This window comes from Arachis hypogaea, chromosome 13 (genome assembly GCF_003086295.3).
Source record: "Arachis hypogaea cultivar Tifrunner chromosome 13, arahy.Tifrunner.gnm2.J5K5, whole genome shotgun sequence".
In the NCBI taxonomy this organism is placed as follows: Eukaryota; Viridiplantae; Streptophyta; class Magnoliopsida; order Fabales; family Fabaceae; genus Arachis; species Arachis hypogaea.
In genome coordinates, this window is record NC_092048.1 from 111,334,198 (window position 1) to 111,406,136 (window position 71,939).

The 71,939-nt window shown below is 34.6% G+C and overlaps 4 protein-coding genes and 1 long non-coding RNA gene across 11 annotated transcripts; 3 read left to right on the forward strand and 2 right to left on the reverse strand.

Annotated features, from left to right (window-relative positions):
• Positions 1–5,220: 5,220 nt before the first annotated feature.
• On the reverse strand, positions 5,221–9,480 carry LOC112735232 (germin-like protein subfamily 1 member 17). The gene is made up of 5 exons (XM_025784795.1): positions 9,195–9,480; positions 8,945–9,042; positions 8,057–8,245; positions 6,359–6,498; positions 5,221–5,755 (listed from the first exon to the last, which is right to left on the reverse strand). Exons 1-5 carry the CDS (start codon positions 9,478–9,480, stop codon positions 5,221–5,223), a joined length of 1,248 nt encoding a protein of 415 aa, XP_025640580.1.
• A 24,889-nt stretch (positions 9,481–34,369) lies between these two features.
• On the forward strand, positions 34,370–38,653 carry LOC112732681 (AT-rich interactive domain-containing protein 2). Of its 2 annotated transcripts, XM_025781427.3 has the most exons (3): positions 34,418–34,883; positions 34,997–36,107; positions 37,351–38,653. In XM_025781427.3, the coding sequence occupies exons 2-3, from the start codon at positions 35,145–35,147 to the stop codon at positions 38,236–38,238; spliced, it is 1,851 nt and encodes a 616-aa protein (XP_025637212.1). In that variant the 5' UTR covers positions 34,418–34,883; positions 34,997–35,144; the 3' UTR covers positions 38,239–38,653. The 2 variants fall into 2 exon arrangements, with proteins under 2 accessions (XP_029147507.1, XP_025637212.1); XM_029291674.2 differs by having other exon boundaries at positions 34,370–36,107.
• A 288-nt stretch (positions 38,654–38,941) lies between these two features.
• On the forward strand, positions 38,942–41,737 carry LOC112732682 (ubiquitin-conjugating enzyme E2 5). 3 transcript variants are annotated; one of them, XM_025781428.3, is made up of 6 exons: positions 38,942–39,367; positions 39,467–39,546; positions 39,859–39,973; positions 40,115–40,167; positions 40,301–40,429; positions 41,351–41,737. In XM_025781428.3, exons 1-6 carry the CDS (start codon positions 39,018–39,020, stop codon positions 41,482–41,484), a joined length of 861 nt encoding a protein of 286 aa, XP_025637213.2. In that variant the 5' UTR covers positions 38,942–39,017; the 3' UTR covers positions 41,485–41,737. The 3 variants fall into 3 exon arrangements, with proteins under 3 accessions (XP_025637213.2, XP_072068365.1, XP_025637214.1); XM_072212264.1 differs by having other exon boundaries at positions 38,952–39,123; positions 39,402–39,546; XM_025781429.3 differs by having other exon boundaries at positions 38,956–39,123.
• Positions 41,738–42,454: 717 nt separating this feature from the next.
• Positions 42,455–52,935, forward strand: LOC112732683 (uncharacterized). 4 transcript variants are annotated; one of them, XR_003168095.3, is made up of 7 exons: positions 42,455–42,749; positions 42,829–42,933; positions 50,737–50,831; positions 51,138–51,230; positions 51,961–52,155; positions 52,300–52,371; positions 52,576–52,935. It is a non-coding gene; the product is annotated as an uncharacterized lncRNA (long non-coding RNA). The 4 variants fall into 4 exon arrangements; XR_003168093.3 differs by having other exon boundaries at positions 50,772–50,831; positions 51,961–52,196; XR_011869864.1 differs by having other exon boundaries at positions 50,772–50,831.
• A 12,989-nt stretch (positions 52,936–65,924) lies between these two features.
• LOC112732685 (uncharacterized) lies at positions 65,925–70,410 on the reverse strand. Its single transcript, XM_025781432.3, has 3 exons — positions 69,995–70,410; positions 69,610–69,678; positions 65,925–69,031 (listed from the first exon to the last, which is right to left on the reverse strand). The coding sequence occupies exon 3, from the start codon at positions 68,939–68,941 to the stop codon at positions 65,996–65,998; it is 2,946 nt and encodes a 981-aa protein (XP_025637217.1). The 5' UTR covers positions 68,942–69,031; positions 69,610–69,678; positions 69,995–70,410; the 3' UTR covers positions 65,925–65,995.
• Between the last annotated feature and the right edge of the window lie 1,529 nt (positions 70,411–71,939).

Sequence of the window (71,939 nt, forward strand, 5' to 3'; positions counted from 1 at the left end):
GGTTGAAGCAATGTTTATCTGTGTTCTTTGAGCACTACCTATGTCTCTGTGCTAATCATAAGGCAAGCATAGTGACAAATCATATCTTTGGTGCTGTAAATTAAATATCATTCTTTATTTTTTGCTTAACTTTTAAATGTCGTGACTAATGCCCTGGTTATTGTTTCAATAATCAGAGTTGCATATCCAAGGCTTTCATTCCAGTAATGCATTCAATGTGGCCAGGAATTTTTGGCAATTCAGGAGGATCTCCTTTTATGGTGTCCCAGATGAGTAAGCGTGCAGTTCAAGCTTCACATTTTATGCTGCAGATGATGCAGGCTCCCTTATATGTTAAAGAGACTCAACCAGAGAGTGAAAATGGAAGTACAGAAATGCCACAAGTCATTGATAGTTGTGTAGAGGTTCTGTGTGATTGTGGTGAAGAGGGTCTTGCACTACGCATTGCCAAGTATATAACTAAGAAGTGTATATAATATAGAATAATCCTTCGTTGCTTCTTGAATCTTGATCAGGGTAGTTGGAAACCATCTTTTGTTTGTTATTGGTCTAAGCTTTACTAATCCATCATATGCTGCTGCCTTAGAGCCAACAGTTCCAGTCTTTACATTTCTCTTTTCCGTAATCATGTGGTCAGTTTATCTCTCACTCTTTCCTATATATTTCTGTGTGTTTTTATAATTTTTCATACAATTTTTCAACTCATTCGTGCAGCATATAAAAAGTGAACTTGCTAAGGTATGAAGGTGTGGCAAAAATTGAAGCATCACGTGGTTAACCTCATTCGCAAATTGAAACACTCCCCCTCTTGATTTAGCTAATTTGATTACGTGTCCTGTTATTGGTGCAGGAGTATTGGTCCATTTAGAATTGCCAAGGTGCATTTTGGATACTTCTGATCCCTCAAAGCCTGGTAGCAAACCAGATGACAGTTTAGCGATTGTCTGGAGGGATGAAGGGTTTGATGATACCGACCTGAATTATATCACACTCAAACAACTCCGACAGCTAGTAACGTATGCTCTTATGATTACTTCACTTATTATGCTGCTGTTATTCTTTTCCTAATTGTATCTCACATTCTTTTCTGATTTTTCTTTTCCCCACTTAGTGCATGTTTGGGCGCCATTATTTTGTTAAAAAAAGATCTTTTTTTTCAATGAAAAAAGATCTTTTTTATTTTTTAACGTGTTTGGCAAATTTCTAGTAGTAAAAGTAAAAGCACTAGTAAAATAAAAAAAAATATCTTTTTTGAGAAGCTGTAATTTACATCTTTTTTTAAAAGATCTTTTTTCCTTAAAAAAAAAGATGTTTTTCATGTAATAAATAAACAAAAAAGTACTTTTATATTGTTATACCCAAACATAATTGATTGATAAAAAGACCATTTTATATGAGATATCCAAACATAAAATTACTTTTACTTCTCTATAAGATCTTTTAAAAAAAGATAACTCGAAAAAAGATCTTTTCTTAGAAGCTCACCCAAACAAGCCCTTAGAAGTAGTTTTCAATCTATTTTCTCTTTTCTAACGTGTTTTTTTAATTTTATTTCAAGCTGGTAGCAAATGCAATCGAAGCCACGTTCTCAAAGGGAGATGCAATTGCAATTGACATGCAAATGACAGCCAGTGCTGTCATTATATATTTGGCCATTGTTCTCGCAGGATGTGGTGTAGTCTCAATAGCTAATAGCTTTGCACCAAAAGAAATTGCAACTTGCCTGCACATATCTAAGGCAAAGGGTACATTCACACAGGTAATCTTTACTGGCCTGCTGTTGATATAAAATCATTTGTGAGTCTTCATCTAATAGCATAAGCATTAAGAAGAGTTAATCCTTGAGTTTGTCAGCTTGAATTTGTTTTTAGGATTTCATATCTCGAGGTGGCAAAAAATTCTCTCTGTACAGGTAAAAAATTGCTGGCTTTATAGTTGTTGCAACATTGAAAGAATCATCTTTTGGTCTAAGCACTAGTATCAACAGGGTAAAGGATTTTGACTAATGATTTCTGAGGTATTATCAGCCTTTGCATTCAATTTTTGAGTTTGTTTTTATCTTTTGAGCTCGTTTGAGATGGAATAGATAGGAGTTTAAGGGAATTTGCTGATAAGTGGAGATATTATTAGGCATCAAAAACAGCATTGATTGTAAAAACAAGGTTTTCTATTCTGTAGATTAGAGTATTGGGTTTAAATGTGTGATTTACAAGTAGATTGAGAAATTGGAGAGATTGGTAAGGGAGGCAAGAGAAAAATAGTTGGATAAAGAGTTTTGCCATTCTATAACCTTCAAGTGAGTTTCACTTATTTCGGTTATTGTTTAGTTTTATCTTAAGTTAAACAACCAAGTTTCAAGCTTGTATATTTTTGTGTTTCAGTTATTATAATATTAGTTTGTTTATTTAGAATATTGTGATGCATGATTTGTCTTATTTGGGTCTTCAATAACAGGGGATTACAAAAAATTATTGAAGAGGACAAGAGAGAGTTTCTTGTATTGAAGAGTTGCTTGTGAAGTAATTGCTGAAGTTGAATACTATTGAGGTTGCAAGTGAAGCGAAGTTGCGGAGAAAAGTTGAAGATTAAGTTATAAGTACAATTGTTAGCTTTACATGTTTGGATTAATTTAGGATTTTTTGAATTTATATTTTATGGATTATGACTATGTAAAAACTTGTCAAATTCAACTTTTGAAATACATTGTTGCTATTTTTGTAAAACTTGTGGGATTGAGTTTCAATTTGTTGAAATATAATGGCATTTATTATTTTGTTGGTAGACACAAATTATTATTTAGAATAGGAATATTTTTTGCAATACTTAATAAAAGAAAATTTTGATGTTGGAGAGATTATGACAGTTGAAAACGGTCACTAAATACAGGAAAAAACTGTCACTAAAAATATTATGACAGTTTAAATAGTCACTAAATATGTCTAAAAACTGTCATAAAAACTAATAACTTAGTAACGGTTTCAAATTGTCGCTAAATTGTGACGGTTTAAAATAGTCATGAAATATAAGAAAAAACTGTCACAAGATTTAGTAATTTAACGACAGTTTCAAAACGTTGCAAAATATAGTACCTTTACAAGTGTTACAAATTAGTGACGGTTTTACATTTTAAAAACCGTCGCAAACAATTTAGCGGCACTCCTTACCAACGGTGGTCCAAAACCGTCACTATGTCAGCTGGCGACGCTCAAATCTGTGACACTTTTTTTAACCGTCGAAAAACCATTTAGTGACAGTTAAAACCGTCACCAAGTATTAAAAAAAACCGTCACCAAAATGCTATTTTGTTGTAGTGTAAAGTCCAGAAATGTGAATTTTGAATAAAAACTAATAAAAATATAATAAAAAGTGAATAAAATATACTAAAAACTACCTAAAAATAATGCCAAAAAGCATATAAATTATCCGCTCATCAGTATTTCTTCTCCAATGAAGTTGGATAAAGGTAAAGTTGTGGTTGTCGCATCCAGGGATGATAAAGACATGGTCGCTGATCTAAATGAGGAATATTTCAAAGAAGGTGAAGATGAGATGGTCAGTACTATTTCTATCATCCCAACTGAGTATTTGGGAGAATATGAAGGTAATCCAGAAGAAGATTATGATGTTGATGATGAAGAAGCCTTTTTGTTTATTTGATATGAGGATGAACCTGGGTAATTTGAAAGGCCTTCCGAAAAACAAAAGTCTCATTTGCGCCCATTGCATATCACAGCAGTCATGAATGGGATCAACATAAATAAAGTTTTGATCGATGGAGGAGCGGCAATATGCCTCTTGCCAAAAAGGATGTTGATGAAGGTAAGAAAACATCCTGAATACTTAATCCCTACCAACATCTCTGTGACTGATTACAGTGAAGTTTCGACTCCTGCAAAGGGTCTAGTAATGCTTGGGGTGAAAGTTGGATCTTCTGATAGAAACACCGTGTTTGTTGTGGTATCTTCGAAGGCCAGTTATAATGCCTTGTTGGGACGTGATTGGATTCATAGAGTTTAAGCAGTGCCATCTACTATGCATCAAAGCGTTCTTTTGTGGACAGAGGAGGGAAAACCTGAAATAATTAAGGCTGATTCAAGTTTGTATGTCAAACAGTTACATGTTGATTTCAGAGCATATAGTCCTAAATTGAAGCCTTTGAAGGTCGACAGGGTGCTTAATTCTTTCAACTGTGAGGGTTGTTACTTGACTTTGGAAGGATTAAATGTGAAGCTTCGCCATCCGCAACTTGGTTTTTCTCTAACTGGGTGGGATTGTGCGGAGTAAGTGGTAGTTTGAAGACAATTCTTCCATGGCAGATGAACAAGGTGTCTCAAATTACCTGGTAACTTTAAATAAGTATTTAAGTAGTTTTTCTTCAGTTGAAAATAAAAGTGATTCTTCTGATAAAGTGGAGTCATTTAGAAATTTAGTTTCATCTTCTTCCTATAGTATAGATTTGATTTCTTCAATCGAATTTAGTCATGGTTTAAGTTCCTTTTGTTCCCGTAGTTTTAATAATGTTATCAATCAAAATGCTGCTGATATAGCAGAAGTACAGTGTATTGAAAACAAAGTTGTTGTTAATTCAATGGATAATCAAGTGTGTTTCAATCCCAATGAATCTGTTGATTTGCCTTTTGATTGCATCTATGATTTAGAACCTTTGGGTTTTGAAAAAGATTTAGTAAAGGGTGATGAATATACAAAGGGTTTCAAGTTGCAGGATCCCTTAGAAGAAATTAATTTGGGATCTGTTGATGAAATTCAAATTACTTACATATGTAAGGACCTTGTGAACCCATTTCGAACAGAATTGTTCCATATTTTATATGAATTTAAAAATTATTTTGCTTGGGATTATCATGAGATGTCTGGTCTTGATCGTTCTCTAGTGGAATATCGATTAGCATTAAGACCAAATGCTCGACCTGTGAAGCAAACGACTCGGCGATTTGCTCTTTAAATTAATCAAAAGATTAAAAAGGAGATTGAACGTTTGATTAAGGCAAAGTTTATTCAAACCACACAATATGTAGAATGGGTTTCGAACATTGTCCCTGTAATGAAGAAAAATGTAAAATTAAGAGTATGCATTGATTTTCGAGATTTGAATAATGCTACTCCAAAAGATGAATATTTTATGCCCATAGCAGATATGTTAATTAATTCTGCTGTAGATAATGAAATTTGAAGTTTCATAGATGGTTATTCGGGATATAATCAAATCTTTTGAAGATAATCAACTGTATTTTTGTCAACTTGAAAAGCTTTGGCTAAAACTTGATCAGAAATAGGTGGAGTTGACCCAAAAACAGCGTTAGCAATAGTGATAACCCCTGCATTTTGACTGCTTAGAGCAGCAACAGCAACAGTATTTTCATAACCAACATTCAATTGGAAGTGAGCAAGTCCCTTTGGAAACACAAACACATCACCCTTGTTTAGCACTTCAGTGAAAAGACGATTCTGTCCATTGTTTTTATTAGAACTCACAAATCCAATGTAGAGAGTACCTTCAATAACAATAAGGATCTCTGTGCCTCTTAGGTGAATGTGAGGAGGGTTTAAACCTTTTGCTGCAAAGTCTATACGAGCTAACGATATACTTAATGTGTTCAGTCCGAATAGTTCGTTAACGCTAACTGGAGTAACTTTTGAACCAAGTTTGTTGCTAGTGTTTCCGGCATCAACATGTTTGAAGAAATCTTCAACTACCACAAGATTAGGATCTTTGCAAAATTTTCCATTCAAAAAACTGCAATTCAAATCACAAGACATTTTAGAAAGAAAATTCAAATAAGAAAATATATGGAGTAAGACAAAGTACTCCTTTACAATTGGAAAATCCCTAACCACCCAACAACCGGTCCATTTGGATTGACTTTTGAAAAAATTACTTATTTTTTTCATCTTTTTAAAAAATGTCTTTTTTAAGAGACAAAAATTATTTCACATTTGAATAGGCTTTTAAAAAGAAATTTTAAGTATTAAAAACGTTATTTGCTTTTGATTTTTTTAAAAGCATGGTATTACTAACTTTAAAAAAAGCAAAATTTATTTTTTTAATAAAAATATTTTTTTAAAGACATATTCAAATAAGTTTTAAATAAATAAAAATATTTTATTTAAAAAAAATATTTTTTTTTACTAAAAAAGCCAATCTAAATTAGTACTAAGTAATTAGTCTAAGCAGTTTTTATAAACGACAAACTGTTGATGTGTTAGGGTCACTTGGTCCTATAGAGACAATTTAGACCAATTATTTGGATAGTTGAAAATTGATTAGGAATTTTTAAATTGTAAAGAAGTGTTTTGTTTTTCGAGTAAATGATCATGAGCTAGATTATGCATTAATTACATACCAACAGATTTGGAATCATTAACTGCCACAGAAAAGTCTTGAAGAGGGCTGGGATCATAGGTAGAAGCAAAAGATGATGCCAAAGCCAAAAACGCAACAATGAAGTTCAATGAAATTAGAGGGTGAAGTTCCAATTCCTTGGTCGCTTAATTCTCCGCCAATTCCTTGGTCACTTAATTCCAATTAGAGGGTGAAGTTCAATTCTAGTTTTTATGCCACAGAAACCCTAATTACCCAAATATGAGAGGATTATATGTCACGTATCCCATTAAGTCCAGATAATTAGAAATTTAGGAGAAATTATTTTTAAGCTGTTGTTCAAGTAAAGAGCTTTTTCAAGTTATACAAGAACTCAATTAGAACAAGGGTCATACTTTCGTTCCACCCAAATTTATAAGATAAAGAACGAAAATAATTCTTGAAATAGAAATCAGTAAATTAAAATAGAAAAGTAACAGTATCAATCCATACAATAGACAGAGCTCCTAACCTTAACAGTGGAGGTTTAGTTGCTAATGGTTCAGAGAGAAAACTAGAATTCAGAAAAACTGTAAATTGTGGAATGAGATAAGAGAGAAGAGAGGTTCCCGAAGGGCTGATTCTTTTCCCTTTTATATCTAATCCTAATTAATGTAAATTATATTTCTTAAAACTAAATAATATCTTTTCCTATTTTAAAATGAAATAAATTTTAATCAAAAATCAATAGAGATCTTCGAAGCATTCCTTGATGGACGTGGGGACCATTGCCTTCTCTTGGAGTGGCGCTTAACTTGAGAAATCTCAAGTTAGGCGTGGGGGAGGCAGCACCAATTTGGAGTGTTTTGCGTGTTGCTGCACCTAACTTGAGGGAGGATTGCGCCTAACTTGAAGAGAGCCGAACCACTTATGCATGTTGATGTTGTGTTTGGCGCCTAACTTGAGAAATGGCAGCCTCCTTTTCATGCTTTCCCTTTGTCCTGGCGCCTAACTTGAGAAACCTCAAGTTAGGCGCCACCCTTGCAGAATTGATGGAGAAGAAGTATGGACTATCATATATTGTTGGAAAGCTCTGGAAGTTAGATTTCTAACACCACTAGAATCATGTCAATTGGATCTCTGTAGCTTGAGTTATTCAGGTTAGAGTGCAGAGAGGTCAGGATTGACAGCATCATTCGCTTCCTTCTCTTTTTCTACAGAAACTCCATTAAATCCATCCAAATTCTACCTGAAATAAATAGAGTTGCACACAACTTAAATTAGCATCCATATTGGCTAAAAGATAATTAATTCTTGATTAAACTCAACAATTTGAATGCAAACTCATTAGAAAAAGATAGGAAAGATGCTCACGCATCACATGTCAATAAATGCACATTTGATTTAATTTTACAGCACTTGAGACGAATGCACACAAGATGGCATGGACCAGTGCAACCTGACATGCACAGATATGGAGGTCATCCCAAATAAAATACAAAAGTGGTCACTGTAATATTAATAATTGGTTTAGTGTGAAGTAATATAATAACTTCCAAAAAAAAAATAGCAAGTGTTGACTAGTCTTCAAAATAAGGATAGAGTGTATACAAAAGCAAGTAATAAACAAAACTCTAAAAGTTGAAAAAGTGAAGATTGCAGGGACATATTAAAATGATAGAGGTTCACATAAAAAATACAAGACTAAGCTTCAAAGATCTCCTTTAAGCGAGTAACTTCAGTTTGGAGAGCGGTTTGGAAGTTTCTGGCTTCTTTTGCAGCTTCATGTGAGGAAAGCATCTTCTCTTCAAGTGACTGTAAAGATGCATTGCTACTGTCAAGCATGCTACTTGCTTTGGCAAATTGACCCTCATTCTTTATCAAAGCAGCATCCAGCCTATTTTTTGCTTCTCTCTTGACAGTCAGCTGTTGTTCCAAGTCTCGAATCTCCTCAGATAACCCATGAGCCCGACTTTAGCTTTTGCAATATGAGCAGCCAGGGTAGTTTTGGCAATCCCAAAAGAGGACATGTCTTGTTTCAACTTAGAAAGAGCTTTAGTTGATTGTTGATATGATGAGATAACTGCTTGAGAATCCAAAAATTTGGCATAAAGGTCCTCATAAACCTTTCGCAAATGAGCCAACAAAGGATCAATAGTCTCAGGATGTAGTATAATTGAAAAAGTTTGAAGAATATCATAAAGCTGAGCCTTAAAGTACGGATCGGTGGTAAGTGTCAAAACAGGTTTGGATAGAATGACACCAAGTTGTTAGGCCAATGGGAGCAGGATGGATTTCTCGGCAGTCTTGGTTGTGGGAGGTGTAGTATGGAGTTGCTCTGTTGGAAGGTGACTTAGAATGGTCGAACAAGACTCAACTATGGCCTTCTGTGTATCCATACTACATGCATATACTTCATTCAGACTTTCTAAGTTAGCCAACAAATCATTCACTACATTAGGGGTTTGAGCATGAATGGAAATAATTTGTATTTATTTTTCTGACAGCTCACTCGGGAAGATTTCAGAATTTTGAAGCTAAACAAAAAACGCAAAAGAAGGTGTCAACATATATAAAAAAAACAAGAAAGAGATACTAATGATCAGGCTAAATGACATGTTATACCTTATTAGCATTAGCTTTAGGTGTAGGCTTGTCAGATGTGGCAGCCATTAAATTTTTAGTGCTAGGCACAATCAAAGAAATGGTAGGAGCCGCAGTGACTTAATGCAAGAAGTGAAATGAGGACAAAGGTAATTAATGAGATTAAAAATCAGCATGAGAGACATCATCATCATTCAAGTTCTTCCAGATAATGCTATTTTTAATATGGAGGATGTGAGAATATATAAAAGTACCTAAGAAGCAAGTTGACCACTGAGGCTAAGGGCATTAACATCATTATCTTCCGAAGAGGATTTACTTACTGCTTTATCACTAGTCGAGTTGCTTTCATTTTCCTCTTCATTTTTCTGAGAGACCTCCAATCCGTCAAGGTTGCCATCGATTGCATTTGATGTGTCATCCTCGTCATCACTATTTAAAAATATTGACACTGTAATTGGTTCAAGTCTTCTCTTTATCCGGCGGCTTGAGTAATTCAAATTGGGTTTCTTTTTTCCTACAAGTCTACCAGAAGTCTTTCTCAAAGGAGGTGCCATTTTCAGAAGGCATTATACATGAAGAAAATAATATTAATAACAACACAACAGAGAGGAACATAATTTTTGAAATCAAAATGGGCAAATAATTTAGTTTTAATTACCTTTTTTGACGATTGATGCTCTCCTCACTTGTTGCATTACGAGAGCAGTGGTCATCCTTTGATAATAGGTACTAAAAGCAACTTTAATGGAAGAGTAATAAGTTTTTCACCAAGAGAAAAATGAATATGTGGTCAACAGACAAGGTTTAAAAGGGAATAGGTGGAATTTATTTCTCTGCGAAGCATTATCTTTCTGAATGTGCAACAGATCTTCTAGTGAAGTAGCTTTGACGCGCAAAGATTGTGACTCCTGAAGATGGTAAGAAGACGGAATGGCCTGAGCTAACCCAAATTTCCTAGAAACGGAGTTTGGCATATAAACCAATGTTCTTAGGTCATCTTCACCTGGGAATCCAGCAAAAAATAATTGGAGAGTCAAGAACTGTGACCAAATAGTGATACTTTCTTTTTGTGTAATCCTGGCTGGGGTAAGAGATCACGTCAATCATTCAAAACCAGTTTGACAATTAGCAAAAGGAGTCAGATTGATGTTGTGGTCTTTCTCTAGCAAGTAATTGAAAGCATGGAAGAAGTATTTCATCTTATTATGTGAGACCATTAACTTATCAGAAAAAATTAAGTTGAGCAGATGGTGTCCTGCAATCACAAAATCTGTAGGACCTTTTTGGGTTAAACGTGGTTGTAGCTCAGATTCAAAAATAGCGCACAACCACAATTAAAAAAACCAAATGGGGCTGTCAACATTAGTGATTCTCTTCTTCTCCCTCATAAGGGCTGTGATCCAATCTAGAGTGATATATAGTCAAGCCAGGAACAATTTGGCTAAACACAGCCTCTTACCTTCAGCTAACATAATGGCTAATGAGAGATAAGTGACTTCAACTTAAATACTCCGGGCACAAAAAACAACGCCGCTCAACCAATAGAAAAGGAAGGCTATATGCTCATTATCAGAAACAGGTTCTCCATCCCGACCCTTGTTATTAAGAATGAAGCTCTGATAGGTGGTGGAAGAGATATCAATGGCATACTCAACTCATGTGGTTGACTGGGTAGTAGTTAAAATTTCCTCTCCCAAGGGAGGTAGGCCAGTTATTACAGCTACATCCAGAAGAGTAAGAGTAATCATACTGTATGGAGTGTGAAAAGTATGAGAAGTCTCATCCCAAAAATACAATGCACCTCCCATTAGTCCTGAATTAGTAGTGTAAGAGTTTTTACTAAGCTGAATTAGGTCATATATCCCAATCTCTTTCCACAAGGTCATCTTTTCAATTTTAACCCTACCTAACCAAGCATCGTAACCTTCAATATTGGTCTTTAGGGAATTTCTGAATAGCCTATTGTTGGAGTCGAAGTATCCAATAGGAATGGAGTCTTGAAAAGCAATAGGTTTTCTTTGAGGGTGACCAGGAAAAAATTTTTGATATTGTTTGCAACTTTAGAAGAGATAATAGGGCCGATGAAAGCTGAGTGTATACCGTCAATGGTTAAAGGGAGTAGCACTTGAGATTCCCATATTTTTTATTTTGAGGCCTCTAGTTCAGGAGCAATATCTTTGCCGTTTTTGACAACATGCTTATCACAAATGGCCACTTTAGATGAAGAAAGAGGACTTGTTGACAGATGGTGGCTTGAGGTTTCCATAAAAATACAGATTGAAAAAATCCAAGTATTAGGTGCTGAGGTTGTCAACGATCAACAAACAAGCTGTAAAGGTAATTAAAAAAAATCCATAAATAAAACATATGAAAAATTCATTATCTACTATATTGATCATTGCTAAAAGAAAGAAGAATGTGTATATAATCTAAGCAAATTTCTTTATTTTCTATTGCATTTGTGTAACATTACTTCAGAGCATTGCCAGAGATCCTGGAATTGCATTCTTCATTAAAAAATTCAATGGCAAAAATGATGCAAAAGCTAAATTATTCCTAATTAATATGGCCACAAGATAGCAATTGTTTCTACTTACATTGGAAAAAGTCTAGTTAAATTAAAATAGATCATATTAGTGAAGGGCCAAAACAAGCTCACTTACCGTTAGAAAGAAGCTGAAAAATATATACACAAAGAAGTCTGGTAAAGCATCTCCTTTAGCAAGACCTCGAGGATTAGAAGACAGTTGACCCAGTGGAAAGCAAATTTGAAGAAATTCAAGACCTTGATCTTCAACACGTTGTGAACAGGTTTTGGGGCAGCACACAATTTTCAATTAGGGAACATCAGGTTATATTTGTAGATATAATAATATATATTACCAAGAAAAGGGGGGAAGAAATTTCGACATGTTTGTGCCAAGAAAATAAACCATCTCTTTTATCTTGTTTTTAAAAGCAAAATTGACAGAAATATTATTCTTCTTTTTTTCTGTCCCTTTTTTCATACTTGAAAACAGAAAAAAGACCGCAACATAAGAATAGGAGTTCAATAGTCAAATCATAATTTGATTCAAAGAATGTAAAAGAATCAAGGAGAATGCTCTTCAGAATAAGATTCTAGTACTCATAAATAACACAAGAGATATTTTGCATACCATTTTTAGGGGCTAGGGTTCCTCTAAATCAACAATGAAAAGAGAAAGACAAAAATGAAGCTAGCATTAAAATCTTACCTGAAATATTAGAAGAGCTAGGTATAGTTGAACCCTTGTGGATGGAAGAGGCCCACCATAATAGATGAAATTTGGAAGAATAGAAGACACAGAGTTGAAGAAGAAGCTTTTGGGTAGTCAATGGTATGCGAAATTGTTACTCAGGTTGTGAATTATTACATATCTTCACAACTTCGCATAACTAACCAGCAAGTGCACTGGGTCGTCCAAGTAATACCTTACGTGAGTAAGGGTCGAATCCCACGGAAATTGTTGGTATGAAGCAAGCTATGGTCACCTTGTAAATCTCAGTCAGGCGGATATAAAATAGTTATGGAGTTTTCGAAATTAATACTAAAATAAGGATAGAAATACTTATGTAAATCATTGGTGAGAATTTCAGATAAGCGTATGGAGATGCAATCGTTCCTCTGAACCTCCGCTTTCCTGCTGTCTTCATCCAATCAGTCTTACTCCTTTCTATGGCTGGCTTTATGCAAGGGCATCACCGTTGTTAGTGGCTACATCCCCTCCTCTTGTGAAAATGGTCCAAGATGCCCTGTCACGGCACGGCTAATCATCTGAGGTTCCCGATCATGCTGGAATAGGATTCACCCTCCTTTTGCGTCTGTCACTACGCCCAGCACTCGCGAGTTTGAAGCTCGTCACAGTCATTCAATCATTGAATCCTACTCAGAATACCACAGACAAGGTTTAGACTTTCCAGATTCTCTTGAATGCCGCCATCATTCTAGCTTACACCACGAAGATTCCGATTAAGAGATCTAAGAGATACTCATTCAATCTAAGGTAGAAACGGAAGTGGTTGTCAGGCACACGTTCATAGGGAATGATGATGATTGTCACGTTCATCACATTCAGGTTGAAGTACGAATGAATATCTTAGAAGCAAAATAAGATGAATTGAATAGAAAACAGTAGTACTTTGTATTAATCTTTGAGGAACAGCAGAGCTTCACACCTTAATCTATGGAGTGTAGAAACTCTACCGTTGAAAATACATAAGTGAAAGGTTCAGGCATGGCCGAATGGCCAGCCCCTAAAACGAGATCACAAGATCAAAATACAATCCAGGATGATCCGAAGATGTCTAATACAATAGTAAACAGTCCTATTTATACTAAACTAGTTACTAGGGTTTACAGAAGTAAGTAATTGATGCATAAATCCACTTCTGGGACCCACTTGGTGTGTGCTTGGGCTGAGCTTGAATGTTACACGTGCAGAGGCTCTTTCTGGAGTTGAACGCCAGGTTGTAATGTATTTCTGGCGTTCAACTCTGGTTTGTGACTTGTTTCTGGCGTTTAACTCCAGACAGCAGCGTAGAACTGGCGTTCAATGCCCTTTTACATCGTCTAAACTCAGCCAAAGTATGGACTATTATACATTGATGGAAAGCCCTGGATGTCTAATTTCCAACGCAATTAAAAGCGCGCCATTTTGAGTTCTGTAGCTCCAGAAAATCCACTTTGAGTGCAGGGAGGTCAGAATCCAACAGCATTCGCAGTCCTTCTTCAACCTCTGAATCTGATTTTTGCTCAAGTCCCTCAATTTCAGCCAGAAAATACCTGAAATCACAGAAAAACATACAAACTCATAGTAAAGTCCAGAAATGTGAATTTAACATAAAAACTAATGAAAACATCCCTAAAAGTAACTAGATCCTACTAAGAACATACTAAAAACAATGCCAAAAAGCGTATAAATTATCCGCTCATCACAACACCAAACTTAAATTGTTGCTTGTCCCCAAGCTACTGAAAATCAAATAGGATAAAAAGAAGAGAATATACTATAAATTCCAAACTATCAATAAAACATAGCTCCAATCAGATGAGCAGGACTTGTAGCTTTTTGCCTCTTGAATAGTTTTGGCATCTCACTTTATCCATTGAGGTTCAGACTGATTGGCATCTATAGGAACTTAGAGTTCAGATAGTGTTATTGATTCTCCTAGTTCAGTATGATGATTCTTGAACACAGCTTTTTTATGAGTCTTGGCCGTGGCCCTAAGCACTTTGTTTTCCAGTATTACCACCGGATACATAAATGCCACAGACACATAATTGGGTGAACCTTTTCAGATTGTGACTTAGCTTTGCTAAAGTCCCCAATTAGAGGTGTCCAGGGTTCTTAAGCACACTCTTTTTCTTTTGCTTTGGACCTTAACTTTAACCGCTCAGTCTCAAGTTTTCACTTGACACCTTCACGCCACAAGCACATGGTTAGGGACAGCTTGGTTTAGCCGCTTAGGCCAGGATTTTATTCTTTTAGGCCCTCCTATCCACTGATGCTCAAAGCCTTGGGATCTTTTTTATTACCCTTGCCTTTTGGTTTTAAGGGTTATTGGCTTTTTGCTCTTGCCTCTTGGTTTTAAGAGCTTTTGGCTTTTTTTGCTTGCTTTTTCTTTTTCTTATTTTTTTTTCGCTATTTTTTTTTCTGCAAGCTTTTTTCTTTGCTGCTTTTTCTTGCTTCAAGAATCATTTTTATGATTTTTCAGATTATCAAATAACATGTCTCCTAGTCATCATTCTTTCAAGAGCCAACATATTTAACATTCTTAAACAACAACTTCAAAAGACATATGCAGTGTTCAAGCATTCATTCAGAAAACAAGAAGCATTGTCACCACATCAATATAATTAAACTAAGTTCAAGGATAAATTCGAAACTCATGTACTTCTTGTTCTTTTGAATTAAAACAGTTTTTATTTAAGAGAGGTGATGGATTCATAGGACATTCATAACTTTAAGGCAAAGTTACTAAATACTAATGATCTTGTAATGAAGACACAAACATAGATAAGCACATAACATAGAAAACGAAAAACAGAAGAAATAGGAACAAGGAATGAATCCACCTTAGTGATGGTGGCATTTCCTTCTTGAGGAACCAATGATGTCCTTGAGCTCTTCTATGTCTCTTCCTTGTCTTTGTTGCTCCTCCCTCATTGCTTTTTGTTCTTCTCTAATTTCATGAAGGATGATGGAGTGCTCTTGATGTTCCACCCTTAATTGTCCCATGTTGGAGCTTAGTTCTCCTAGGGAGGTGTTGATTTGCTCCCAATAGTTTTGTGGAGGAAAATGCATATGAGGCATCTCCGGGATCTCATGGTGATGAGCTTCATGTGCCTCTTGAGCTCCATGAATGGGCTCTCTTGCTTGCTCCATCTTTTTCTTAGTGATGGGCTTGTCCTCTTTAATGAGGAAATCTCCCTCTATGTCAATCCCAGCCGAATTGCATAGGTGGCAAATGAGGTGAGGAAAGGCTAACCTTGCCATAGTGGAGGCTTGTCAGCCACCTTGTAGAGTTCTTGAGGTATAATCTCATGAACTTCCACCTCTTCTCCAATCATGATGCTATGGATCATGATGGCCCGGTCTATAGTAACTTCAGACCGGTTGCTAGTGGGAATGATTGAGCATTGAATGAACTCCAACCATCCTCTAGCTACAGGCTTAAGGTCCAGTCTTCTTAGTTGAACCGGTTTGCCTTTTGAGTCAATCTTCTATTGAGCTCCTTCTACACATATGTCCATGAGGACTTGGTCCAACCTTTAATCAAAGTTGACTCTCCTTGTGTAGGGGCGTGCGTTCTCTTCCATGTTTGGCAAGTTGAACGCCAACCTCACATTTTCCGGACTAAAATCTAAGTATTTCCCCCGAACCGTGGTGAGATAATTCTTTGGGTTCGGGTTCTTACTTTGATCATGGTTCCTAGTGATCCATGCATTAGCATAGAACTCTTGAACCATTAGGATGCCGACTTGTTGGATGGGGTTTGTTAGAACTTCCCAACCCCTTCTTTGAATTTCATGTCGGATCTCTGGATACTCATTTCTTTTGAGTTTGAAAGGGACCTCGGGGATCACCTTCTTCTTGGCCACAACATCATAGAAGTGGTCTTGATGGGCTTTGGAGATGAACCTTTCCATCTCCCATGACTCGGAGGTGGAAGCTTTTGTCTTCCCTTTCCCTTTTCTAGAGGATTCTCCGGTCTTAGGTGCCATCAATGGTAATGAAAAAACAAAAAGCTTATGCTTTTACCACACCAAACTTAGAATTTTGCTCGCCCTCGAGCAAGAGAAGAAAGAAAAGATGAAGAAGAAGAAGAAGAAGAAGAAGAAGAAGAAGAAGAAGAAGAAGAAGAAGAAGAAGAAATGATGGAGAAGATGGGGGAGGTGTGTTTCGGCCAAGAAGAGAAGAGAGGGTTGTGTTGTGTGAAAATGAGGAGGAATGGAAGGCTTTATATAGGGAAGGGAGGGGGGTTAAGGTTCGGCCATTTAGGGTGGGTTTGGGTGGAAAATTGATTTTGAATTTTGAAGGTAGGTGGAGTTTATGAGGTAGGTTTATGGGGAAGAGTGGATGGATGTGAGTGGTGAAGAGGTAATGGGGAAGAGGGATTGAGGTGATTGGTGAAGGGTTTTGGGGAAGAGTATTTATGGGATTGTGTGAAAAAGGGGTGAGAAGAAGTGAGTGGAGGTAGGTGGGGATCCTGTGGGGTCCACAGATCCTGAGGTGATCCTGTGGGGTCTACAGATCCTGAGGTGTTCAAGGATTTACAACCTTGCACCAAATTAGGCATGTAAAATGCCCTTGCACACAACTCTGGGTGTTCAGCGCCAGATTGGTGCTTGTTCTGGGCGTTGAACGCCCATTTGTAGCCTATTTCTGGCGTTGAACGCCAGAACCATGCTTGGTCTGGGCGTTCAGCGCCAGCTCTCCTCCAGGGTGCATTTCTGGCGTTCAGCGCCAGAACCATGCTCTGTTCTGGCGTTGAACGCCCAAAACATGCTTCTTACTGGCGTTTAAACGCCAGTAAGGTCTTCCTCCAGGGTGTGATTTTTCTTCTGCTATTTTTGATTCCGTTTTCAATTTTTATATTTATTTTGTGACTCCACATGATCATGAACCTAATAAAACATGAAAAACAAAAATAAAATTAGATAATTAAACATTGGGCTGCCTCCCAACAAGCGCTTCTTTAATGTCACTAGCTTGACAGTGGGCTCTCATGGAGCCTCACAGATGTGCAGAGTTCTATTGAGACCTCCCAACACCAAACTTAGAGTTTGACTGTGGGGGCTTTGTTTAACTCTGCTTTGAGAGAAACTTTTTATGCTTCCTCTCCATGGATGCAGAGAGAGATCCTTGAGTTGTAAACACAAGGTTGTCCTCATTTAATTGAAGGATCAATTCTCCTCTGTCCACATCAATCACAGCTCTTGCTGTGGCTAGGAAAGGTCTTCCTAGGATGATAGATTCATCCTCTTCCTTTCCAGTATCCAGGACTATGAAATCAGCAGGGATGTAAAGGCCTTCAACCTTTACTAACACGTCCTCTACTTGTCCATAAGCCTGTTTTCTTGAATTGTCTGCCATCTCTAATGAGATTTTAGCAGCTTGTACCCCATAGATTCCCAGTTTCTCTATTACAGAGAGGGGCATGAGGTTTATCCCTGAACCAAGGTCACACAGAGCCATAAAGATCATGGTGCCTATAGTACAAGGTATTATGAACTTTCCAGGATCCTGTCTCTTCTGAGGCAATGTCAGTTGATCCAGATCACTTAGTTCATTGGTGAACAAGGGAGGTTCACCTTCCCAAGTATCAATGCCAAATAATTTGGCATTTAGCTTCATGATTGCACCAAGGAACTTGGCAGCTTGCTCTTCAGTAACATCCTCATTCTCTTCAGAAGAGGAATACTCATCAGAGCTCATGAATGGCATAAGGAGGTTCAATGGAATCTCTATGGTCTCTAGATGAGCCTCAGAGTCCTTTGGTTCCTCAGAGGGAAGCTCCTTATTGATCACTGGACGTCCCAGGAGGTCTTTCTCCTTGGGATTCACATCCTCTCCTTCCCTTACAGGTTCGGCCATGGTGCTTATGTCAATGGCCTTGCACTCTCCTTTTGGATTCTCTTCTGTATTGCTTGGGAGAGTACTAGGAGGGATTTCAGTGATCCTTTTACTCAGCTGGCCCACTTGTGCTTCTAAATTTCTAATGGAAGACCTTGTTTCATTCATGAAACTTACAGTGGCCTTGGATAGATCAGAGACTAAGTTTGCTAAATTAGAGGTATTTTGTTCAGAGTTCTCTGTCTGTTGCTGAGTGGATGATGGAAAAGGTTTATTATTGTTAAACCTGTTTCTTCCACCATTATTAAAGCCTTGTTGAGGCCTTTGATCCTTCCAAGAGAGGTTTGGATGATTTCTCTATGATGGATTATAGGTGTTTCCATATGGTTCACCCATGTAATTTACCTCTGCTATTGCAGGGTTCTCAGGATCATAAGCTTCTTCTTCATAAGAAGCCTCTTGAGTACTGTTGGATGTAGCTTGCATTCCATTCAGACTCTGAGAAATCATATTGACTTGCTGAGTCAATATTTTGTTCTAAGCCAATATGGCATTCAGAGTATCAACTTCAAGAACTCCCTTCTTCTGAGGCGTCCCATTACTCACAGGATTCCTCTCAGAAGTGTACATGAGCTGGTTATTAGCAACCATGTCAATGAGTTCTTGAGCTTCTGCAGGCGTTTTCTTTAGGTGAATAGATCCACCTGCAGAAGTATCCAATGACATCTTTGATAGCTCAGATAAACCATCATAGAATATATCCAGGATGGTCCATTCTGAAAGCATGTCAGAAGGACACTTTTTGGTCAGCTGTTTGTATCTTTCCCAAGCTTCATAGAGGGATTCACCTTCTTTTTGTCTGAAGGTTTGAACATCAGCTCTAAGCTTGCTCAGCTTTTGAGAAGGAAAGAACTTGGCTAAGAAAGTCGTGACCAGCTTATCCCAAGAGTTCAGGCTGTCTTTGGCTTGAGAGTCCAACCATATTCTAGCTCTGTCTCTTATAGCAAAAGGGAAAAGCATGAGCCTGTAGACTTCAGGATTTACTCCATTGGTCTTAACAGTATCACAGATCTGCAAGAATTCAGTTAAGAACTGAAAAGGATCTTCAGATGGAAGTCCATGAAACTTGCAGTTCTGCTGCATCAGAGAAACTAGCTGAGGTTTCAGCTCAAAGTTGTTTGCTCCAATGGCAGGAATGGAGATGCTTCTTCCATGTAAATTGGAATTAGGTGCAGTAAAGTCACCAAGCATCCTCCTTGCATTATTGTTGTTGGGTTCGGCTGCCATCTCCTTTACTTGTTCGAAATTTTCAATAAGGTTGTCTCTGGATTGTTGTAATTTAGCTTCTCTTAGTTTCCTCTTCAGAGTCCTTTCAGGTTCTGGATCAGCTTCAACAAGAATGCCTTTTTCCTTGTTCCTGCTCATAAGAAAGAGAAGAGAACAAGAAAAGAAGAGAAATCCTCTATGTCACAGTAAAGAGGTTCCTTATTGTTAGTAGAAAAATAAAAGGAATAGGGGTGAAGAAGAATGAAGAATCCAAACACAAGGGTAAGGATAGGAGCAGTGATGTGAGATGAAGATAAGTGTTAGTATATGAATAAATAATTAGAAGGGGATGAGAGGAGGAGAGAATTTTCGAAAATAATTTTTGAAAAAGAGTTAGTGATTTTCGAAAATAGTTTTTGAAAAAGATTAGTAGTTTTTCGAAAATTCAAATAAAAAATAAAATAATTAGTCTAATTAAAAAGAAATTTTGAAAAAGAGGGAAGATTTTTTTCGAAAATTAGAGAGAGAGAGTTAGTTAGGTAGTTTTGAAAAAGGTAAGAAACAAACAAAAAGTTAGTTAGTTAGTTGAAACAAATTTGAAAAGATAAGAAGTTAGGAAGTTAGAAAAGATATTTTGAAATCAAATTTTTGAAAAAGGTAAGATAAGAAGATATTTTTGAAAACATATGATTGAAATTAGTTTTTTAAAAAAAATTTGATTTTTTAAATCACAATTAATGACTTGATTCACAAGAAATCATAAGATATGATTCTAGAACTTAAAGTTTGAATCTTTCTTAACAAGTAAGTAACAAACTTGAAATTTTTGAATCAAAACATTAATTGATGATGTTATTTTCGAAAATTATGATATAAAATTAAGAAAAAGATTTTTGAAAAATATTTTTGAAATTTTTGAAAATAACTAAAAAAATTGAAAAAGATTTGATTTTTGAAAAAGATTTTGAAAAAGATAAGATTTTTAAATTGAAAATTTGATTTGACTCATAGAAAACAACTTGATTTTTAAAAATTTTTGAAAAAGTCAAATCTAATTTTCGAAATTTATGAGAGAAAAGAGGGAAAGATATATTTTTTTATTTTTGAATTTTTAATGATGAGAGAGAAAAACATGAAAAAGACTCAATGCATGAAAATTTTGGATCAAAATAATGAATGCATGCAAGGATGCTATGAATGTCAAGATGAACACCAAGAACACTTTGAATGTCATGATGAACATCAAGAACATGTTTTTGAAAATTTTTAATGCAAAGAAAACATGCAAGACACCAAACTTAGAAATCTTTAATGCTTAGACACTAAGATTTCGAGAATGCATATGAAAAACAAGAAAAGACACAAAACATGCAAATGCAAAGATCAAACAAGAAGACTTACCAAGAACAACTTGAAGATCATGAAGAACACTATGAATGCATGAATTTTCGAAAAATGCAAGATGAACATGCAATTGACACCAAACTTATAACATGACTCAAGACTCAAACAAGAAACATGAAAATATTTTTGATTTTTATGATTTTATGATTTTTTTGTATTTTCTTTTTTTCTCGAAAATTATTTGAAAAACTAAAATAAGGATTCAAAAATTTTTAATATGAATTCCAGGAATCTTATGTTCTTTAGTCTAAAGCTCCAATCAAAGGGTCAGGCATGGCTTAATAGCCAGCCAAGCTTTAGAATGGGATTACATCCATTGAGGTGATTAGTTGAAGACCAATCCCAAAGGAGTTTGGATATGGCTTTACAGCCAGCCAAGCTTCAACATGCTTCATGAAATACTAGAATTTATTCTTAAAAATTCTGAAGAAAAATATATTTTTGAAAAAAAATTTTCGAAAACAAGGGAGAAATTTTTGAAAGATTTTTTTTTTTGAAAAATTTTTGAAAATAAAACAAAACAGAAATTACCTAATCTGAGCAACAAGATGAACCGTCAGTTGTCCAAACTCGAACAATCCCTGACAACGGCGCCGAAAACTTGGTATGAGAAATTGTTACTCAGGTTGTGAATTATTACATATCTTCACAACTTCGCATAACTAACCAGCAAGTGCACTGGGTCGTCCAAGTAATACCTTACGTGAGTAAGGGTCGAATCCCACGGAGATTGTTGGTATGAAACAAGCTATAGTCACCTTGTAAATCTCAGTCAGGCGGATATAAAATAGTTATGTAGTTTTCGAAATTTAGTAATAAAAGAAGGATAGAAATACTTATGTAAATCATTGGTGAGAATTTCAGATAAGCGTATGGAGATGCAATCATTCCTCTGAACCTCCGCTTTCCTGCTGTCTTCATCCAATCAGTCTTACTCCTTTCTATGGCTGGCTTTATGCAAGGGCATCACCGTTGTCAGTGGCTACATCCCCTCCTCTTGTGAAAATGGTCCAAGATGCCCTATCACGGCACGGCTAATCATCTGAGGTTCCCGATCATGCTGGAATAGGATTCACCCTCCTTTTGCGTCTGTCACTACGCCCAGCACTCGCGAGTTTGAAGCTCGTCACAGTCATTCAATCATTGAATCCTACTCAGAATACCACAGACAAGGTTTAGACTTTCCGGATTCTCTTGAATGCCGCCATCATTCTAGCTTACACCACGAAGATTCCGATTAAGAGATCTAAGAGATACTCATTCAATCTAAGGTAGAAACGGAAGTGGTTGTCAGGCACACGTTCATAGGGAATGATGATGATTGTCACGTTCATCACATTCAGGTTGAAGTACGAATGAATATCTTAGAAGCGAAATAAGATGAATTGAATAGAAAACAGTAGTACTTTGCATTAATCTTTGAGGAACAGCAGAGCTCCACACCTTAATCTATGGAGTGTAGAAACTCTACCGTTGAAAATACATAAGTGAAAGGTTCAGGCATGGCCGAATGGCCAGCCCCCAAAACGAGATCACAAGATCGAAATACAATCCAGGATGATCCGAAGATGTCTAATACAATAGTAAACAGTCCTATTTATACTAAACTAGTTACTAGGGTTTACAGAAGTAAGTAATTGATGCATAAATCCACTTCCGGGGCCCACTTGGTGTGTGCTTGGGTTGAGCTTGAATGTTACACGTGCAGAGGCTCTTTCTAGAGTTGAACGCCAAGTTGTAACGTATTTCTGGCGTTCAACTCTGGTTTGTGACTTGTTTCTAGCGTTTAACTCCAGACAGCAGCGTAGAACTGGCGTTCAACGCCCTTTTACGTCATCTAAACTCAGCCAAAGTATGGACTATTATACATTGCTGGAAAGCCCTGGATGTCTACTTTCCAACGCAATTGAAAGCGCGCCATTTTGAGTTTCGTAGCTCCAGAAAATCCACTTTGAGTGCAGGGAGGTCAGAATCCAACAGCATCCGCAGTCCTTCTTCAACCTCTGAATCTGATTTTTGCTCAAGTCCCTCAATTTCAGCCAGAAAATACCTGAAATCACAGAAAAACACACAAACTCATAGTAAAGTCCAGAAATGTAAATTTAACATAAAAACTAATGAAAACATCCCTAAAAGTAACTAGATCCTACTAAGAACATACTAAAAACAATGCCAAAAAGCGTATAAATTATCCGCTCATCAGTCAAACACTAACGTATTCTCTTTCTCACAAGTATTACAAGATAATAAGATATTGGGCTGCTTTATTTTTGTTTTGTCAAAATAAAAATAATTAAATAAATGGATAAATGAATAAATAAAATAACAAAAAAGAAAAAGAATACGAGTACTCTTGTGTGTTCTCTAGGTGACGTTTCAAACTATTGTTATTATTTATATATATACATTTTAAAAGAGAATATATATATATATATATAATAAAATAATATAAAAATATATATAATAATTAAAAAAAGAGACATATATATAAAAAATAAAAAATAATAATAAAAAAATAAAAGAAAAATAAATAAATAAATAAAAATATACATTTGTATACACTCCTTTTATTATTATAAACAACAAAATTTTTTCACTTTCAATCAGTGTATGACTTCAAGTGAAAAATTTTTGGGGGCACTATGTTAGACAAAATATGATTTTTATAAGAAAATTATAAAAAGAAATAATTAATTACATGGTGATGTCTCCGTATATAATATTTATATTTATTTTAAATAAATTAGGTCATTTGATAGTTTGGTTATTTATTTGATTTTTGAATTGACATCAAGCAAGAAGTGCGGAAACAGTTACGGGACAATTCAAATTTTTCGCAAGTGGTGTATAAAAGGTAACTGTCAGCTGACATTAGGTTAGTCTATAAATAGAGTTTTAGGAACACATTGTAGGGAGTTCAGTTCTTATGAAAAATGCTTAGAAACCCAAAATGCTCTCAGCCCCTTTGCATCACAGAGTAAAATTGGGAATTTTAAGTAATTCCTCTGAACTTAAATACTTGTAATTTGCTTTCTTTCAGTTTCTATTAATAAAATTTCTCTACTTTTACTTGTTCTTCTTTTTACGTTTATGTTTCTTTCTTCATCTTCTCTTTAATTTCTCGTTTGTTTTAATTTCTGTAATTTACTTTGCCCCCGGCACCTTGCATTTCTTTGTTTATTTGTTACTTTCAATCCTTTTTAATTCTTATTGACGATACAATTGCGACATTGAGATACCCACATTTTCTTTTAAATATTAACAAAATTTGAGTAAAACAGATTGGAATGAAAATCGCCATCGTTGGGAATCTCTCTCTTCTCTTCGCTCGAAACTACTCTTTCCCTAACTCTTCCTATGTTTTAAAGCAAAAGGTTAAATATGTAAATTTCACTAATAATCATTTAATTTTTTAAATAAAATAAAGTATTGAAATGCTAGATCATTATTTGTCACGTTAGACATTTGACAACCACCTAGAATCATAACTAACGATGTCTATCACCAAACTAATATTTGATCAGAAATGTCAAATAAAGATAAATACTAATGGTTATAACTCTTGCTTAAATTAATCACGGTTAGTATTGTTAACGCTTCAATTTTTCACAGTGAAAAATAGCTATTTATTCTTTTTTAAGATTATCTTTTTGTTAATAGAAAGACAAATTTACCTCTAAAAAATAATTACACCCACTCCACCATTAATCTTAGTTCCTCTAAACATCCTTTCACTTTCCCTCTCATATTCATCAACAAAATCCTTTTATCCTCTCATCCTTCACAACCTATCACCGTCACTCTCCCTCATTGCTTGTTACTCCTCTCTTTCTTGCTTTTTTTTGAATATTTTAATTAAATAAATTAATTATTTTGTCATTGTTGTTGTTGAATGTGTTGATGATGAAGGAGAAATTCTAGTGATTAAGGATAATAGGAAGAGTAAACGAGAAGAATTTTGGGAAAGAGGGTTGATGCTGACAACGGCAATGATCTTGGTGGTGACACTGATGTGGAATTTGGGTTTTTTTTTGGGCACCAATAATTGAGGTAGAGACAAAGTTTTTGGGGGTGGCACAGGCCATGGCAAAGGAGGGAAGCCTTATGGTGACAGTGCAACAGTTGTTGGAGGAGTAGGGGCGGGGATGATGAAATCTCTAGTGGTAGTACTGTGGCTGTGGAGATATGCTCTTATGAGGGTTTGATTGAGGCCTGAAAATGGGCTATGATGGTGGTGGAGAGCTTCTCGGTGAACCGATGATGGAGGTGGTGGAGATGGTGGTGGCAAAGTGGAGATTGGGGAAGGTCTAATTACGGCAAGGTTCTGAAAATCGAACCGGTCATCAAACTACTCTAGTTATTAGTTCACTAGTTTACTAGTCCAATTGGTTCAACTGTGATTCAACTGAAATAACTGTTCTATAATAAAATATAAAGAAACATACTAAAACATAATTATAGTTTAATATAAACCTTAAAATATCATCCAAATTTAAAGCACTACATCATTAACCAAAGTTTTTTGATATTATCAAAGTATAAATTCAAAAGTCAAATAACATAAGAAAATATCCAAATCAAATAAGAAATGTGAACATAAAAGTTTGTCATCAATCATTAAAATCTGCAAAAACTTGTTGCAGATTCACTGTGTTGGGATCATCTTCACCTTTATTTTCACTAAAATTAACTGCATTTTCAACCTAAATTTAACAATCTCATCATAATGATTAACAATAGGAAAAAAACACTAAATGAGAAAAAAAATTATTATAAAAAAAATTTAACAAAATTTCAAAACAGAAAAAAAAAACAAGATTAAGCAATGAATCAGTTATAGAGTTATCAAATTATCATCAAGAATCAAGACCATAACATAGTTATCAAATTAAAATTTATCATCAAGGTCAAACAGTGAGAAAACTCAGCAAAGTCAATCAACCAAGATTCCAAGAATAAGCACTAAGCACTAATTAAAGGAGAGAATCGAGGCATTACCTTCGGTGAAGCCACTAAGCAGAGATTTGAGGGACAACCTTGGATGATGGGAAGCTATCGAAGCATATTGGTTAGTTGCCAATGGACGATGGGGACCTGGCAAAAAACATTCGCAAGATGGCGACACACACTGGCAAGCTAGCAATGCACATGCCGAACGGAAGACGGACGAAGAGTTGTAGAGCAAGACCTGGAAACACTAGCAGTGTTGGCGAACGAGTGGAGGGCCTTCGAGCATGACAAACTAGATGGTGATCTTGAGCGTGACCGATGATAGCGGTGACACGAACAGCGGTGCAATGGAGGCTAGGGTTATCAAGAGCTAGGCGATGGAAACCTTTGGAAGATCTGCACTTCTACCTGCATAAGTGAGAGGGGAGAGAAACACTGGTTTCTCAATTCACTGAATTCAGAACCCTTTTTTTTTAAATGAAAGTTGAAAACACCTTTGTCTAAGGTAAACTGGCCGAGAATCGGCCAGTTCAGTAGTTTTAGAGCGATTTTTTCCCGACGGTTTTCCCTGAAGAACCGAACCAATACATGCACTAGTTCTCGACTGGTTCAGTTCAATTTTCAGAATTATGGATTGCGGAGAAACTGATGGAGGAGCTCTTGGAGGCGGATTTCTAGAAAAAGGAAGAGGTGAAGTAGGAGGCGGTGATTTTGACAGTGGATTTCCATCCGCCTTTCTCTCTTTTGTCTTCCATCCTTGACGATGACTCCTTACTCTACTGGCATCGTCTCCATGTCCATCTCCGTCTCCCTCCTTCTTCCACTTTCTTTCCTGCTTTTTTCTCTACTTCAATAGTGTTGGGTTAGAGAAATGAGGGTAAAGTTGTCCAAGATTTATTATTTTTTAATAAAATGATAATTTTAAAAATAATTTTAATGTTAAGGATGATTTTAAACTAAAAAGAGTTAACGACAGTTTTGATTTTCACCACAAACTATAGAGATCAAAACAATATTTATCCCTAATATATTATTATTAATTTTAATATAAAATATATTTTTTAATTATAAAACATGACTTTAAGTTGAATCGGACTTACTGAATCATGATATGCACGAAAATAATATCGGTTAAAAAATGACAAATTCTAACTTGAAAAAATATACTTCAAATTCATGCCAAGTTTCAGGTCAGGTTAGATCTTGAGCCCCCTATTTTAAAATATTATTATATTATCTCATCAAGTCGAGTCATTTTAGCTTAACCAACCTATTTTTTCAGCGAACACAACACATAGTGACATACCTACTCACATATAGTAGATTTAGAAGGCTCCTTTTCAACCACAACCTACCTGATATTGGAGACAGGGGTGCACATGGGGCCGGGTGAAGCCGGGTTCACCTTGATTCGGATCCGACCCTATATAACCGGGTTTATTTTTGAGACTCTTATCCAACATTAAAGTTAGTGAAATCACACTATTATTGGGCCACAATAAAATCGGGTCTAAACCGGATAAAATCCGAATCTTGACAAACTTTTTTTTCCGAAGATATGTAATTGCATTGTTTTGTAAAAAAGAAATACATTGTCCATTATATGGACAAAGACAAAAGAAAAAAGTGATCTCCCACTTTGATAAACACCAAATACTAGCAAAAAGAAAACTAACATAAGAGATTGGGAATTCACAAAGAACGGTGCTCTATAACTTGAGTCATTTATTGCTGAAGCTTCTTTGCTATTTTCACAATTACTGTTGCTGCCATCTTCTCACCTTCGAAGACTTCCAAATTTCTCGCCTTCCACAATGCCCAACACAGAGATGCAAGGAGGACCATAGAAGAACATCCTCTTCCAATGGCTCTACTTGTCGTTTGCCACCAGACTGCAAACTCTATGGTTCCATTTTGCACTATAGCATTCACAAAAAGAGAGGAAGACCAAATCTCAGGAGCAGGACCGTATTGCACCAAAGCGTGAAGGATTGTTTCATTGTCATTTTCGTATCTTAGACACATTGCTGAAGTATCTGAGAATCTCTGGTTGATCAAATTGAGTATAGGTAATATTTCATGGGTTGCTCTACCTAGAAAAGTTTTTACTTTGGATGGTAATTTTAACCCCCAAATTAATTTTCAAAGCGTTGAATTTGTCATCACAATTGGAAGGTGCTCAATTGGCGCATGAAAAAAATCATAAGCCACACAGTATTCTGGGGCCACATCGTATTGCTTCCTCTTATTCCAGGCCCATTCAAGCTTGTCCTCACCATCGTCATATAGTAGCAGGGAGAGAATTTGCGAACTGAGCTCAGGAGAGAAAACTACTTCAACTTGCTCTTTATTCCATATTCCATCCACTGTAAGTAAATCATGTATCCAATTGATGTCTATTACTGGATTGTGGTTGTTACTGAGTCTAAAAGGGTAGGGTGGGGGTAACCATGGGTCCTCTTAGATACGAACATTTGTGCTAGATCCTATACTCCATCTCAACCCCCTTTATTACCACTTTTTTTCCCTCCGGTAGACTTTGCCAACCCCAAGAAGGTTGTGTTCCTTTATCTGCCAAAAGGGGGTTAGTATATCTATAGTATTTTTCTTTGAGCATATGCGCAAGTAGTGAATTAGGCTTAGTAGTAATTCGCCAAAACTATTTACCTAGCAAGGCTAGGTCTAGGCTCTGAGATCTTTGAATCCAATCCACCTTTCTTTTTAGGTCTGGTTATATAATCCCAACTAACCTAAGCCATTTTTCTCTCCATTCCCTTCTGACCCTACAAAAACTGTCTTAGAATCCTGTGTATTTCTTTCACTAGAGAAGTCGGAAGCTTGAAACGTTAAAGCGTATATATTGTAATAGTTTTTCCGACAGCTCTGATTAAAACATGTCTGCCACCTGCTGATAACATATTCCTCTTCCAAGTCTGAACTCTTTTCTAAACTTTATCCCTTATTGCACCAAATGTAGACTTTTTAGATCTCTAAATAATAGATAGAAGGCCTAGATTTTATCTTGGGCTCCCACATGCTCTATGTTAAGTAAATATGCTAGCTGTTGTCTTCTGGAGAGTCTGGAGAGTAAGATGTTTTGACTGAAAAAAATTGCTTATTTGTGGAGGTTAACTTTCTGTCCGATAAACATCTCATATTCATTGAGTAGACATAGGATATTGTTGCATGGTTCCTCATTAGCCTTCCCAAATAAGATAAAGTCATCAGCAAAGAGAAGATGATTGAATGTTGGAGACCTTATGTGAATCTGAATCCCCTGAATAGACCTATTTTGTTCTGCCTTGTGTAATAGGTAGGATAATTCTTCCACACAGAATAAAAATATACAAGGTGATAAGAGATCTCCTTGTCGAATACCCCTGGTTGGCTTAAAAAAGTCATAAGGTTGACCTTCTACAAGAAAAGAGTAAGAAATAGTAGTGACCAGTTCTCTAATCCAAGAAATCCATTTGGTTCTAAAATCCATTCTCTCCATAATGAACCATAAAAAATTCCACTCAACTCTATCATATGTTTTACTCATATCCAATTTAATAGTCATTTCACATTTCAATCCCCACCTCTTAGTTTTGAGGTAGTGCATACATTCATGAGTTATTAGGATATTGGCAGAAATTAATCTACCCTTTAAAAATGCACTCTAGTTTGGACTTATTAAATTATTCATAAACTTCTGAAGTCTATGTACTAGAATTTTAGAAATAATCTTATAAAAGACTGAGGATAAGCTAATAGGCCTAACCTGTGACATGTCTCTAGCATCCGCAATGTTAGGGATCAAGCAAATCTGTATATGCCTTGAGCATTTTACCTCCACCAAAAAAACTAGAACCGCCTTAAAAATATCACCACTAACAATGTCCCGATAAAACTGGAAAAACCGTGCTGTGAAGTCATCCTCACCTGGAGCACTTTGAGGACAAACGCTGAAAGTGGATCTCTTGGTTTCCTCCATAGAGATTGGTCTTATTAGCCTCCAGTTTATGAAAACTGTAACCGGAGGACTGAAATCATTGAATATGTCACCAGGTCCTAATGGGTTAGCGGATGAAAATATTTCCTTGAAATAATTTTCAGCCACTAGAGCAATATTCTGTGGATTTGAAGCCATCTCACCATCGTTCCAAGATAGTCTCCAAATTTTTATTTTTTTTTCGGTTTCTAGCTTGGAACTTCTGATGAAAGAACTTTGTATTACTATCCCCTTCTTTCAGCTACTTGCATCTTGATTTTTTCTTCCAAAAGCTTTCTTCTTTTGATAGCCCCTCTTCTAATTTTTTTTCTCTACTTTTAACACCTCTGGCTCACCAAAATAACCCGCTATCCTCAACTGTTCTAACCTAAGATTTAGTTTTTCAACTACCTTTTTAGAGTTAGATTTGTTATTCTACTGCCATTGCACTAGACGGTGCCTACAACACTTTAATTTCTATGCTAAAACGTATATAGGTGAGCTATTAACTTTCATACTCCAAACTACTGCTATTAGTGTCCTTATATCCTCCATCTCACACCACCGCTCCTGAAATTTAAATCTTCTTTTAGTAGACCATCTTGGAAGATCCAAATCAAGTAAGAGAGGAGCGTGATCCGAACTATTCTTCGATAATCTTCTTACCACCGCATCTACATAAGTCTCCCTCCAAGCCATTCCAGCCATAAAACGATCAAGCCTCTCCCTAATTAACACCTCTCCATCCTTCCTATTTGACCATGTGAACCGCTATACTATCATCTCAAGATCAATCAATTGATTATCGTCAATGAAACCATTAAAATTTCAATGGAGGCATCAGACCTCATATTCCCTCCCTCCTTTTCTCCATAATTTGTAATTGTATTGAAGTCGCCCAAGATGATAAAGCTACTTTCAAATTGCTGAAGTCGAGAATAGATTTCTTCCAATTGATTGATTCGAGTAAGCTCATTAGTGCTCAAGTAAACTCCAACCAACCCCTAACTTACATTCTTATTCTCATCTTTAACCAAAGCAATAATGAAAAAAGAGTTTTTAAATAGAATTTGTACCTCCACATAATCTTTCCATGCTAGAGTCATTCCTCCTTATGTTCTATTCGGGTCCACTAATGTGAAGCTTTGATATCCGCATGATCTGACTTTACGTTCCACCATTTGAGATTGATTTTTAGTTTCACAAAGAAAAACCACCTTGAGAGAGTGGGATTGGCACATCTCTTTAAGATTGTGGACTGTCAGGGGCCTCCCTAAATCGTGATAGTTCCACATTAGGACTCTCATGGTGCATTGGGTGCCACTAAACGACTGGCACCCTCCACCATCTCTTGATCCATATCTCCAACAACTCCTCCCATTAATGATTCTAAAACTATCTCCAGTTCATCTTCAACCCTTATTTTAGTTCCGGACAATATCTCTATCCTTCTATGGTTTGATCTAGCCATCTATTTTAGCCTTTTATATTTAACGGAGTATTCTGTAGTAGGAGTACTTGGCATGCGATTTTTAGTTAGGACCCCTATGTTACCATGCTTCATTTGGAAACTACTAGTTCCTCCCAACTGAATCTGATTTGAGCTTATAACCATAGCATTCTCTATACTCCTATCATTCTCCTTTTTCTCATAATGTTTTTCGTTTTTGGTAGGACTCTTGACTCCTTGATCGTACCTTTTTTTTTGTCTTTGACACTCAAGTTTAAAAATTCATCTACCAGGCATTTTGAGAACGGTTTTTTTCTGTGAATGGGCTGACCCGCTTGAAAGCTCTCTTTTCCCTTTCTCCTTTCATCCTCCTTAGTCTCTACCCTTATACCAATTTGATCAACAACTCTGATTCATTTGCCTATCTTATCCTCCCTTAACCTTATTTTCTTTATATCCTCCAAAAATACAATGCATGTTTTGTGGTCATGGCCTATAATTGTACAGTACATACACACCATCTCTAGCCTTTCATACCGAATCACCACTCCAATTGGAGACTTGTTAGGACTAACGACTTTAAGAGAGTCTTTTACAGCTCGATTTTCATCAATAACCACCCTTGCTTTGATGATACGTGTCCCTATCCCTTTAATATCAAATAGTCCCATATTTATCACCTTACCGAGCCCTTCACCAAGCTTTCGAGCAACCTCCAGCATCTTAAAGGTTTCAAGAATGCCCAAATTTGGCCCATATTGGTATCTTATTGATTAGTTGTTCTCCAATGTATACCCCTTCTTTTCAACGCTAGGCATGGAGAGCATAGTCCTTGAAAAGCTATGGAGAGCCTCTCTCAATTCTGATAACATCCCACTCGTTATTGAAAAAGAATTGGAATTGATTGTGATCAATCTCCTTTACTCGAAACCCTACTAGTCTCCCCCAAATTGCTTTAAGCGCCCCATCCATGGTTCCAGTTGAGAAGAATTTATCAGCAAAAGGTCTTTCAACCAGACTATTAATTCAGTTGTGAATAGCCCCTTTTATATTTTTTTTGACAATTATATCACATCATCACTCTCTTCATTACTCAAAGGAACGGAACCGATTAATTTTCCTCCACTTTCTGTTATGATTCAGAGAAGTAATGTCAAGAGAAAAGGATAGAGAAGAACCTGCGTTGTATGATGAGTCTGAGTTAGGAATGAAATTGTGGTATGTGTATAAAACGTTGACCTTGACGGCACAGAAGCTCTGTTAAGTTAGAAACCCTAGGGGTGAGTACGGGTTGGTTTGGTTCGGGTTCAAGGTAAAATTAGAACCGAACTGATAAAAAAGTAATTGGTTTGGTTTGGTTCGGATTTGTATTTTTTGTGCTTGTACCCGAACCAAACCAAACCGATTAAGAGCGGATTGGTTCGGTTTGGGTAGCGGGTACCCGATGACTTTGAAATTCATAAAAAAAAACCAAATTGGCAAATTTTTATCTTAAAAATTTAAGAAATACAATAAACATGTAACATCAACAGAAATAATGCAAACATATTAAATACCAAATACATTAAAAACTAAACTCATCAAAATCCAAACATATTAATAGTAAATAATCTTATCTAATGAAAATATAAAAGTGCAATAAAAATATTAGAAGTTAAATACAAAAGTCTAGTGAATAATCTTTGAAAGAAGCTAAAACCAAAACACATTAAAATTTAAACATTAATGAGATAGGATTAGGGTTATGAGTTAGAAAATACATAAAAAGTCATATATATATATATATATATATATATATATATATATATATATATATATATATATATATATATATATATATATATTATTTAATTAATTATGATCGGGTATACGGGTTGGTTCAGGTTCCGCGCCACCAAACCGATACCGAACCAATCATCAGCAAATGTCATTGGTTTGGTTCGGGTTGGACCCGATTACCCGTCGGTTCCAGAACCAATTTGATTGGTTTGGTTCGGGTTCGGGTGGGTAATCGGGTACCCGCTACCCATGCTCACCCCTAAAAAACCCTAGCAGAGCATAATGACCCTTGAAGGGATGAAAAAGTAATATTTTGTTATTTTATTTATTTCTCTATTGTTATTGTTATATAAGCCATTTTTGGATCTTGACAAATTTTATACCAAAAAATTATGATGACATTGATTTATAAAGAAGAAAAAAACGTATTTGTTATTGAAAAGTTGATATCTATATTTGAACTTGAATTTGTTCATAAATTTTAATTTTATAGTTCTTTGATCTATTTCTTATTCAACAAGTTTGATTAAAAATAAAACAGTAAGATTGAAATTAATTAAAAAGACATATAATTTTTTATAGTACATTATGACATCACCAAAGTTTGGATTCTACGTCTTTAAATCTCTAAATTTTTGAAAACAATTATTCTATAACATTGCAATATTCACGTAATAATTGAAGTCTAATAATAATAATAATTTAAAGTCTTATAATAATAATTAAGTCAATTATACCAAAATACGTATTTAAAGTCTTATGACATATTTTTTTATGCGGGTTTAACAAACTGGGTTCGGGTGACCCGAGTTTTAATTGGAATCCGATTTAATAAATTAATTGAACTATTTATTGAAACTTTTGATTTAACCGGGTTACAATAAAATTGGGTTAAATTAATCCAAAAATAGTCAAGTTTGGACCGAATTTTCGAGTCGGACCGGCTCAAGAACACCTTTTATCAAAGACTAAGCCTAGTATGATTACCTAAGAGACAAATATCTTTACCACTAATACACAGGCAGCTACAGCTTAACCTATTTAAGATCGAGTTTAAACGGGTCGGATTTAGGGATGTTCAAGACCCGGCCCGGCCCAGACCCGAGACATATTTTGTCTGGTTCGAGTTTTTTTTTACCCAATGTTATTTTTGGGTTGAATTCGGATTTTGTTTTGGATTACCCGACTCGGTCCGAAGTTGTTTTTTATAATAATATATATATTTGAGTTAATTAGTAAAGTTATATTATATTTTTATAATTCAAATAATATTTTTATATGATACAGCATTATTTTTATTTTAAAATAATTTATTTTGATATAAATATGATATAATATTTGTTAAATTTATTTTTTAAAAATAAAATTTTATTATTTTAATATATAAAATTTACAAATTTATATATATTAATATTTAATCGAGTCGATTTGGTTTAACCTGATTTTTTTTTTCGAATTACTTCGAATTGAATCAAAATAGACCCGTTGTCATTTTAAACCTAAGTCTAGGTCTACTTCAATCCGATCTGACCGACCCATAAACACCCCTAATCGGATCTGAATGCACTTGAAGGTATTTATTTCATAAGCCCAAGTAACATATGCATAACCCTAGGTAATTTATTATCATTTCCAAAGAACAATGCTTGTTCATTATTGTGCCCTCTATTGAGTGGAAACTGGAACCAAGGGGAAGGAAGAGAGAAAATCCAGAGAGAAGAGAAAAGAGAGAAGGGGACTTTGTTTCGATAATTGCCACCATAAATCTTTTAATTCGGCTGTTTTATCCCTCCTCCTCGTCCTTTTGTTGCCTCTGCAGCTATATATGTTTCTAATTCTCTTCGTTTTTTGTTCGTTCGTTTCTAGCATTGAAATCTTAGCTCTATCTTGCAACACCGTCAATGTTCAACATTCCCAGATTCTAATCTCAATCTCAATCTCGGCTCTCTTGAGGCAACCACATTCATCTATCTCGACTCTCTGCTCCAACCACAGTTCTGTGATGCCTTTAGAGACCATAGAAACCTTGATCACGAGGTAAATCTTCCAACTGAACCCGCCAAATGTTCACACCCGTTATGCCCTTTTGCCAATTCTATGAATCCAAATCACTGTATAATCTGTGTCAATATTTGTTCTATATTGGGCAGCTGTCTCTGTTAATTTTGAATTGTGAGATCAACGTTTAGAAAATGGCAAGCTAGGATTTGTCGTTGTTGTTGCTGCTGCTGTTTTTATGGTTGTTAGGGTTTCTTTTGGCCAAGAGATATAAGGCCTTTAAGAAAGGAATCAACGTTCATGGCAGGATGGTCAACTTGGTCAAATGGGTCGTCCTTAGATTTCAATGAAGTTGAGATATTTGATGTATGTAATGGTAATGACTGTAGGAATCTAAACGATCACAGTGATAATGATGACCATGACAAAGTTAAAACCTTGTTTGATGAAGTTTTTCCGGTTTATCTAAAGGAGAGTTGTTCTCGTGGCATTGTTCGGCCTATGCCGGTTTTGCTGGGTGATGGACAAGCAGTGGATTTGTACAAACTCTTCTCTCTTGTGAAGGAAATAGGTGGATATGATTTTGTGTCAAGAAAAGGATTGTGGGGTTATGTGTCAAAGGAAATGGGTTTGAACCACCAAGTTTTGGCATCGATGAAATTAATTTTTGATAAGTATCTGAATGAGTTTGAAGAATGGCTCAGGAAGACTTTCAAAGAGAAGAGTTTCAGAAACGAAAATCATGGGCGTGATTGGGGTTTTAAGTCATTGCTGTTAGAGCTAGAGAAAGAATTGAGAGGCCTATTATCTCTAAACGTAAAGGATAAAGATGACGGGCTTGCAAAGATGGAATCAAATGGAATAAAAGAATATATTGATTTGGTTAACCACAAGGAAGATCCAAATGTATTGGACACCAAAACTCAGAAAATAAATACATATGAGGATGTCCAACACTCCCATGTTGATGATGACGAAAAAGCTTGTAATGGTGTTAAGGAATACTCTGTCACCTTGAACGCGTCAATTGCTGAGAATGGAGTTGGCTCTCGCAAGCGCAAACGGGAACCATTATCTGGAATGCTGAACTGGGTTAGGCAAGTTGCAAAGCATCCCTTTGTTCCTTTACAGCAACCATTACCAAAACCATCAAAGTGGAAGGAGTATAAAGGCAATGACTTTTTCATCCAGTTACTGAGGGCAAGAGAGGCTCGGTTGGTGAAACCATGCGCACAACCTAACAATGAAACACCTTCTTCACAGGTATAATTGCAATGCACACAATGATTTTATCCATAGTATGTTTTCATTTCTTCATATCTTGAAGTGAATTGGTACATTTCACGTGAATGATCAATTATCATTGTACTTATATATGTCAAGTATTGTGGTGTCCTTATTCTGCTTACATGTAGGTATATATGATCTCAATCTGTTAGTTTCTTTCCTGTTCAGACAATCTCAGTATGGCTAAAAGTCAACAATTCAATATAAAGTTATACCAAAATTGGATGGAATTGGCCGAGCCCGCGAATTTTACTTGGCTTGATTCAATTCAAATTTACAGCACTAATCTCTAAACTTTTTAACCCTCCATGACTGGATGCAATGGCATTGTTTAAATCATGTAACCAACCCCACCTAATGGAATCAGGCTTTGTTGTTATATTTGTCATTGTTGTTTGTCACCTTTTTTTCGTTCAGTAACTAGTACAAAAGGGAACATTTGTGTTAATTTTCCATCAAGAACTTTAACTGCAGTATAGAGTTTGCTAAAAAAAAGTGAGGCGTTAACAAAATTTTTGTAACTTGTGACTTGCTGGTCACGTGTCCTTGTCATTGAAACAGCCTTTTTTGCTCATGGGGGTAGGTTATACACATACGACCTTCCACGAAGCTCTGTGCACTAGGATCTTAACTTCCGTTAGGGATGTGCATAGAAATTACACCAATACTATTACCATAGCTTTTAATCAAATTTGAATTCGAGGATCTCAGTTTTCCATGTACAGGTTCAAGCGAAAAAAGCCAGCTGTCTTTCCAATTACAAGTAATATATCTTTAAATGGGTTGGCTTCAGATATAAACTGCTAGATCTATTTATGTTGTTAACATTTTTAATGTACTTTAATATACTTTTACATTAAAATAACTAGTTTTGAAACAAATTTCAAAATTTAGTTAAAACTAAGTTCTCATTAATTAGAATATTAAAGCTCCTAATTGCACCTAAGACGATTTATCCAAATGAGAAGATTGGTAATAAAGTCCTACTAAGTGTAAATGACATGAAGGATATGAGTTAGAGAGTTGCTTTTGGAAGCAGTTAGGTCTTGATGTGTATCTTTTTAATACTATGGTATGTCCTTGATCATGAATTCTTTAGGGAATCTTACTTTTAAATTTAATTACTGATAAATGGTTATGCATTTATTATAGGATACAAGATTTTAAATTGGAATGTTTAAATTTATGATGCTGTTGCATTTAACTGTATATTTTACAGAAGCAGAAGATGTGCCCTGATATGTACGAGGATCACGTTGCACCTCGTTACCATTCTTCTCCAAGACTGAGATGTAGTGAAAGGCTGCCAGCACATGTTAAATCTCGCACATGCTCTTGTTGCAATTCAGGTTCTGCCAATGGGAAAAAATTAACAAGTTCAGTCAATACAGAGGCCGAAAATTGTTTCTTGCATAAAACAACTGCAACAGTAGATTCATCGACTGCAAGGACAGTGATTGAACAGTCTGCAAATGATTTCCAGGAAAAGCATGTTTCTGTGGGTCCTCTTTATCAAGCAGATGTCCCAGAATGGACAGGTGAAGTTTGTGAGAGTGACTCAAAGTGGTTAGGCACTCGAGTATGGCCTCAGAAACATGACTTAGATCTTCCAAGTGAAACGGATCTTGTAGGGAGAGGAAGACAAGGCAATTGTGAGTGCCATTTTAAAGGTTCTGTTGAGTGTGTTAGATTTCATATTGCTGAAAGAAGGATGAAATTGAGGCGTGACCTGGGTTCTGCATTTTATCATTGGGGGTTCGATCGCATGGGTGAGGAAATTTCACTTCAATGGACAATCGAAGATGAAAAGAGATTCAAGGATTTGATGAGTCAGAGTTTTCCATCTCAAAACAAGTGTTTCTGGAGCAACAAATCAAGATACTTTCCAGACAAGACAAGAAGGGACTTGGTGAGTTATTACTTTAATATGTATCTTATTCAACTAAGAAGCTATCAGAACCGTGTGACTCCAAATAGTGTTGATAGTGATGAAGATGAAGTGGAGTTCGGATCTTTTAGCGAAGGTTTTGGGATGGGAGCTCTCAAAATCCCAGGTTCCAATTTCCTGGAGTGTTCACTGAATAAGCAATGCACTGATTTAGATTAAAGACAACATTGGAGTAAAAGATTTTGATGCAAACGGGTCTGAACCATTTTGAGGTCTAGGAAACATTTCTGTGGTTCAATGCTTTCAAACACTGGAATTTTGATGTCATACAGAGGGATAGAAAAAACTTGGGCTTGTTCTGGTGTTTTTGATTACCAACTATGCAGTGCTTATTGGCGGCTGCATTCTTATTCCTGTAAAACTAGTCTTGTAGTCTGACCGTTGGGCAAACCCTTAGCTTGTTCTTGCTGTAGATGGTTACAAGTTTGGATAAAGTAGGAGCATTGTGTTAGATGGTTGATGATCAATGTATTTCTAAGAGAGACATAATGCGATTAGAAGAGAAAAGAACATTGTGATTGTAAGGGATCAACCATATCTTTAGTCTGGATCAATGTATTGATTCCTATTTTTACTTTTTGGTTGGATTGGGCATTTGAGTTTTGTTTCAACTATAGATTTTCTTCTTCTCTTATTTATTCAGCTTTTCTAAATGTCACATTTAAATAATAATAAAAAGTGATCCCCATTGACCAGCCAGACTCAACCTTCCTAATCTATTGGTCAGCAATAAATCTTTAAACAGAGTTTTTGCGATGAATTAGTCTCTGGCTTATTGGGCTGAGAGATTCTATGGAAAAAAAAAAAAGAAAATGTGTAAAAGTAAAAATTGAAAAGATTTAATAAATTTTTGTCATTCATGAAACTAGGTCAAGTGACAAAAGAATGGCTCTAGTTCCAGCTGAACCCAAAGAAACGTGTAGATTATATTAGATTATATGTTGAAGAGCATCACCGAAAGTGCGAGCTTTATGGATATATATTCTGTTCCAAGTAACAATGTCGCAACTCCCAAGAAAAAATTACTGCGCCATTTCATATGTGGTGAGTGGTCACAATTTCTTTTACCCTGCTTCCTTTTTGGGTGTGACTGTGGAGTAAGCCTCTTTCTTCCTATAAATCTTTATTCTTATTATTATTGCTTCTTTCCTTTCTCACCCCTGCACAATTCAGTGATTCACACACACTCACTCTGTACCCATCAGAAAAAAAAAAAAAAAAAGGAAGAAAGAAAGAGAAAAACGATGTCTTCTCCAAGCAAACGTCGAGACATGGACTTGATGAAACTGTCTGTAATTTGTTCTTTTTGTTTTCGATTTCAGAAAAGAGTTTTTTGTGTAAAGTTGTTATCTTTTCTCATCTGGGGTGTTGGATTGATATGCATCAGGATGATGAGTGATTACAAGGTGGAAATGATGAACGATGGCATGCAAGAGTTCTTTGTAGAATTTCGCGGACCAAAAGACAGTAATTTTCTTTTCTTTTATTTCTTCACTTTTTGTAAATTTCCTCACATTAATCTGGAGATTCACATGGCTTTGTAGTTTGTGTCTCTATGTGTGTTTTAAGATCAGCAGTTCAAACAGCAGCTACTGAGTTTTGAATTAGGCTAGTGCACTGGGGTTTGTAATTGTAGAGAGATGTTGCAGCATTCTTTCTCCTCAATGAAGATGAATTTTATTAGGATCTATTATGTTATCTACTAGTTAACTTTAAAGGTGCTCCACACTGATTTTTTTTCCCTTCTCCTTTCTTCTGCTCTTATGGAATCATGTGCAGGTCCCTATCAAGATGGTGTGTGGAAGATTAGGGTGGAGCTACCTGATGCTTATCCTTATAAGTCCCCCTCTATTGGTTTTGTAAACAAAATTTACCACCCCAATGTTGATGAAATGTGAGTTTTTCACAAAAGTCCAAAAGTTTCATTGTTTGTGTCCTGTTTAAGCAGAATCATTGTCCTCTGTGGAACTTGTGTTGGCTGTTGCACAAACACTTTGCAAAGCTCAGTGGCTAACTGATGCTGTTTTTTTTTTAGGTCTGGATCAGTTTGCTTAGATGTTATTAACCAGACCTGGAGTCCCATGTTTGGTAAGTAATAGTGTCATATCATGCTTTACCTTGCATATGTTGGTGTTAAAATGAAATTTTTTTAGTGTACTTACCTTGCTTGATAGAGCCACCACCTCAATATTCTGTAATCATTTTTCTTATTTCCACTCAGACCTTGTTAATGTGTTTGAAGTGTTTCTTCCTCAACTTCTTCTGTACCCGAACGCATCAGATCCGTTGAATGGTGATGCTGCTGCCTTAATGATGCGAGATCATGCAGCATATGAACAAAAAGTCAAAGGTAATAATCCTTGTCATGTTTCTATGGTATAACTCTAGAATGCTTCCTCAACACTGAGGTAATCTGTCACTCTACCATAAGTAAGAGCGTTTCTTCATTATCATTGATTATTATTACACTTGTCCTAGTTTAAAATGCTAGAAGATTTCAGGTTGGGATTTGTGCTGGAGCTTTATCATTTTTCTTTCTTTTGGGGTTGCTACAAGAGGATTTTGGTTTTTAGTATTTCAGTGTCATGCAGATTTTTTGCTTTGTTGTTTAGTAATGGTAAATTGCATGACCTGTTTTGTTACAATCCTTAGGGATCAATGCATAATGGGTCTCAAATGGAGATCTCTTGCTCCAAATATCTTGTGGTAACATATAGCTTTGCTACTTATCATGCTATTATGTTGAATCTGTTGTCGATCATGGGACACGTCGTTAGGGATGATATGTGTTGACAAGTTCTAGGTTATGAGTTCCTCATCAAATTAATTCATCTTTAAGTTGCTGTTTCATATTACTGCTACTCTCTTAGTGCTCCCTTTCACCGACATAAAAAACGAGTTCTAAACTTCTAATTACAATGAGAGCCAACATCTTTGTTTTCGCTTTGTTTGTGGAAGCGGATATGGTTTAATACAACATTTACCATTTAACTACTATCTACCAAGAATACATCCTGAGCTACAAGGGCAATGATGAAAGATGCCAACTGCACAATATCATTGGCCATGTTTGTCATTCGTTCAATTTCACAGCTTCTCATTTAGTATTTCGCACCAGTATAATTCTAAATTCTAGGACCCTGCATCAATTGAGAGAAAGACTGAAAAGACGAATATATCAGTCTAATGTCTACCCAATCCCAATTTGTTACTCTATTCTATGTACATCTTCTTTTATATGTATATTAATCTTGAGAGAATCCATGAACAGAATATTGTGAAAAATATGCCAAGCCAGAAGATATTGGAGCTACTCAGGAAGAAAATTCGAGTGACGATGAGCTAAGTGAAGAAGAATATGATGCCTCTAGTGATGACGCCATTGCGGGGGAACCTGATCCTTAGATGTTCACTCACATTACCTGCATTATTCACTGTGTTGCTTGTACATGATTTGTTATTGAGTAGTGGAATTGAAAGACACAAAATCTCAAGGTTGAAGGGAAAAATTTTAACCTTTCTTTCTATTCCATGGACCATGTTGGTTGTGTAAATTGATTTATGATTCAGATAATTACTTTTTCTGATATAAGGTTACAATTTCTGAACGTTCATCCTGGATTTGCATATCAATGCATTTATTAGAGTTTTAATTAAACTTGTTCTCTCATTCTCCTTTCTTTTAAATTGAGTCGAAATGGTTATATTTAATCTTGGAATTTAGCCGTTCTCTGACTGTAATCATTACTTTATTGAATTTATGACATAAAATAATCAATAAATGCAATCTTATAAATAAAACATAATAAAAATTATGGTTGATTATTTCAGAATGAAAAGAATCACATAAACCGATAAATTACTATATAGTTCAAAACAAACATTTAAAGCACATTCCCATAGCATAAAAATTATGGCCACTAGAATGAGATTGTGTAATGCACATATTCAAATAAATAATAGTAATTAATAAATATTATAAAATAATCGAAAAATATTTTGTGAAATAATGAAACTTTAATCATAGGAAAATATACATTGTAAATTCATATAAATTCTAAGATTTGTAGTTATTTACATAATGTCAAAGATTATCTCTATTAAAAATTCTATATATACATAAAAAAATAGTTATTATATAGATTTAATTAGTCTGTTGATTCCTATAGTTTTACCTAATTTTTAATTAGATTTCTATATTTTTTTTTTCTTTTCAATTAGGTCCTATACATTATTTATTTTTTCAATTTAGTCAAAATCGTATGAGATAACAGAATATTCTGTTTAAAAATCGAATATTCTCGTCTTTGAATTAAAATAACTAATTAAGCCCACTTCCATTTTTTCAAAATGCCAAAACTACCCTTAGCATTTTGCCCCAAACTTAATAACCCTAGGCAGTGCTTTCTCTCTGAATCCAGTGGCGTTTCTCCACCGTTCATCTGCGTCGTCGTCGTTTTCCTTGGCGGCGTGAGAGTCGGTCGTCATGTTTGATAATGGTGAAGAGAATGGTGAGGATTGAAAGCTGTGATGAAAAGGGTTATTCAATTGTGAGCATAGATTGTAAGGACCGTCCAAGACTCATGTTTGATACCGTTTGCACCTTAACGGATATGCAGTACGTCATTTTCCATGCTTCCATTAGCTCCCATGAAGCCTATGCATTTCAGGTATTTATATATGATTCTCCTCAGTGATCTTAATGATGAATTAACTAGTTTAATTATTTTGGAATTTGTTTATATATAGGAGTATTTCATCAGGCATATAGACGGATATGCTTTGAACACAGCAAGCTAGAAAGAAAGAGTAATTAACTGTTTAGAAGCAGCCATAGAACGCCGGGTTTGTGAGGTAATTAATTAAACTCCACCAATTACTCATAATTAATTAGGTACTTAAGTAATAAACAATGATTATTGAAATGCAGGGAGTTAGGCTAGAATTGTGTGCAGACAACAGAATAGGGTTGTTATGCTTATGCATCATTGCATATTATAATAGCTTAGTGCTGATGTAAGTTCTAGTTTCTAGTTTCAATTCAGAAACTATTCCTAATTTATAATAATCTCCAGAAGTAGTTCTATTAATCACATGGATGAAATAAACTTACAGTTGATGCTACTAACAATGAGGAAATAAAAGACTTGGTAAAGACTTAGTAAAGCAATTGATCAAGCTCTTGATATTTCAGAATTTCTGTTAAATATGAACAAGATGAACTCATTAAATTCCATACTTCCAGCAAATCAAGTTTTACCACAAAGAAAATCACAAAATGGCTAAGAGGTTTTATTTTTATTTTGTCATTTTCAACTTATATATGAATTACTATTTCCGTTTTAAAATAACTATGGTTAATTCATCCAAATTGGTACCAAATTTGTACAGGGATTTAGTGTTGATTTTTTGAATGCTGGAAACCTCAAATCTCTTAGTCAAAAAGAACTTTTGAAGTGTTTGAATTTATTAGGACATCAATTGTTCATTTTGTGGAACGAATTTTTGAAATTTCACAATTTTGCTTTCTCATCTTGTATTATTATTAATTTGATGGTTGATTCTTAAATAAACATGTATGATTATATTTGGTCCAATGATATTCACTTGTTGATATTGTTTGACATGGTTTAATCCATGAATGTGCGGAAAAAATTTTGGACTGTTGTCATATGTCTTGTTTGAGAAAATTATGTGCAGAGAAAATTGGTTTTTTTTGTTTGAAAAACAATATAGAAATTCTTTTTGTAAACAATTTTAGTTATTACTTTTTCACAAAGACGATCCTGCCTTTGTTCCGAAAGCAGGCTAGCTATTATGCTTTGATTGAAGCTTTTGGTGGAAAGAGCTATCTTGTTGCTCTTTCAGAATCCTTCTAGGTCGGATACCGGCCGATATCAATGTTATTGTTGATCCCTATGCTAGTTTAAAGAGTGGGAGGCTGCAACACAAGAATTGATTTTCAGATTATCTGTATTATATTAAAATTACATTTTCTATGGTTTTCGTTTTTAGATTTTACATTTCAATAACACAAATACATAATAGCCTTGAGATTTTCTATGGTTTACAAATTATATTCCATGAATCCACACAAATGTAAAATGTTACATAATCATAATGAATACTTGAATGATAAAAGCTGAATTTTATATATACTTATTACTACTATTTCTGTTTTATTTTATCCATTATTTTTTTTTTTATATGTTCTTAAAATAAGGTATTTTAAAAGTCAAGAAAAAAAAGAAGGTATTTTTAGTACAATTTGTATATCAATAAGCAAAAGAATGATAGTGACAAAATAAAAGGGATTATAGGAATATTTTTCATGTCGTAGAATCATTAAATAGGGATTATAGTAATATCTTTCATTGAATATTTATAACTTTACTAAATTTTCAATTAGGTCCATATACTTTTTTTTCTTTTCAATTAGGTCCCTAAGGGTATACAAGTAATTTCACAATTCACTAACATTTTTTTGACGTTTAACGTTAACAGGGATTAAATTGAAAAAAAAATAATGTGTAGGAACCCAATTAAAAAGAAAAAAAGTATAGGGATCTAATTGAAAATTTGGTGAAACCATAGGGACCTGCAAAGTAATTAAACCTATTATATATTTGCATATAAATATTTATATTATTTTATTTTTAATGTGTATTTTATATTTTAATATGTATTTTATGGAAGTAATTGTTTTGTTTGTGCACGTAGTATCATTGTATCTTTATTAATTTCTATTACAAAATTAAAACTTCATATATTTATATTATCAATTATTTTAATAAGTACAAATAGATTGCATTTTTATTGGATAGAACTAAAATATAAATATTAAAATAAAATAAAATAACATTAGTTGACTATTTGAATCAGTTCAAAGTTAGCTTTTTAAATTAGCAATTATTACTTCCAATAATTTTTTAGATGTGAATTGATTTTTTAAGTATTTTTGCTAGTAATTTTATATAATACTTTTTTATTTTCTTATTTTAAGTATCTTATAACATGCAATGCTTTACATTGTTGATTTTATAACTCATTTTGTTTACTGCTACTCCCTTGAGAGACTCCAATATTTTTTGACATTCGTCATTATTATTATGACTTTAAATATTGTCTCTAGTGTCTATATGCATGTAAATTATATATTTTAAAAAATATAAATTGAATAATTTAAAAGACAATTTAGATGACTACAAAAAAATTTTAGTTGTATGATTAAGTTTTTTAATTATTGTGAGAACTATTACAAAATATGAATTGAATAGTTAAGAAAATATTAATATTGTTAAGAAAAAATTTTAGTGGTATGAATTATCTTGTTAATTATTATAAAAACCATTACAAGAAGTAGTGTTAAGATTGAAACAAATATATATATATGCTTTGCTTCATGATAAAATGACATCTATCCTAATATGCTTACATGGCAAAATTATAAAGCAATTTATATGTTATTACTTGAACATAAAATAACTATTACAAGAAGTAACATTAAGATTAAATGGAAGATATATATGTTTAATTTTATAATAAAATGACATATATCATAATATATTTATATGACAAAATTATAAGTAATTTATGTGTTATTTTTTAAATATAAATTTATTTTAGTATCAACTTTATAAAATATAAATAAATAGATAAATTGTTCTTAGGAATACCATTTAAAAACTAAAATGGTCTCTATTGACTAAATTATATTATATTGGGATAGTATATATTACAAGTATAAAATTTAAATTACGAAGGTTGAGGTTGAAGTTAAATAAATAAATAAAAATAAAAATTAAGCATTTATTATAATGTCATGATGCATACGTGTGAGTATGGTATAAGATTCTTTCTCATCGTGTTTTTTTTTTTGGACTGGGATTTTTTTCGTCTTTAATATATTCAAATTAAATGTTAATATAAAATCTACCTTTAAAATACAGTAGCCCAAGATATGGTTGAAATATTTTTTTTCAGTATTTTTTATTATATAAATAAATAAATATTTCATATAATCACATGAAAATATAAGCAAACTAAAAAAAAATTAAATATCAATTTTTTCCTTTGATTATTAAAATAGAGCCAATTAGCCGATACATATTTGGTCCTCTGATGAATTTGGAAAAATGTTTGTTGTACGTAATCATCTTATGCAAATAAATAATAAGGTAAAGTATATTTTTTATTCCTAAAGTTTGATAAAAGTTTTAAAAATACCTCTAAGTTTTATTTTGTTTCAATTTTGTTTCAGAAATTTTCGATTTGCATCAAATATATCCCTGACAGCTAATTTTTCAAAAAATTTAAGACATTTAATAACAATTTCATAAGAACAACCCTCAATACAAACAAAGCAAGCATAATTTTTATGCATTATTGTTAAATTGGTCTTAAATTTTTTGAAAATTTAGCCGTCGAGTGTATATTTGATGCAAATCGAAAACTTTTAGGACAAAATTGAAATAAAATAAAACTTAGGGGTATTTTTGAAACTTTTGCCAAACTTCAGGAACAAAAAGTATACTTTACCCTAAATAATATATGAGAAAGTTTAGGAATCGATCGACTGATCTATCTATCTATCTATATATCTATATTAGAATTCTCGTATAACCATTGTCGACCGTTCTTAAAAAATAAAATTTATTCAATTCCAAATTTCTTGAACGATCATGTGTTGATGCTAATTTTTTAGAGGTGGGTTGTATTGTACTTTGATTTGAAGATAGGCTAATTCTACCATGTAGAAGAGAAAAATTTTCATGTGTAAAAATAGACGTGTCTAGATATGCAATCATTGCTAAGTGCAGCAATGATATCCTTTTACAGTGGGGTTATTATGCGTCCTTTAAGCCAGACAAGAGACGGACAAAATGTGCAGTGTGATAGAAGTTGCAGTTGGTTAGAAAGTTGTAGTTAGGAGATTAAGCAGTGGGTTAAGCAAATTTTATTTAGAGATAATTGTAGTAGGTTAAATGAGGTGATGATGTCAGCTGGGCCTGTCGGATAAATAGGAAATTTGTTTGTGGATGGGCTACAAAAATTGCAAAAGTTGGGCCTAGGAAGTAGTGCGATGTGAAGAAGAGAGCCATGCTTGTGATTAAGATCCAGTATGTGATGATATGCGTCTTTTGGGCATATTTTGTTAAAATCGGTATAGTCCATACACATCCTTTACTTATCATTGTGTTTTTTAACCATGACCACATTTGCTAGCCAGCTGGTGAATCTGAGTTCCTTTGTGAACCCAGCATTGAGTAGTTTCTAGGTTTCTTCTAAGAAAGTTTTCCTCTTGTCTGTACCAAGGTGGCGTTTCTTTTGAGCTATAGGTCGGATTGCTGGGTTGATGGCATGTTTGTAGTAGATGACATTTGGGTCAATGCCTGACATGTCTGCCGGGGTCCAGACAAAAAGGTCGATGTTTTGCTATAGTAATGTAATAAGGTGTTCCTTTTCTTGCCCTTGTAAAGCATCCCCAATATAGGTGTGTTTGTCTTCATGGGTTGTCAATTTTATTTTCATTAACGTGTCGGTAGGCATAGGTCAGTCTTGCTAGTTTGGCCGAGGATCCATGTCTGCCAAAGCAGGCAGACTCTCTGAGTTATAAACTACTTGTACATTCTGTTGGTCGGCCTGCCCTGAAAGGTTTGTTTTTAGGCTTACGTTATAGCACTGTCTGGCCTCCTTCTAGTCAGCGTGGATGGTTGCAACTTTGTTATCATGTGAAGAAAACTTGACACATAAGTATATAGTGGAGACAATAGCATAAAAAGTTGTTTAAGAAGGTCTGCCTAAAATTATATTATATGGAGCCAATTAGCCGCTACATATTTGGTCCTCTGATGAACTTGGAAAAATGTTTGTAGTACGTAATCATCTTATGCAAATAAAAAATATATGAGAAAGTTTAGGAATCGATCGATCGATCTATCTATCTATCTGTATTAGAATTCTCGTATAACCATTGCTGACGTGAAATTTTTTGATATTTTTGGGGTTTCTAAAAAAGAAAATTTGTTCAATTTCAAATTTCTCAACGATCATGTGTTGATGCCAATTTTCCAGAGGTGGGTTGTATTTTACTTGGTTTGAAGATAGACTAATTCTACCATGTAGAAGAAAAATATTTTCATGTGTAGAAGTAGACATGTCAAGTAGATATGCAATCGTTGCTAAGCGCAGCAATGATATCCTTTTGCAGTGGGGTTATTATGTATCCTTTGAGCCAGACAAGAGACGGACAAAATGTGTAGTGTCACAGAAGTTGCAGTTGGTCAGGAAGTTGTAGTTAGGAGATTAAGCAGTGGGTTAAGCAAATTGAATTTGAAGATAATTGTAGTAGGTTAAATGAGGTGATGATGTCAGTTGGACCGGTCGGATGAATAGAAAATTTGTTTGTGGATGGGCTACTAGATTGCATAAGTTGGGCCTAAGAAGCAATGGGATGCGAAGAGGAGAGCCATGCTTGTAATTAAAATCCAGTATGTGGTGATATGCATCTTTTGGGGATGCCTTGTTAAAATCGGTGTATTCCATACACATCCTCTACTTACTTTTGTGTTTTTTAACCATGATCACATTTGCTAGCCAACTGGTGAATTTGAGTTCCTTTATGAACCCAGCATTGAGTAGTTTTTGAGTTTCTGCTAAGAAAGTTTCCCTCTTGTCTGTACCAAGTTGGAGTTTCTTTTGAGCTATAGGTCGGATTGCTGGGTTGATGGCAACTTTGGGGTAGATGACATTTGGGTCAATGCCTGACATGTCTTCCGGAGTCCAGACAAATAGGTCGATGTTTTGTTGTAGTAATGTAATAAAGTGTTCCTTTTCTTGCCCTTGTAAAGCTTCCCCAATATAGGTGTGTTTGTCTTCATCGGTTGACAATTTTATTTTCGTTAACGAGTCGGTAGGCATAAGTCAGTCTTGCTAGTTTGTCTGAGGATCCAGGTCTGACATAGCAAGCAGACTCTCTGAGTAATAAACTGCTTGTACATACTACTGGTCGGCCTGCCCTGAAGGGTTTGTTTTTAGGCTTGCATTATAGCATTGTCTGGCCTCCTTCTAGTCAGCATGGATGGTTACAACTTTGTTATCATGTGAAGAAAACTTAACACACAGGTATATAGTGGAGACAATAGCATGAAAAGCAGTTTAAGAAGGTCTGCCTAAAATGATATTATATGGGCTTTTCAGTCCACGACCAGGTATTGAATATCTAGAGTTTACAATTAAGGCAATTCCCTAATGTTGTTTGTAACCATATATAACCTCAGATTGAAACGCGCTCACCTAAAAAACCTACCAGTTTTCCTGTAGATGGTTGCAGAGCTTTGTCACCCAGCTTCATCTTTTGGTATATAGAATAAAACAATACGTCGGCGTTGCTGCCTGGGTCTATAACGGCTTTCTTCACCAATGGCTCGCTGACTTGAAGTGATATAACTACAGGGTTGTCCAGGTTTTTGTCTATTGTTTTGCAGTTCGAAGGATTGAATATGACGTCTAGGACATCCATGTTGGTGGTATAGGTCGGTTCAAAGTTGGTGACTGACATCATGGCTCTATAGGACCAATTTTTGGCCAAGTTGCTACATCCTTCATCTGCGAAACTGCCAGAAATACAATTAATAATTCTGGGAGGTGGGTTAGGATTTTTGTCTACCTTTTTTCCTTTGTCTCTATAATTGTCATGTGATTTGGGCCCGAGGTCTTCTGCATTTTGCCGGTGTCCTCGGTTGTCAATGTATTTGTCCAACAAGCCTTAGTGAGCTAGCTTTTCGAGTAGGTTTTTTGCTATAACGAATATATATGTGGTATGTCCATACTTTTGATGAAAAATGTAATATTTAGACTTGTCCACATATCATTGGTCTTGGTATTGTGAAAAATATGCCAAGTCAGAAGGTATTGGAGCTACTCAGGAAGAAAATTCTAGTGACGATGAGCTAAGTGAAGAAGAATATGATGCCTCTAGTGATGACGCCATTGCGGGAAAACCTGATCCTTAGATGTTCACTCACATTACCTGCATTATTCACTGTGTTGCTTGTACATAATTTGTTATTGAGTACTGGATTTGAAAGACACAAAATTGCAAGGTTGAAGGGAAAAAAATTTAACCTTTCTTTCTATTCCATTGACCATGGTGGTTGTGTAAATTGATTTATAATTCAGAAAATTACTTTTTCTGACATAAGGTTACAATTTCTGAAAGTTCATCCTGGATTTGCATATCAATACATTTATTAGAGTTTCAATTAAACTGTGTTTTCTCATTCTCCTTTCTTTTAAATTGAGTCGAAATGGTTATATTTAATCTTGAATTTAGCCGTTCTCTATCTGTAATCATTACTTTATTGCATTTATGACATAAAATAATCAATAAATATAATCTTATAAATAAAACATAATAAAAATTATGGTCGATTATTTCAGTATGAAAAAGAATCACATAAACAGATAAACCACAATATAGTTCATAAGGGTTTGTCTATAATAAGCTCAAGTCTTATGAGCTTTTCTGATGGGCACAAATAATAATTTATAAATATGCCTCATATGGGGTTTTAATAGTAATTATTATTTTTTTACATTTACCACAAGTTCCTTTCGTTTTTTCTTCTCTTTGTATGCACTCCATTCAACCCTAAGTCCACATTTTTCTCCATCTTCTGCCACCGTGACAGCGTCTTTCTTCGCCGCCGCCGCCTGAAGCTCTGTTCTGTTCAACTGGAGCTATAATTCAGGTTTCCTCTCTCAACATTGTGCTTCATTTCTAACTTGATTTTTCGATGTTATGAAAAGAAAAATCATATTTTTACTTGTCAATGTAGAGTTAATAGTGTGATTTGTGTTTGGAAGTTGATTTAGGCTTTGATCAATGAGTTCCTGGATTTGTCAATTGCATAGAATTTTTCAATTAAGAACTTAAAGCAATTAAAAAAAATGGTGGAAAGAAGCTGTGATATTTTTCTGTATCTCCTCAGCCCAGTACTTCATTGTCTCATTCATTCTCCGTATCTCTCTTCTCTCTTCGCGTCATTCGTCTTCAGCCTCAGAGTGGTGGCGTGGGTCTCAGCGAGTCAGCATCCTCGTCAGCGTTGTGGTGCTCTACTTCCAGAGTTTCAATGGAGCCTCAGACTTAGGTATATATGAATTTGCTTCATTGATTGATTTCATTTTTTTTTTTTGTTCCTTTTATGTTCTTGCTGTATGAATCTGTTTCGTTGAATTCATTCAATTGTTTTTCTGTTATACTTATTTTTTTGTTAAGGTTTTTTGTATGAGTTTATTTCATTCATTTCATTCAATTATTTGTTTTGTTCTGATTATTTGGTTGTTTGAATTTTTTTGGGTTCTGTTTATGAGGGTTAAAAAATTTTGGTATTTGTTTTTATGATTTTGATTTTAATTTCTGTGTTTATGTTTCTGTTCATGATGTTCTAGTTCAATTTCTGTGTTTATGTCTCTTAAATCTCAGGGGCAAATGATAATGATGAGGCAGAGCAGAACCATCCATTGCATCAATCAAAGAAGAGTTTAAATTCCTTTGTTTATGTTTCTTTAAAGTTATGCCTGGTCCGTTTGTGATGTAACAGAATAATTTTGAACTGGCCTGACTCAATCTTGTGTTTGATTTATATAATAAACATATTCTTAATAATTTTTTGTAGTTCAAAATTTGTTAGCAAAGTTAGCAGTGTACCAAAATGTGTAGTTTGGAACTAGATTATTCCTATGGATTTCTTTCCATAGTAGTCGGATCTCTGACGGCAGAATATTTATAGGACAGGATAGAAACTCTGACATTTGAGGTTGTGTTCTCTGCCTAAGTGCCTAACTGTTTCAAAAATTATTTTTGCTTGTTTATTCAAGGTTCTTCGTATACTGAACGGTGACATGGTCATGGACACGAGTTTGCAGATGCAGCACCATTACAGCGGTCCTCTGTTAGAAGAGCCACTTGAATCATTCAGTGGGAAGCTATCTCTTGACAAATACATGCCTGCATATTGGGATAGGGACAACAAAGCAAGAAGGACTTCATGTGAAGATGACATTTAAAAAGGGGTCGATACTTGATGATCAAAATTGAAAAATGCTTTTTACTGGTTATGCTAAATATGTTTATTTTCTCTCCTATTTTGTAGTTTTGCATTTTTCTAGCTATCTTTCTATAGTGAGATCTAATTTTGCATTTGTGTATAATAGCAGGGTGAAAGTAGGATCGGTAAAAAATATAGAAGCTTTTGAAATTCTTCTCAGTAGCTACATCACACACTAAAGGCAAGAACATAACTTTTTGTTGCTAGAGTTTTTATTTTGGCATGTTGAACATACTTTGTGAGGCAAGAAAAGATCCTTTATTGGTTGGTATAGCATAAGCCCATCATTAGCTGGAATCATTCAGAAGGCTATAGAATAATGTGGATGCATGGCTATCATGTTTGAATTTTTTTTAATCTTATGATGGTTTCTATTTGAATGCAGGTAAGCACTGGATGTGAATGTTGAGAGAGCCGTGGATGTTCTTATGCACAAGAGATTGCTGCATTTGGCTCACGATCCTGTTAATAGGCCTGCAATTGAATTCATGCTTTAGTGGTGTTATTTAGTTTAGAGTAAGGCATTGCATATGAAACAGTTTGGCATATAGTCATTGTTTGACCATGCTGTCTTCTTTTATAAGATTTGATGCTGGTATAGTTTGGATGAAGTATGATGTATCATTGATATTTTCTTTTCCGAATTGCTTTTAAGTAGTTTTTTATACATTAAGTTGTTACGTTGAATGAATAATCTATTTTAGACTTTTAGTTAATCATATTGCAAGTCTTCAACATTGCTTTATATTGAATCCTTCGTGGAGCCTAAATGATGAAAAATTGATGAAGAAACTTGACCATTCTTTTTATACTTACAATATACAGTTTTGTATGATTTTTTTGTGTTTTGATTTTACATCTTACACCATATCAAGAAAACTTTGGTTAATATTTTACCTCCAATTCAGCCACCGAAGCTTTATGCTATGCTAAATTGCCATTCAAATCAGTTATGCAATAATCAAAAGCTTTTTACGTACAATTTCATGACAAGAAAGTTTTATGTCTGTCAAAGATTCGTTTAAACCAAAGCTACTAACTACATGAAAACCTGAAGAATATAGCTCAAAAATTTGGAAGATGTCATTAATATATATGCATGAAAGTAATAATTCTTCAGATATCAACCTCAAAGTTGCAAGAAATCCAATATGATTTTGACAAGGAAAAAGAGCAAGTTTCTTGGCCAACAGAAAAAAGTTATCCAAATTTATTGAATTCAGCTATACTCATAACATCATAAACAACCAATTCAATATAATAAAAAATAAAAAATGGAACAAAAAGAATCATCTAAGTTCACTAACAACAAAACTGAACTCTTTAGCTCAAATAAAATGAAATTATTCAATAAAATAACAATTGAGACATTCTTTCATCCATTTTCTTAGTACATCAGAAGATAATGATAACTACATTTCTTTTTAAGAATGACACAAGGATTATATTCCCATTCACATATCATCATGTATGGCGGGTACATCACTCCCTCGATTGGATCCTCCTTGATCAGATCCAAAAGTATTAAGGCTTTAACCACTTCTGATATTGGTGGTTGGAATTCAGGCTCCAGCTGTGCCAAAAGTTTATTAGTAGAATGAAACAAGACAAGGCTCAAAGGAGTTGACCAGCTGTGCCAAAAGTTTATTAGTAGAATGAAACAAGACAAGGCTCAAAGGAGTTGACCAGAATAGTTTTGTTGTCATATTTGACTGTTCAGATTTAACTATTGAAACAAGGCAGGTAGATATCCATAGAAATTTACAATTTATTATAACACAGGAGGAAAATCACAATAAAGTAATTAACGTCTTCTACAAACAATAGAATCATAATGAAAAAATCAACAAAATTGCAACCCATGAAGCCCCCTTTGATATCCACATAATCAGAAATTGAATGCAAGTACTATGTAAATTCTTATTTTAAACCTTCTTCCAGTAATATAGCATAAAATTTCCAGAATTAAATCTTTGCACACAAAAAATTGTTATCGTACAATCTGCAATTGTGATTTTGTTGAATTTGCTTTTCATATTATAGTAATTACAATTTTGAGTGTAGTTCTACTGAGATCTAACAAGTGGTTTCTCAGAAATTGGCATTGAAAAAATTCTTACAAGATTCGAGAAGGAGCTCGAAACCACCAACGGGCCGTCAATGACCACGGTAACACATGGTTATATCCCCATCCGTGTCTTCTTGTCAGTTGTCATCTAAACCATGTAATCTTGCTCTTCCCCTTCACCGTTGTCCTCGACAACATCGGTGTCATGGCCTTCTTGGCACTAAAATTGGTAACGCCGGCATTCGGGATGATGTCGTCGGCATTCGTTCAAGGAAGCGTTTCCCAGATTAGCACACAGAGATAGAGTAGGGTTTCGTTTTAGTCTGCCTTACCCAGATTAGCAGACACAGGCAAAGAGGGTTTCGTTTTACTCTAAGGAAGAGGAGGGGTCTTTTTAGAATTTTGAAACATATTATATCCTTTGATTTAATTTTTAAAAAATTTTAAATTAATATCATCTCAACCGTTGGATTTTTTTTAACATAATTCAACGATCTTAATTACATGGTGCATCAAATGTGCCCAAAATGCTTGGGCTGATTTTAGACCGACCCAGTTCATAACAAACATTTAAAGCACATTCCCATAGCATAAAAATTATGGCCATTAGAATGAGACCGTGTATTGCGCAGACCTAAATAAATAATAGTGATTAATAAATATTATAAAATAATCGAAAAATATTTTGTGAAATAATGAAAGTTTAATCATAGGAAAATATACATTGTAAATTCATACAAATTTTAAGATTTATAGTTATTTACCTAATGTCAAAGATTATCTTTATTAAAAATTTTATATACATAAAAAATTAGTCATTATATATTTGAATATAAATATTTATATTATTTTATGTTTAATGTGTATTTTATATTTTAATATATATTTTATGTAAATAATTGTTTTGTTTGTGCATGTAGTATCATTGTATCTTTATTAATTTCTGTTACAAAATTAAAATTTCATATATTTATATTATCAATTATTTTAATAAATACAAATAGATTACATTTTTATTGGATAGAACTAAAATATAAATATTAAAATAAAATAAAATAATATTAGTTGCCTATTTGACTCAGTTCAAAGTTAGCTTTTTAAATTAGCAATTATTACTTCTAATAATTTTTTAGATGTGAATTGATGTTTTAAGGATCTTTGCTAGTAATTTTATATAATATATTTTTTATTTTTTATTTTAAATATCTTATAATATGTAATGTTTTACATTGTTAATTCTCTTGAGAGACTCCAATATTTTTTAACATTTGTCATTATGCATGTAAATTATATATTTTGAAAAATATGAATTGAATACTTTAAAAGACAATTTAGATTACTACAAAAAAATTTTAGTTGTATGATTAATTTTTTTAATTATTGTGAGAACTATTACAAAATATGAATTGAAAATAGTTAATAAAACATTAATATTGTTAAGAAAAAATTTTAGTGGTATGGATTATCTTGTTAATTATTATAAAAACCATTACAAGAAGTAATGTTAAAATTGAAAGAAATATATATACACTTTGTTTCATAATAAAATGACATCTATCCTAATATGCTTACATGGCAAAATTATAAAGCAATTTATATGTTATTACTTGAACATAAAATAACTATTATAAGAAGTAACATTAAGATTGAATGAAAGATATATATGCTTAATTTTATAATAAAATGACATCTACCATAATATATTTATATGACAAAAATATAAGTAATTTATGTGTTATTTTTTAAATATAAAATAACTTTAGTATCAACTTTTTTAAATATAAATAAAAGATAAATTATTCTTAGGAATACCATTTAAAAACTAAAATGGTCTCTATTGGCTAAATTATATTATATTGGGATAGTATATATTACAAGTATAAAACTTAAATTGCGAAGGTTGAGGTTGAAGTTAAATAAATAAATAAAAATCAAAATTAAAATCAAAATCAAAATTAAGCACTTATTATAATGTCATGATGCATATGTGTGAGTATAGTATAAGATTCTTTCTCATCGTTTTTTTTTTTACTGGAATTCGTCTTTAATATATTCAAATTAAATGTTAATATAAAATCTACCTTTAAAATACAGTAGCCCAAGATGTGGTTGAAATATTTTTTTTCAGGTACTTTTTTTTTTATAAATAAATAAATATTACATATAATCACATGAAAATATAAGCAAATTAAAAAAAAAAAAACATACCAATTCTTTCCTTGATTGTTAAAATGGAGCCAATTAGCGGCTACATATTTGGCCCTCTAATGAATTTGGAAGAATATTTGTAATACGTAATCATCTTATACAAATAAAAAATATATGAGAAAGTTTAGAAATCTATCTATCTATCTATCTATCTATTTATCTATCTATCTATCTATCTATATTAGAATTCTCGTATAACCATTGTCGACCTGAAATTTTTCGATATTTTTGGAGTTTCTAAAAAATAAAATTTGTTCAATTCCGAATTTCTCGAACGGTTACGTGTTGATGCCAATTTTTCAGAGGTAAGTTGTATTGTACTTTGGTTTGAAGATAGGCTAATTGTACCAAGTAGAAGAAAAAATTTTCATGTGTAGATATAGACGTGTCAAGTAGATATGCAATCGTTGCTAAGCGCAGTAATGATATCCCTTTGCAGTGGGGTTATTATGCATCCTTCGAGCCGGACAAGAGACAGACAAAATGTGCAGTGTGACAGAAGTTGCAGTTGGTCAAAAAGTTATAGTTAGGAGATTAAAATTAATAGTAGCTTATAAATAAGTTATTTTGTGTTTGGATTTTTAACTATAGAAGTACTTATTTTAAAGTTGTAGCGTTTGGATAAATAACTCACAAAATACAATTTTTTTTAACATAAGAGAATGGATATTAAAATAACGATAATAACAAATACTTTCCATTATTGAAGGTTGATTTTACATAACCAAATCACTAAGATTACAATCGATCAGGCAATTGATTCTTTATTTGTTCTCTAATTAGTTCCATTTTTCTAGCACTTTCAGCATTCGGTTCTTCCCACGTAATATCATTAGAAACTGGTTCTTCTACTTCACCTTCACCTTCACCCATAAGATCAAAATTTTCATAGAATTCTTCAAATTGTTCATCGCTTGTGTCATTCCGTCGAATAAAATTGTGTAAAGCCATACAAGCACCAATAATTCGAACCTGTGTGTCTAAAGAAAACGATGGCACCTAAGATTTTTCATCTTGCTTTACAACATCCAAATGGGCGTTCAATTGTACATCTAAGGCTACAATGATAATAGTTGAATACTTCATTTCTTCCTCTTGCTCTGAGACCCAATCTAAAATGTGGAAGATGGTATCTGTGACCTTTATAAGGACCTAAGAACCCCATAAAACACGGATAGCCAGAATCTACCAAGTAGTACTTATCTAGCAAAAATTTAGTGCACCACAAAATCAGTTAATAAAAATAAAGAGTTTAATCTAATATAAATAATATCAGTCTCAAATATGCTAACCTTTAGGAGGAAGAGGGAAATGAAGACTTTGTCTACGCACAGCTTGATTGAAAATTTTGGTATCGTGTGCAGATCCCTCCCAACCTGCCCATACAAATGTGAAACACATGTTAAAATCACATACTGCCATCACATTTGTAGTTGTAATCCCCTTTCTACCAATGTATGAAATTTTCTTGTCGGCAGGAACAACAACAGGTATATGAGTTCCATCTATTGCACCAATACAATTTTTAAAATATGGATAATATCTTTCATCATTTTTAATTTTCACTGGAGTATCTGTGAATTGTGGATCAGTTGGTTGAATAATATGTTGAGCAAGCTTGCAAACATCATCCAATACACAATGAAATTGTCTAGAAATAATTTCCCCTGAATGTTGGAATCTCTCTTCTGCATTACGTATTGAACCTGGCTGTCCAATGATATATAAAAATATACCTACTTGTTCATGAATTCCAATCCCTTTTGTTGTCTTCAGATTGTAAGTACTTTGTAAAACATCACAGAGATGAAGGAACACAAGCTTTTTCATCCTAAATTGCTGGTAGCAACGAATAGGATGCCCATTTAAAAGTTCATTTACCCAACTACTTCCTGTCAACCTTGAAGTTCTTCGTGAATTTTTCACAACGTACTTTAGAAAATAATCAACACAAGTTGTGATTGTTATTAAAGTCATTGTCTTCTTTTTACGTTTGGCTGCGACCTTTTGTTTGTTTTCAAATTCTTCGTCTGATACATTTGTATTTGACATCAAACTTTCAGTTGAGCTGTTAGATATCCTGTTATACAAATATTTTAAACTAATATCAAAATAAATACTAGTTCACATATTAAATATAAAATAGCAAACAACCATAGAAAAGAATAAAAAAATATAATCAGATAAAATATTTTTTGAACAACACATAAATATATTAAAAAGAGACATTCTAACAAAAAAAACTTTAAGAACCAGACACATCTGCTAAACTATGAGTCTTCAACCAACCAAGTTGTAAGGCAGAATCTTCTAATCCCATAAAAATCTCTCTATTTGACCTTTTTGCCATTAGTCTTGTAGCTATAAAGAATATATCACTCCCCACTTCTAGCCCAGGTAATTGTTTGAGAACAGCTAAACAAGTAGATATACTTGGTACGTTATTTTTATGAGCTATTTCGTTGGCCTTTTCTTCTTCAAACACATTAATTATACGTTCTAGTTGAGTTGAAAGTTGAGAGGCTCTATACCCTTTTCCAACCTTTCTTCTCTTTTGTCTCATTGCACTAGGAGGCGTTGATTCATCATTTAACTCATCTTCTAAACCTTCTTCCTCATTACCATTATCTTCGCCATTATATCTATCGTTATAACTATCATTTATATCTTCAGAAGGTGCCCATGCACCTACACCAGTAGCTACAACATCTTCAAAAAGGAACTCCATTTCATCAAGATGTTTTGGACCTTCCTCTCTAAATTTTGCCACATCAGGATTTTCCTATGAAACGATAAAATGACAATTAAAAATCTCTCGATAAAATTGATATTTCTGAAATAGTTTTAAAAAATGCAACATACCTGAATCTTAGCATCCTACCAATCATCACTTGCTTGTATGGTCTTCTTAATAGGATCCCAACCAAGACCGGTCTCTTTTTCTTTTAGTTTAGCCCATAGTCCCCATTCTCTTTTCATAGCCTCCCACTTGTTTTTAAATTGTTTAGACTCATAATTTAAACCAGTCTCTTTCAAGAATTTTGTTTTTAAATTTGTCCAACCAACTTTGTTAAAATGTGTTCCAGGTCTATTTCCAGCCACCATCTCTTCTTTACATATTTTCATGAATATAACAATATTTCGTTCATTCCAATCAGCTTTAAATTTTCTTTCAGACTTGCCACTTTTATGAATTTGTTGGGGAAGAACATAAAAAAAAAATTATAAAACTAATTATAAAAATAATAGCAAGTTGTATAAAAATAAAATCACATATAAAAAAAATAAAATTAAAATCACATATAAAAAATAAAATTAAAACTGAGATTTCATAGCATACAAAATATTCAATACAAATTTAATAATAAAAATAGAATAATAAAATGATAAAAAAAAATTACCTGGAAGGAATATATGCTGGTTCAGATGGAACAGAAGATGGTGGTGAAGGGTCAATACTTCCAGCAGATGAATCATTACGTGAAAATGGTGGTGGAGGGCCAACACTTCCAGTAGATGGAACATTGCGTGAGGATGATGGTGGAAGGCCAGTGCTTTTAGAAGATGGAACCTTGCGTGAAAATGGTGGTGGAGGGCCAGTATTTCTAGCAGAAACAGGAAACATTTTTCCACAGAATCAAGAACGAAAGTAAATTTTTTTGTTTTGAAATCAATTTTTTTTTTACGGAAGTGATGAAATGACTTATCAAAAATGAGAAAGTCATCTATTTTTACTTCTCCCAAAAGCTATAAATTAACTATTCGGGAAGTTAAAAGCTCTTCTTAAAAATAGTGCCAAACACGCTTATCGTAACTTTTCATAATTCAAAAGTCAAAAAAAGTAGCTTTTGTGCGTTCCCAAACGGGCTCTAAAAGTCCTTATACTTTAAGCTCTTTTTCCAAAAGAACTTATTTAAGTTATTTACCCAAACTGGACCTAAGCAGTGGGTTAAGCAAATTGTATTTGGAGATAATTGTAGTAGGTTAAATGAGGTGATGATGTCAGCTGGGCCGGTCAGATGAATAGGAAATTTGTTTGTGGATGGGCTACTGGATTGCATAAGTTGGGCCTAGAAAGCAATGGGATGTGAAGAGGAGAGCCATGCTTGTAATTAAAATCCAGTATGTGGTGATATGCGTCTTTTGGGCATGTCTTGTTTAAATTGGTGTAGTCCATACACATCCTCTACTTACCATTGTGTTTTTTAACCATGACCACATTTGCTAGCTAGCTAGTGAATCTGAGTTCCTTTATGAACTCAACATTGAGTAGTTTCTGGGTTTCTTCTAAGAAAGCTTCCCTCTTGTCTGTACCATGGTGGCATTTCTTTTGAGCTATAGGTCAGTGAAAGAGTATTACCGTCGATTAAGAATTTCTTCTCAGTAAGAGGAAATAACTTTGTTGCAAGTATAGTTTCAAACCGACAAATAATACTCTATCAAAGTTTAATTTGTTTGTCACGAGTGCAAACCAATAATAATAACCGAGAGTATTAGATCTCGGGTTGTCTCTCAAAGGAATTACAAGGGGGTGGGGGTTTGCAAATAAGAAGACAAGAATTTAAATGGCAAGAAATTAAAGAAAACAACTAAAGATAACAACCAATAAAAAGAGGCATTCATGGCAAGGATTTAAAATTAAGGGTTTCTATCCTAGTCATTAATTATCATGCAACAATTTACAAGAGCTAATCCTATTAAGTCATCTTCAACATAGGAAGAAAGTCAAATAGGCCTAGCTAATTTCAATCCAAAAGTCCTAATCAACTCGCTAATTGAATTAGCAAGAGATTAGAGTCAATGAAAACAATATTAACTAACAACTCTAGATCACTAACATAAGTTGGGTATTAATGACTCAAAATTGCCTAATTTCTCTTTCCAAACCAAGAATGCTCAAAAAGCTACTCTAACATCCAACCAAATATTTTGTCAAACACTTGGAAGACATAAAAGGAAAGCATCATAAAATTGCAAGAATAATAAATCTACAACTACCCAAAGAAAGAAAATAATAATAGAAGCTCAATTAAACATCAATAATATGAAAACATAAAATTGCATTAAAGAAAATCCTAATCCAACAAGAGTGCATCAACATAAAAAGAGGCATAAAAAGGGAAATTAACAAGAGAACTAAGAAGAACAAAGATGTAAGAACAAGAAATTATAAAGAAAACTAGATGAAAACAAGAATTAAACTCTAGATCTAAGAGGAATTAACCTAATTCTACCCTAATTCTAGAGAGAAAAGGGAGCTTCTCTCTAGAAACTTCCTAAAGCATGGTCCTAAGTTAATCTAATTGCTCCCCCTTGTTTCCTCTTGAATTCTGCATCAAATAGCCTCATAAATGAGTTGGATTTAGGCCTGGAAAGCTCAGAAATCGCCCCCAGCGTATTCACTTTAATGAGGTCACGTGACACTTGTCACGCATGCGCGTCGCTTGTCAAATTCGCTTCTCATGCGTACGCGTGGATGACGCGTGCGCATTGTTGGCAGGTTTCTCCCTCACGCGTACGCGTGGATGACGCGTGCGCGTGACCTTGAATTCTTCAAATGCTCATTTCTTCATGAATTCTCCATTTTGCATGCTTTTCTCTTCACTTCTTCCATCCAATCCTTGCCTTATAAGCTTGAAATCACTCAACAAACATATCAAGGCATCGAATGGAATCAAAGTGAATTAAATTTAGCTAATTAAAGGCCTTAAAATCATGTTTTCACTCTTAAGCACAAATTAGAGAGAATTACAAAAGCATGCTATTTCATTGAATAAATGTGAGATAAGTTGATAAAATCTCCTAAATTCAACACAAGATAAACTATAAAATTGGGGTTTATCACTCAGATTGCTGGGTTGATGGCAAGTTTGTGGTAGATGACATTTGGGTCAATGCCTGGCATGTCTGCCGGGGTCCAAACAAATAGGTCAATGTTTTGCTGTACTAATGTAACAAGGTGTTCCTTTTCTTGCGCTTGTAAAGCATACCCAATATAGGTGTGTTTGTCTTCATCGGTTGTCAATTGTATTTTCTTTAACATGTCCGTAGGCATAGGTCAGACTTGCTAGTTTGTCCGAGGATCCAGGTCTGCCAAAGCAGGCAAACTCTCCTAGTTATAAACTGCTTGTACACACAGTTGGTCGTCTTGCCCTGAAGGGTTTGTTTTTAAGCTTGCGGTATAGCATTGTCTGGCCTCCTTCTAGTCAGTGTGGATAGTTACAACTTTGTTATCCTGTGAAGAAAACTTGACACACAAGAATATAGTGGAGACAATAGCATGAAAAGCATTTTAAGAAGGTCTGTCTAAAATGATATTATATGGGCTTTTCAGTCCACGACCAAGTATTGAATATTTAGAGTTTTACAATTAAGGTAATTGCCTAATGTTGTTTGTTACCATATATAACCTCGGATTAAAACGCACTCACCTGAAAAACATACCAATTCCCCTGTAGATGGTTGCAGAGCTTTGTCACTCAGCTTCATTTTTTGGTATGTAGAATAAAACAATATGTCGGCGCTACTGCCTGGGTTTATATGGGCTTTCTTCACCAATGGCTCGCTGACTTGAAGTGGTATAACTACAGGATCGTCCAAGTTTTTGTTTATTGTTTGCAGTTTGAAGGATTTAATATGACGTCTGGGATATCCATGTTGGTGGTATAGGTCGGTTCAGAGTTGGTAACTGCCATCATGGCCCTATAGGACCTCTTTCTGGCCGAGTTGTTACATCCTTCACCTGCAAAACTGCCAGAAATACAATTAATAATTCTGCGAGGTAGATTAGGATTTCTGTCTACCTTTCTTCCTTTGTCTCTATGATTATCATTTGATTTGGCCCGAGGTCTTCTGCATTTTGCCGGTGTCCTCGGTTGTCAATGTATTTTTCTAACAAGCCTTGGTGAGCTAGCTTTACGAGTAGGTCTTTCGCTATAATGAAGTCATCTATGGTGTGTCCATACTTTTGATGAAAAGCACAATATTTAAACTTGTTCACGTATCATTGGTCTTGGTATGTCTCTATTTATTTTTTGAGGTTTGATCAACTTTGAATGTAAGATATCTTTGATAGTGTCCTCTCTTTTGGTGTTAAAAAGGATGTACATATCGAATTTTGGCGTTAGTTTGAAAGTTTTTTACCTGTTTTATTACTCGAGTACTTTTTTCGCTTTTCCTCCTCTTTGCTAGGGTTGGGCCTCTTTACTTTTCGAATTTGTCGAAACTCTTCTATTTCGATTTGGCTTGTTGCCTTTTCTCGGAATTTGGCCAATATCTTTGGTTTCGTCACAACTATTGTTTCCTGGAATTTTCCATTTTTCAGGGTGGAGCCCACTTTTCAGGACATGTAAGTAGACTTCGGGGTTAAGGTTAGGTATCTTCGTGGTTGGCTTGGCAAACCTCGTCATGTATTCTTTAAGGCTTTCATTCTGTCCTTGTTTTATAGTGCTAAGGTAGTCGGAGTAATGCACATAGATCTTTGATGCAAAAAAATTATTGATGAAGAGATTGGCCAGCTCATCAAAACTTGATATAAAACCTACAGGCAAATTAGAAAACCAGATCAAGGCATCACTATCTAAAAATGTAGGGAATGTGCGACCGGGTATTTGATCGGATGCACCGTTCATGAATATCATTGTGTAAAATTTGGTAACATATACGTTGGGATCGCCAATTCCTTCATAAGGTTTTAGTGTCGTTGGTAAGGTGAAGTTTTTGGGCATCTAGAATTTCATGATGTCTTTTGAAAAAGGATTGGTCATTTTCACCGTTGGCTTCGTGGAGGTTGTTATTATAGGGTTGGCTTCTGACGAGTGCTCGTCTTGATCATCTTTGTTCTCAGTGTTCTTGTGCTCTCCTCCCTTATTTTGGTTGTTTTACTTCTGACGTAATAGATCGGCCATTTTTTGGTTCTCTGCTCACAGGGATTATTTGATGGCTAATAATTTAGCTTGAGTAGGGGGAGGAGGGGGTTGCTTAGTTTGCCCACCATAAGTTACGTCTTGCAAAAGAGGATAAGTAATCAAACAAAAAAATAAATAAACTCGGACCCCACAGTAGGTGCCAAATGTTCCTATGTAGACAGTCGGTTCCAAGGTATAGCTCGCCCTGCTTGATGTCTGGTCTCGCCTTTTCTTGGACTGGATGAAGTATACGTCGGCTTCTCTAGAACGGCGGCGGTGGGTACTTGCAAAAGCATTCCAACGCTCAAGTTAGAATAAGTATAAGATGATAGAGAAGATATTCAGAGTGAATAGCGTACTTTTTTCCTCTTTAGGTTTTCTTATTTAAACTTGTTATATTATAGGTGGTTATTCGTATTTGCCTAACCGTTGAGTATATCGACTTGATTTTGTGGTAACTGCTTCTGAGTGGTATTTGACTCTGTGTGGATGAATTCGTTAGAAAAGGAAGTTAGTCTCTTTTGACTTGGCACGCGTTTATTTTGTTTTACTCAGATTCCGATTTATACGTATAACTGGACCAGGTTATAGCTAACGGATCAAGAGGAATCATTAAAATCAGCATTATTTATTTTGTTTTATTCTTTAGAACAATATAAGATGCTAAAAAATAAAATATATTTTTAAAATGATCTCAGTAATTGAAGACATATATGCATATATCACTGTACACTGTAGCAAGTGATGAAGTATTAGATTCTCGTCTGCAGCCATCTTTTTAAAAAACTCCTGATTTTAAAATTTGAAAAATTAATTGTACCTTATACATTTAAAATTCTTCCCACCTCTTTCACTTTTCTTCTTCTCTTTCTCTCCGTCTCTTTTTTTTTTTTCCCTCTGTGCCCCTCTCTCTCCAAGTTTCTTGTTATTGTTGTTGTTATATATGAATGACGCGGTATACCATTGTTTAATTTAATCCACCTATCATCTTTCCTGTCACTTTAGTTAGGAGAGACCATCCATAAAGTAGACTCCAAAAAAAATATATTCACATATAACAATAAAATATTTTTTTTATATATGATTAAATATATAGCTATTTTTTATTATTTCTAATCAATCATATGGATAAAAAATAAATAAACAATATACATAAAATAATACATATAACATTTCTTTATATCGAAACGATCCTATCCCAGTATCCCTTTCCATTTTCATCCTCCCATATGCTGATACTCGGTAAACTTTCTGTGGCAAAGCAAAACTGATGGTACTACAATATTGAAAAAACTTGTATTAAATAAAAGAATAAAATAAATTTAATGTTTTAGCCCTTATAGCTCAGTGGTAAAAAGTTGGTTTTGTAAATTGAAGGTCCGTAGTTCGATCCTCGCTGAGGGTAAAGTATTGTATTAGTTTTTTAATCCCGTCATGGCCAAATGTGAAGAAAAGTAGAGAAGGCAAGTGACGAAGGAGATCCATACTAAAATGGAATGCACATGTCATTAGACTTGTACAAAATGCTGTAGAAAGTTTGATTAACTAGTATACAGAATCTTCTATTTTATTTATAAATCTTTTCTATAGTTGTAGAGTATCCTTACAGCATGCAATAATATCTAAGCCGAAGCATGAATTTGAACATTTGAAATTAGTCTGGTGAGTTTGCTTAACGTTTCGCGTGCCGAAATGGTATCCGGATGATGTTCACCACAAATTGAAGTCCTAATAAAAACAGCCTTCCTGATTAGATCATCCCCTATGTCAAACTGCGCACCTCTTAGCATTAGCTTCGCCCTCGTTTCAATCACAGTTGCTCTACACAGAGCCAGCTCTTGCCAAAGGCATGGATTCAACTGAGCTTTCGTCTGGATGGATCTCCAGCACAGCGATTTGTCCAGCCATTTGTCAACCGGCGTGACAAATGCCTGGTCTGCACCTTCCAAAGCCATGGTGCAAAGCTGCAGAAGCTCGATTGCAGCCGTGCACCTAGAGTATGTAATGAAAGTCTGAATTGCAAGTGGCAGAACCACTTTCTTCACAAGATATAAGAGCTCAGAAACCTCGAGCTCAACGACCGGAGGAGTATGGCCAAATCCAAATATTAGAAAACATGCAGCCCATAAATGCTCTAGATCTTGAGATATTGATCCTTGACTAATAACAGCTTGAACCATTGCTTCTGGAGCTCCAGTAAGTTCCCTTTTTCGCGCACATTGCCTTATGAGCTCATTGAATTGGACATATCCTTCTTTCGTACTACTCCTTGCAAGGTTGAATCTTAGCAACAGAGTAGATGCTTCTATTTCGGATTTTTTGGTGTGTGAGGAGGCAAATCCACATGTTAAGGATTGCAGTAATTTTCTCCAAGAACATGTTCCCTTTTGCTTTTCTGGTAGATTCTGAGCAGTATGTGCCAATAAGGAAACCGGAATTGCAGCCGGCGCAAACCATCCACTTACCAGCACCATTCTGGTTGCCAAGCTCCTGGGGCCATCTGCATGATCGAATATTGAGAAACAAACATCGAGGAGCTGCAGAAGGAAACTGTTGTGCCTTAATGACTGTGACGTGTCCTTCAAGGGAATTCTGTTTATGGTGTCTAAGAGCCTGCTTGGGGTTATAGGTAACTCGGACAGAACTCCGCTGACAATAGCGAGGCCTAAAGTTAGCCTTCCAACTTTCTCCTCGATAACTCTCAGCGCATCCACCTCTGCAACCGGATAGTCCTTGCCATTCCCTTGCATTAGAGACATTGCTTCCACTCCTGATAAGTATGAAAGTTTCAGAGGTTCCAAGTTCATGATTCCGGGAAGGCATGTTGATATTATCACATGAGTCTCTCCACCGAAACGAGGGAGAAGATCCATCACAAGTTTGTGATCCCACCAATCTTTTTCACTCTCCAAGTTATCAATGATAACAAGATATGGAATGTTTCGCATCAGCTCCTTCCGTACTCTACAAATAGCACTCTCTTCCTGCTCTTCAAATCCAGTTATCTTGGTTTTCTCCAAACTATTGTTAGCTCCCACGTCTGCTTCTAAAAACGACCTGAGGTTTAGATAGTTCTGCCTTATATACCTGCTCTCCCCTCCAAGCCATAGAACCATCTTGTATCTCTGGTGAAATCTGTAAGCAAACTCAAGAATCAGCTCTGTTTTTCCAATTCCTGATTCTCCTGAAACACAAGCGATACCTTTCCCATACACAACCTTCATTTCTCTTTTCCTCCTAGCAAACTTTCCACCGCGTTTGACCCTCGGACGGTAGTGCCTATGAGAAAATTCAGTACTATGCATTTCAATCTCCTTTTCTGACTCCTTCCATAGAACTGGTTCTTTTGCCTCCATGTTTTGCTTTTCGTCTAAAACATAACTCCTGCCCCTACCAATTGTCAAATGCTTCCTCTTGGCTCTTGCTTTCAGTTCAATGTAGTCTTGCTGTGAATCTCCTGTAACATCACCAAAGAGCATGAACTCCAATTGAGAAAGCTCTTTCTTCCTACCAATAAAGCTCTCGTTTCGGGTCAAAGGGAACTCCTCTTCTTTCACTTTCTGTCTCCATTTTGTCAAATGCTCCGCAACACTTCTCCGGCCTAACCTCATTGCAAAGGATGTGACTGTGCTTAGTATGCAATCTCTCCAGTTTCCATCCTGAGCTTCTAATTTCCATTCTTCAACCCGAGAAAGGCCATGAACAGCATCTCTCCACTCTTGCTCCAACCCTCCATATGAAAGCCAAAGCTCCCCTCCATGTTTTTCCCACAGCTCACCCCTCTTTTCGATTATATCCCTAACAAGGCAATCAGCTGGACCCAAATCAAAGTATATTGGCACCAAATTCTTCTTGCTGGAAAAAAATTGCAACTCCTCAATGCTGTATGGATTTTTGAAAGACTTCCTTGTTATAATTACTACCCCGAAAGAAGCAATGCTCATAGCTCTCTCAGCAATTCCAAGCTTGCAAGAGTCCTTGCATCGAGCCCTATCCGATACAAGGCAACTGATGCCTTGAGTCTCTAACTCCGCACGAAGCCAATTGGCAAATCTTATTAGAGGAGGTTTTCGACCATGTAATCCTATAAAGACATCACAACTCTTTAGTCTGTAAGAAGAAATTGATCTGGATCCTGGAGTTGATGATGTTCTTTGGTTTTTTCCTTTCTTTCTTCCTTTCTCTTTTGATCCAGAATAACTATCATCATAGCTACTAGAGATTCCGACTGAGGAAGATATACGATCAAGTTTCTGTAAATCACCTGAATTACAACCAGCCGGAGATGCAGATACAGACACAGACACATCAGAGAAGTTACTTCTAATATTAGCAAGAGACTTCAGTTCTGGGATTGCTGCACTGGTGCTAGGGAGAGCTGCATCTGCATGAATTCTGTCACTTGAAGCTTCAGGCCTTATAGACTCTGATAAATGGCATGATGATGTTCTTGGAGAGAAGAAGGGTGATTGGTTTGCTGAGAAAAATGCTGAAGATGATGATGACATGTTCCTTGAACTCATCGCCACCAAAGGTCCAAATGTAGAACTCTCTTCTTGAATATCCATAGTTGGAGATGGTACTTTTTCCAGCAGCAGCTGTGGAAGTATCAAATCCCATGCATCCACAATTTTGAAAGGAATTCAAAGAAACAATACCTGTGAAAATTCAGATAATTTCATTGTAAAAATTCACAAAATGTACTCTAAACTATAAAAATATGGCAGAAGGGATCAAACTGAAAGTTCTACATTGGATGTTTATGGCACTTAAAGTAAGTACTGTGAACCAACAAAGTGAAAGAAGGAAAAGCCAACTCAACTAAGTCTTTTAAGAAAAAGTAAACAGTGCCACCATCATCTAAACTTATACTTCTGTAGATCTCAAAATTTCCACACACACAAGAGTGCTTTAAAAAAAAAAAAAAAAGAAGAATTGAAGAAGGGGAATTTCAATTTTGTCAATTCATAAACAGCAATTACCACTGGTAGGTAGCAACAGAGTCAACTTATACGGAATATTAACTTTACAGAAACATTTTGATACTGAATACACAAGGTAAAGAAATAAAGTATCTACTGTTGTTCCAAAAAATCAGAGAAAAAAGTCTTTCAACTCGGTTATTATAAGCAAAATTCACCAACCAAATTTAGAAGCAAGGAACTTAGGGAGAAGAATAAGATAAAAAAAAATTATATTAGGAATAATGCATTGTGGTTCAGATCTGAACACTTACGAATCCGTGAAGCTGATACACTGGTGTAGATTCACTGTATTTGCCTCCAACCAACCCAATCTCGTTTCTCTGAACAAATGACAGAGTTCAAAAAATGACCAACCACTCAAATTCAGAAGCACTTTTAACAGTGACAATCACGAACTAAAACCAAAGCAAATGAATTACCAAAAGCAAAGTAAGAAAAACAAAGATTACTTGAAAATGCACACACACAAACACAGAGAGACAGAGACACATTATTACCAAATGGAGACATTTCAATGACACAAAAGCATTGACCAATGAAGTGAGAAATCATGGGAGACACCCATTTCAGAAAAACAGAAACTTCAAACAAAAAAAAAAAAGGGGTGGGAATCAATGAATGGCATAAAGTGCCAACCTTTTTCAGCTGTGGAGAGAACAACTCCTTCTGGGGGTGCAGAACTGTAGCTGTTTTTTGATAACCACGCTCATATAAATTAAAAAGAAATACAAGCGTTTATCTTTATGGTGTGAATGTGATGTATTTGGCTACGGTTGCAGTTGTGTAATTCTTATCTTTATTGGTGAGTGCTGAAAGAGTGAGAAAATGGAGTCTGAGAGTGAGAAGAGAAGAAAGAGGAATGGATCTGAGTTGGGTATGGTGGAATACTGGAATGGCAGTAGGCTCCACATTTTTATACAACTGTTAAATCTGCAGAATACAATCGCCAGTATCGTTTGGGCATTTGGATTCACATTCTTTCTTGTTTATTAAACTTCTTTCTTTGTTTCCTTTTTACCTTTTTGTTTTTGAGTTTAAATTAATGTGTGTGTGAGTGTGTTGGTGGTGTTGTGGGTACTTAAATGGAAGGGAAGGTTTGATTTAAGATGCGAGTGTTGATACCAAAACGTGCTGTTTTTGTTTTTGTTTTTGTTTTTGTTTTTGTACTTGCCTCCATGTGTGTGACCATTCATTTATGTATTTGTCCATCTTATTATTGGATTAACTATACTTCTTATTTACACTAATTTTTACCAGTAATGTTATGTGATTGTGTACAAATATTTTTGACAACTAAGTAATTCACATGTTCAACTTCAATTCCAACATCTTCTCTACCTCCTTTTAACTTAATTGAAAAAATACCTTTAATGATTTTTTGTTAGACATGATTACAAAAATAGCTTGTTTATTTAATATTTCTCAATTTATATATTATATCCTATAATAAGAGAAAAAAATTATAGGAACTAAATTTTAGTTAATCAGCATTAGTTAATTTTAATATTTAAGTTTTTAGGATTTAAAATTTAATATTTATGATTTAGAATTTAGAATTTAAAATAAATAAAATAATTAAATTGAGTGCTATTATCTATAAAAGTTTAATTACTTAATATTACTCATTAAAAGAATTATAATTACACAAATAAAAAAATAATTCATTTGTCATTTAGTTTTTAACTGCCACCTATGTTGCTACTTTTTTTTTTTTTTTTTTTTTGCACCCTCTAGCTCGTGCACGTTCTGCTTCTATTAATGGCTGATCAGAGCACTTCAGATTGGTCATCATATTTATAGTGGTATAGTATTATATTTGGAAATTTGCGTAGTTGATGTGCATATTTCATCAGTTATTTTATTATAATTACTATTTCATGTTTGGATTACTAGTATCTATTTGATCCTTTCTTATGATACTTCAATTAATATATAACGTATAGTGGGTTATGGAGGCAAATATTATTTTTTCTTTTATTAGTAAGAAAAACAAATGAAGAAAACTTGGATACTTGCTTCTTGGTATCAGAAGGAGTAATAATCAAAAATCATATCATACAGATGCGGGGACATCATAGGTTAAGAAAAAGAAAGTGAACTCATTCTGTAAACGTAACGGGGTTGATTTTGTGCAAAGTTATTCGGACATGATAATGATGAAGGGATAAAAAGACATAGGAAATTTTGATAGAAATATGGATTCAATATACAATGAGTTGAAAAGGGAAAAACTATATACATTAGTTAATCCAATCATGGTCCAAGCAAACAAAAGGGAAAAAGAGAGTGAAGACAGCATAATGCTTACCCCTAAAAGCAACATTTGATATGATTACACATTGTTGGCACTAAATAGATACCCACTTTTCTAATTAAATACAAGTTTAATCCCATTATATTTATAGTATACTTTAGAATATTTCTTAAACTTCTAACAGTAAATTAGTATTTCATTCATGTGTATAATTCACCCATCGCAGTTGGATTGACTTGCAACAAATTAAATTACAATTGGATATTTCAACATCAGTCCAAAAGGTTCTTTAGTCTTTATAATAATAGGGCGACGTTTGCCCCCATG

Excerpts from the sequence above, each read along its gene's own strand:
- LOC112735232 (XM_025784795.1), bottom strand. The coding sequence starts at position 9,480 with ATGGCACCTCCTTTGAGAAAGACTTCTGGTAGACTTGTAGGAAAAAAG. Across the intron at positions 9,043-9,194 it reads TAATGCCCTTAGCCTCAGTG|TCACTGCGGCTCCTACCATT; the intron begins GTCAACTTGCTT and ends TCTTGCATTAAG. Across the intron at positions 6,499-8,056 it reads AAACCGCTCTCCAAACTGAA|GAATTGGAACTTCACCCTCT; the intron begins GTTACTCGCTTA and ends TAAGCGACCAAG.
- LOC112732681 (XM_029291674.2), top strand. The coding sequence starts at position 35,145 with ATGGCAGGATGGTCAACTTGGTCAAATGGGTCGTCCTTAGATTTCAAT. Across the intron at positions 36,108-37,350 it reads ATGAAACACCTTCTTCACAG|AAGCAGAAGATGTGCCCTGA; the intron begins GTATAATTGCAA and ends TATATTTTACAG.
- LOC112732682 (XM_025781428.3), top strand. The coding sequence starts at position 39,018 with ATGTTGAAGAGCATCACCGAAAGTGCGAGCTTTATGGATATATATTCT. Across the intron at positions 39,547-39,858 it reads ATTTCGCGGACCAAAAGACA|GTCCCTATCAAGATGGTGTG; the intron begins GTAATTTTCTTT and ends AATCATGTGCAG. Across the intron at positions 40,430-41,350 it reads ATATGAACAAAAAGTCAAAG|AATATTGTGAAAAATATGCC; the intron begins GTAATAATCCTT and ends ATCCATGAACAG.
- LOC112732685 (XM_025781432.3), bottom strand. The coding sequence starts at position 68,941 with ATGGATATTCAAGAAGAGAGTTCTACATTTGGACCTTTGGTGGCGATG.